At 51.0% G+C, this 70,619-nt stretch overlaps 3 protein-coding genes across 3 annotated transcripts in view; all 3 read left to right on the forward strand.

Moving 5' to 3' along the window:
* Positions 1-44,210: 44,210 nt before the first annotated feature.
* BCL6 (BCL6 transcription repressor) lies at positions 44,211-52,870 on the forward strand (the record flags this gene model as incomplete). Its single annotated transcript, XM_084267539.1, has 8 exons — positions 44,211-44,371; positions 45,435-45,656; positions 45,795-46,778; positions 47,369-47,550; positions 48,623-48,790; positions 50,207-50,337; positions 50,689-50,826; positions 51,823-52,870. The coding sequence occupies 8 exons, from the start codon at positions 44,211-44,213 to the stop codon at positions 51,964-51,966; spliced, it is 2,130 nt and encodes a 709-aa protein (XP_084123665.1). The 3' UTR covers positions 51,967-52,870.
* Positions 52,871-61,753: 8,883 nt separating this feature from the next.
* Positions 61,754-63,117, forward strand: SST (somatostatin; the record flags this gene model as incomplete). The annotated part of the gene is made up of 2 exons (XM_084267329.1): positions 61,754-61,891; positions 62,905-63,117. The coding sequence occupies 2 exons, from the start codon at positions 61,754-61,756 to the stop codon at positions 63,115-63,117; spliced, it is 351 nt and encodes a 116-aa protein (XP_084123455.1).
* A 5,938-nt stretch (positions 63,118-69,055) lies between these two features.
* Positions 69,056-70,619, forward strand: part of LOC311194165 (cytoskeleton-associated protein 5-like) — a gene marked incomplete at both ends in the record, with an annotated part of 3,612 nt that continues 2,048 nt past the window's right edge. Inside the window, one exon of the mRNA XM_084267186.1 lies at positions 69,056-70,619. This exon is cut by the window's right edge and continues 2,048 nt beyond it. Coding sequence (XP_084123312.1) covers positions 69,056-70,619 — 1,564 coding nt within the window.

The following is a 70,619-nucleotide window of genomic DNA, read 5'->3' on the forward strand; positions in this document are numbered from 1 at the left end:
TCCTCGCTTGTTCTGCTTTAAATCACATTTTGAACCACCAGCATATGTATATGCAGACACAGACACAGACACACGCAGGCGCGCCCAGAGCCCTCAGGAAGGCTGTTAGGTTGCAACACTCCTCTTGGTTTCATGAAATGAATGTGATGCTCTGTGTGCCGCTGCCCGCAGGAGCCTCGCAGGTCTGGGATACAGCCCGGCCAAGAAGTCATAACGAAAAAGGGGAAATGGCAAAAAGAGAAAGCTGACCACAGCTACTCCTCTGTGCTTCTGACAGCCTTCGGCTGCGCAGGCCCCAGTGCCCCAGCCCGCAGCACTGCAGCTGCAGCTGAACGAAACCTTGCCGCTACGGGGAGGCCGCTGGTCCCCAAAGTGAGCTACGCTTCGGCTCTGAACCTGGTGGCAATCCTTTCACTGGTTAAAAACCCAACGCACTGAAACCAGGCCCTTCTCCACCGCACGCACGCCCTGCTGCAAACCCAGACAGACAGATCTGCTCTCTTTTGTGAGAGCTGGAGAGTGGCTTTTGAAAAGCGAAACCCGCTAGGCCAAGCATCCTGACCAGACTGAGCAAAGGAAAAAGACCTTTTGTCTGCACTGCTATTCTGAGCCCAGGGAAAGGCACCTCTACAGTATGTCTGCTTTCTTCCCCATCCCTTAACTTTAGCTTTTCAAAATGCTTATATAAAAACTCCTTCGCTCTGGAAAGGGTGGCACAGATAAGCCTCGGCACAGCTCAGAGCTGAAGGGCACAGGGTAGTTACACAGAAGCTTGTTTGGTCTTCCTTTGGAGAGCAGAAAGGGGGAAATGCAGGGGCAGCACAAGGCTTTGCAGTGGTCACAGCAAAAGGGAGGGAGGGAGGGAGGGAGGGAGGGAGGGAGGGAGGGAGGGAGGGAGGGAGGGAGGGAGGGAGGGAGGGAGGGAGGGAGGAAGGAAGGCAGGAAGGAAGGCAGGAAGGCAGGAAGGCAGGAAGGAAGGAAGGAAGGAAGGAAGGAAGGAAGGAAGGAAGGAAGGAAGGAAGGAAGGAAGGAAGGAAGGAAGGAAGGAAGGAAGGAAGGAAGGAAGGAAGGAAGGAAGGGAGGGAGGGAGGGAGGGAGGGAGGGAGGGAGGGAGGGAGGGAGGGAGGGAGGGAGGGAGGGAGGGAGGGAGGGAGGGAGAGGTGGCTCTGCAGCCTGTCTGCCCATGGTACCAAACCAGCTTTTATCTGCATGAGCAGCTTTGCCATACAAAAATCCTGTGTGGGAGGTTATGTGATGGACAGATCCATCACTTCTTGGCCAGTGGATGTCTGAGAGCAACGTGGAGCCCAGAGGACGAGCGTGGCAGGAGCAGGGGAACTGTCCAGCAGAAAACAGTGGAGAAATTACCCAAGTATGGGGATAGAGGAAGACAAATTCTTCTGGCATTCAGAGGGGCACCCTGCTTCCAGCAACTTAAAATAGAAGCTTTGTAGATCCCCAAAGACCCCCAGCAGCCATTCCCATCAGTGTCACAGGTTTGGCAGGTCTCTGGAATGTGTTTCTCACCCACATTCAGGAGAGTTTGGCTTGTTTATTCCAGCAAAACTAAGGAGGAGAGAGCATCCTTTTGTTGTCTGTAAATACACCAGAGGCATGAACACCAGGGTGGGAAAAGAGCTACCCGAGCTGAAAGCTCCCATTGGCATGAGAACAAATGGGGGATCAGTTGCTGTATGAAAACATTTGGGATAAAAATTAGGAGGAGGCTTCTAACCAGCATGGAGTTTGGCAACAGCCGCCTGCAAGAAGCAGGGGCTCCAGGGGACAGCACTAGTTTGAGGATGAAACTTGAGTCATTTTTGGAGGGGATTATCAAATGTTAGATGAGCAGGGGAATGGGAAGTCCTTAGTAGCTATAATAAGGACAGGGAAAATGGATAAGCAAGAACTGGAAAGGAGCTCTGTGGAGGAAGCTCACAGAGAGCAGAGGAGACAGCTTTCCAGAAGGGAATGGATAAGCGCCATTCAAAAGGGAAAAAGAAGCCAAGAACTTCTGGAAGCATGGGTGAAACCTCTCTCACCTTGTCAACAATGTCTGGGGCGGTGGCCTATCTTTATCCATGTACTACCTGCTTGGAAGACACTGCTGGCTTGTAGGCAAGAGGGGAAAAAAAGCCACAGCATCCATATCGCTTCTGTCTCCCCATAGTACTGTTTGAAACATCTAAAAGATGTCCCAAGAGTTATTCCTCCCAGGTGAGTCCAGAGGATTTCCATCACATCTGAGACACAGCAGGAAGATTAGGGAAAGTTAAAGCCTGCAAATATTTCTGACTGTTCTCAACTGTGACTTCCTTCTCTGTACCCATCTACTTATAATTAAACCTCTGCAAAGAAGAAACACTTAGATCAGGAAGATCCTCACACCTGTGGGAGCAGGTAGCCTTTCCAGCGGGGTGACAGACAGATATGGGCATGCACCCCTCTGTACCCAACCTTATCACCACATCTGAGCAGCAGGGAAATAGCTTCTGCTTCAGGAAACACACTGCATCCAGAAGAGATGGCAGTGCCTATCCTTTAGCCCAACAGCACCATCGCATCTAAAGGAAACTTCTGGTGGAGAGACAGCATTTTGGAAAACAAAAGGAAGGAAAACAGTTCCAAGTGCTGCTCCAGACCAAGTCCCTCACCTGGTAGGTGTAAGACATTTTGATGTATTTTTCTGTGTTTACACTCTTTAAAACACACATCCATGTTCAGGATACACTGGGGACAGGAGATCGTGCAGCCAAACAGCATCACTCTTATTTCTGCGGAGAGAACAGCATGCTCAGTGGTATTAATCTGTGAGTGGGAAGGAAGGAAGGAAGGCAAGAGCTGGGAAATCCATGCCGGTATCTGTGTTGGTATCTGTGTTTCTGCATATGCATGTATAAAAATAAGTATACAGAGAGAAAAACCAAAACAAACCAGAACAGAACAGTCCATCACACACAGTCCTCCCCCGGGGAGAGGGCAGAAGAACAAAAAAATCTGCAGATGCTCACCATGTCACTGCACCTACCTCTGGAGGAAGACCAGATCCTGCAGTGATGAGGTGGTGTGGGAAACCCACCAGAGCAGGAGGCAGCAGGAGAAGGCAGAAGAAAACCACCAAGGCAGTGAGGTCCCTGAGGTGCAGGCACACCAACCACTCTCACTTCTCCCTTAGTATCACCCCGTGGTGGGGAAGTGTCTGTGGATGTCTTGTGGTACCAACATAGACTCACTTCTCACTTCTCCCTTAGTATCACCCCGTGGTGGGGAAGTGTCTGTGGATGTCTTGTGGTACCAACATAGACTCTAAAGGATGGCCCTGATCTCCTCCATGGAAGAAGGGACAGATCAGGAGGAGAGCTGTAGGGTGTTTTTTTCACAGAGAGTTGCAGCAAAGCCCAGAGCCCACCCACAGTCATGCAGCCCCAAGCACCACTCCATTCCTGATTGTGTGGGCTCCTGCACTGCCCACAAAGAGCAGAAACAAGAGAGACATTTTCTAGCCAGATTAAGCTAACATAATTAATGGACCTGTTTCTCAGTTCGATTTTTTTTCTATCTTCTAGAAGAACATAAAGGACCTTGGAATGAACAAGAACATGGGCCCTCTCTCCCCCGCTTACCCTTTAGTGGTGGTTTATGTTTCATCGTCCATCCCGGGGCAGTGGTGCTGAATGCTGATAAGGCCAAACTTGGACAAGCCTCAGTCAGACAGTTGGTGCAATTTGATGTTAAATGATACTTAATGATTTGTTTTGAGTATTGGGTTGGGGTGAGTTGGGGTATTTGTTGTTGTTGTTGATGATTTTGTTGTTGTTGCCTCTCCCCCTCCTCCTTTTCCAACCAATTAGGTTCAATTTATTTTGGCAGAGGACATGATTAGTGGGGCCGGGCTCCAGATGGTTGGGCGCTCAGCCGCTTGCTGTAAATAACGCTGGATAAGCGATGCTCCTGCATGCAAAGCTGGGCAGCAAGAGGCCCAGATCGCCAAATCAGATCATCCCATAGCTGGCTTGGGAAGAATCTGCAAGGACCTTGCCTGCGCCTCTTGGAGAAGGCACTGTCACCTCTTCCTTTGGAAATCTCCTGACACAGGTTTTTTTACTGCTCCCAGGCAATGACTTGCTGAGTACCCCGTGTCTTCCAATTAGCCCTGGCTTTGCTATAGCATAAGCCCGTGGCTTGCTGCTGAGCCTCAGCAAACGTGCAAAACAAGTTCCCCCCCTTTTCCTTTGGCAGAAGACCATCAGCTCTTGCTCCCCCCAACACTAAACATGAGCAAAGGGCAGAATTTTGCAGGGCTGATGAGTTTTCAAAGCTTTTCCAAATCTGAGAATTTTCAGTGTTTTCCTAACAAATAACGCTTTTACCAAAGCAATGCCCATCTCTCCCTTGTTGTGAAACCTTATAAATTACCTCTGTAACACACTGTAAGGTGTTCAATAGCAGAAGAAATGAAAGCACAAAGTTTATTACCCTTGTTGTCCCTGTATTCTAGAAACACTCACTCGCAAACAGAATAGTTATTCAACATTTCACATTAGCTCAGGCAGGCAAGCACTTGCTGGGAATGTCTTTCACTTTAGGACAAAGCTGATTATTGATACATTTAATAAGCACCAAGTAGAAAGTTATATTCTATACAACAAGTTTACTAAAGATGTAATGTGACAGCTGTATTAAAGCCAATGGTCAGATGGTAAAACGTGGAGAAAGTAACTATAGATTGTTAAAACTTCTTTGGGCATTTCAAGCCTTTGAACTGAGCTCTTCCCTCTCACCTCTTCAGTGCTGAGAGGGACCCTGTTCCCCTCTGGTGCATGGGGGGTAGGGAGATGAATGCCTGTGGGGTTGTCCTGTGAGTCCCAGTGACCCACAGGAGCACACAGCAGCCGACACACCTGAAAGTGGCACCCACGTAAGGGAAATAAACCCCGTTTCAGTCCATGTCCATAGTCCAGCTCTGCAAGCTCCCACCTCTGTGTCAGAGGGTTCGCAGGTGCAATCGCAGGTGCAAACCTGAAATCCCTGTCCCTCACTGAGCACTGCCCCAGAAGGCCTCCTGAGATGTGCATGCCTTGTCCATTGAGCAATCTCAGACTCTGCTCCCTGGACCGTTCATATCATAAATCCTCACACCCAAGTGGGGTGCTGGCTTCACTCTAATCTGGGAGGTCTGTGGAGTTCTTTCAGAGCTTGAACCTGTTTGGGGCTATAATGTTAGCCAAGCTCTTGTTCTTGAAAGGACAGGCATACTGGAGCATGTTACTGCTCACTCCATAGGTGGACATCCTATGGGCAGCCCTTCCTAAGCAGAGGATGTCTCTTGTGTCTCAGCTGCAATCTTGCGGTGCAGCTAAGCTTGTGCCAGACACATGGAGAGGCAGTCTGGTGCACAGACAGCTATTCCCAGGTACATCTTTGCCCAACCATGTGTTGCCTGTGGAGCTCTCTATTCAACCTCTGAGCTGCCTGGATACCTTTTCTTTTATGAACAGTAGAAGGGAGGAGCAATGTCAGAAGAGATCTATTGTATGGAAGAAGCTGCTTTGCACCATGATCTAAGTCACACTTCTACCATGTGCAAGGCACGTCTTTAGTAGTGTTGCATAGCCATGGTGTGTTTATTCAAGTGAATGGATCTGGTCTCATCACCACATGCAGGTGTCTGGAGCCAAGCAAAGTGCCGGTGCAAATACTGAGAATGCCAATACAACCACCAGAATATGTCCCATACTGCCCAGAGCCCAGGTGTAGCTGTGCCACCCTGGTGATGCCTCACAGTGCACTGACATGTTTGTCCTCCAGTTGCAGCATTCTCTCCAGTTTGAGATCTTCTGGAGGGGTGCCGTAGAAACAACTTAGGTCAAACACAAGCACTGGGAAAATGGGCATTTTTCCAGAACAGACTCAGACCCTGCACCACTGGGAAACACTTGTAAATCCTGTGGACACGGTGGGGTATCACATGCAAAGAGATGGAGCAGACACTCCAAACTGAGAAGACATGCTCTGTTCTGGCTTAAAGACATGTATGGAGCAAGCCCTCCTTGTGTAACACTGACCTGAGCCCACAGTTCATACAGCCATTCTCAAGTTTAGACACAGCTCTGTCCATCTCTGCACCCATTGCAAATCCATGTGTACAGACCCGCACGTTCCGCAAAATGCCTGAGAGAATCATGACAGCATGTAAGGAAGTTAGAGATGGAAGTGATCTATTAGGTCCATTTGCAGTCTCTCATGAGCCAGGCAGAAATTTTCCCTGGGCTATATTCGTTGCTTTGCCTGATCTTGTTTTTAATCACTCAAGCAAAGGGACCGGAACAGTCAGGCAGTGTTACGTCAAACTGCTGCAAAAGGGGCACTGGGAATCCTGTATCTCTAATCAGAACTGAGCCCCACAGTTGTACGATGTATATTTAGGCATGTTTGATGTGGTTAAACAAATCCTATGCAGAAATGCATTTAATTTATGTGAGTACTTGTCTTCCAAGAATTTTAAGACCTTGCAATAAACACAGCAAAAGCCATCATTCAACAAACAGGAATCACACTGCTATGTTCAGATTAAATTTAACCCTTGTGAGTTTATCTCGTAATCCAGCAAAACGAGCGGGGTCAACAGAAGTTGGGATCAGAGACCTGAGCGAGCACGTCTTCTCTGATAGCTCCTCCACCACTTCCTTGATTTAAAGCGCTTCCTCCAGGAACCCCTCACCGAGGCAGAGGACACTTGCTAACCTATCCCTGCAGATGCTTTGCCTACACCAAGAGTCTCTGCTGGATTTCATATGTTTAATGGATTCAGTGTTGTTTTCCAAGATCAGCTTATGGCTCTGCCTTTTTGTGGCAGTGACTACATTTGGGAGAGTGATGTTCCATCTCCTGCAAACAAAGAGCAGTCAACGACTCAGAAAAAATGTGGTTGTGGAAGCTTGGGTTTTTTTACCAGCCAGGGTCTTGGTTTTCTTCCCTTGAAAGCATAAGGCAAGAAGGTCCCCTCCCAGCAGCCCAAAAGAGATTGCAGCACAGATAAACTGCATGCCATGCTCTGGTAGCTGGGCTCACACAAGGTGTAAGGAATAAGTTTTTCCTGACAGAGACATGGGGCTCTGAGAATAAATACCCGGTGTATATCCTAGCTCATCTTGCCAACAGACATGTTTTGTTTCCTTCAAGTAACCCTGGAGGTTTCTGGGGTCAGCAGAGCTAAATAAAACAACCAGCAAAAACACTGTGGTCTAGGAAAGGGCAAGATTTTTCAAAGCCTCAGCTCCCCTTGGCGGTACGGCTCCTGTACAGAGTGATGAAAGTGTTTAAGTCATCAGAAAAAGCAAGCAGTGACCTGCAGTAAAATACACGGCCTGGTGAGATACACAGTGTCTCACTAATGACCTCCATAGCTGGGTCAGCAGATGTCACTGCAGGGGGACACCGTCATCTGCCAGGCGGCAGGCAGAGCTCCGCTGCCTTGGCATGCCTCCATCCTCACTGCAACCCTGGGCACACTGCTTCCATGGAGGCCCTGCAAGGGCAATTTAAATTTTGGGAAACAACACCCAAGAGTGAGGATTCTTCAGAAACTTTTTCAGAAAACAGCCTCACCAGAAACCCAGTCTTCCCGACGAGCCACAGATCCCAAAGCTAAAAGCCTTGCTGACACTGTTTGGCTCTTTTATTGTGGGAATTAAATAAGGTATCAATGAAAACAGAGTGAAAATATACAGACTTCTCAGACTTGCAAAAAAAAAGTTCGAGATTTTGCTTGGTCAAATATTTGAGCTAGGAATTTGAGGACAGTTATAAATTTTACCCAAACAATCTCACATTTTTATTCAGGCAAAGCTGGCAGTTCTCTGTCCTTAGCACATGGCACAGCCTAATGAGGATACTGAGCAGGCCAGCCCAGAGCCAGCCTTATGCCTGGTCCAGGAACCATCTTCTGGCATGGAGAAAAATGGCTGAGGATTGATGGATTGGGAGTGTGGTGCCAGACACATCCTGCTGCTCCAGCTCCTCTTGGATCTATCTGGATCCCCTTCCTCCCTGCTCAGCTGGCAAGTTGCATGGACTGCAACGAGGCAAGCTGGGGCACAGGGCAGAGCTAGCTCCTTTGTGCAATATGGGAGCTTATCTCACTGCTCTGGAGAGAGAAATTTGGTTCCCAGGTTGCTTTAACTTTAGGGCCATGTGTGTCCCACAGAAGAGGACACTTTGCAAGTGGTCCAGAGCCTTGTCTGTGTCTCTTAACACAGGAGTGGGTGTTGGAGGTCTGAGAGCCACATTACGGACTGCAGCCAGGTCCACAGTCCTCAGGTCCTCCCAGGTGCCAGGCTGGGACGCAGTGTTACTGCCATGTGCAGAGAAGCACTGTAAGTATTTCTCCACCATTAGCATATCCCTGTAGCACAAGTCTCAGTTTGGCAGAGCATGTATTGCTAAATCTACACACTTTGTAATCCTCACCCTCTCCAGAGAGAGAGAACTCCCGATGCAGAGCAGGGATATGCCACACACAGCACCCCCTCCAACAGTGGCCATCTCGGCTGGTGCAGCCAAGGTGCACCTCAGCACCCAAAAGCACCCCCTCCAAAAAAAAAAATAAATGAACTTTTAAACTTTGGGCCCTGGATGAGGGGATGGGGGAGGGTTGGAAATGGCCCCATTGCTTCACGCTGCACATTAGCAGCCGAGTTCACTTCACAAACACAAGGTGTGCTGTCAGAATAGCCCGGGGCAAAGTTTGTACTTTGCTTGAATTCTAACTTTTGTTTACCAAGGTAATAAACCGGTCTTCTCTTCCAGGTGTAAGTGCTATTATGAAAAGGCATATTTGTGTTTCATCTCACCTCAGATGTACAGTATGTGCTCACATCCTACACTGCGTGTACAGCCCACATTGCTCCAGAGCCAGGAGAAGAAAGGAAAAGGGGTAAAAATAAATACCCCCACTCTGTCCTCAAAAACAGCATTATGGGGGATGTGCAAGCTGAACCGGATCTCTTTCCCTCCAAACCCTGGGTGCAGCCCTTGCTCTGCCCTGTAAAGACCAGCTCAGTCCTTTCCCACGTACCCGTGGTCTTACCTGTTAGCACAGCTGGGAAGACCCTTCATGGGGAGATGATGGAGATGACCCATTTCCTCCACGCAGATGGGCTGATCTCCAAAGACTGGAGTTTAGTTTCCACCAAACTAGCTGGGTCACCAGTTTGGCTCCTTTCCCCTAAAACTACCTGCATCTCCAGCATGCCATGTGCATTGAGATGTGTTGTGCTTGGTGTGATCTCGCTGAAACCGATGGGAGAGGAGAAGGAGGTATAAAAATAATTTTTAAAAGAGTGAAAAAAGCCTGGCATTGTTTTTTCTTGCACTTCACCTCCTGTTCCTGGTGTCGTGCCCACTTGGCAAGATTTCGAGATAGCAGACGCGCTCTGGATAAAAATGACCTAAATGTTTCCTCATCCCTTCAAACCTGTTCGGTGGCCTTCTGTCTCCAACCCAGTAGTAATTTGGCCTGGCCGCTGGGGCTGCCACCGGAGTGCTCCTGAAAACCAACACCACGAGAGCTGCTGCAACTGAAGTGGTCAGAGCCTGACTCCGGAGCGTGGCTCCCCCGGCACGGCACGGCGGGAGCGGGCAAGAGCACCGCCTGCCGAACCAGTGCACCTGCTCCCGGCATCACCTCGCTCCTCTCCCATTAAGGCGCTGACCTCACCTGCTCCCACTGAGCTTGTAAAACTTCATGAGATGGCATCTTGAGAAGCTAAGTGTGAAATGCCAAGCTTGAATGGAGCCCTCACAGAAGCTGACCAGCTGCAGGTCAGCAATAATTTCCTCCCTTGCCCATTGTAGCCCTTTACGAGCAGATTTAAGAGGGCAATAACCACACAATAATATTTCTTTTACACTAACTATTTATTCTATTAAAAGCCCATTCATACAACTCCATCTGCACAACTGAAGGGCTGCAGGAGAGAGGCAAGGAAAGGGGCTGATGAAGACCACGGTCTCAGCAGTGGCTGGTGATGGCTTGGCATGCCCAGCACAGGCGCTTTCTCGGAATGACTTTGCTCCTGAAATCAGGAGCCCCATGGAGAGAGCCAGGCTGCCAGCACCACACAGGTCTGAGCCTGCCCCAGCCCAGACACCTTCCCCACCCCAGTGTTTACGCCAAAGTGCTCGCTCCAGCACAGGCTGAAACTGAACCCCTGGCTCCTGCACCCAGCACAGCCTTGGCACGCTCCACTCCATGGTGGTGTGGGCAGCGGCAGGCCCCAGCACCCCTTGGTGCTGCCCACCCCTCCATGGACCTTGCACAGCCCTTTCCATGCCAGGACTGGACCCAAGTGACTGCAAAGCAAAGACCCACAGTACAGATGGAGATGATGGAGATATTTGTCTGTATGTATTCCTGCCTTCTCTTCACTTCTGGAGCCCATAGATGTGGATTTAGGGTGGGTTTTTTTTTAATGTCCACAAAATGCATTGAAGGTTTTGCACTTCCTCGTTTATTTCTCATCTTCTGCTAGTCCTTTACGCTTCCACAGCAGGACTAGAAGGAACATTGCCCACAGGAAAGTACTTCCCCTTGTCTGTCAAACCCAACTGTTCCTAGCAGCTCTGCTATCCCTTCCCACCACATTTCCACTCCATCGCATGAGCTGAGTGAGAACATCCTCAGTAGTGGTGACTCTGAGCAGAGAGAGTCCTTGCAGCAGTGGGACAAAGAGCCCATATCTGGCCCGTCATTATCCAGGGGGTGGGAAGATCCTTTCTAACAAGAATGTGAAACTGGCACTACCCAGGGAACTTGCCTATGCTCACCTCCTCATCAGGGACTGATTGCAAACAAGCTACTGGCAAGGGTGGTGGAAGATGGGAACAGCACAGGTTTCCCCACGTGGTTAATTCCTGCCATGATGCCTTCTTGGATTCACCCACCCCCTTGATCTGGGTGGGGCTGAGGAGACCACGTCTGGGTCCACCCATATGCTCCCAAAGAAGGAGTGACATGTCACCCCAGTTTGGGAACAGGTGTGTTCAGTGGACAGATCAAGGCGCATTAGGAGACCTAGAACTTGTTTGACACGGGCTATTATTTCATGGCATCTTGAGTATATTCCACATGTCCTTTAAGTGCTCCAGCAAAGTAATGGCTCAGGCCAGCCTTTCCAATCATGTTCTTCTAACACGTCAGTTTGGTTCTTCCAGAACAGGGAGGGGGTGGCATTTTGCCAGCATTATGTAAGAAACGGAGCGATTGCATAAGTTCAGTTGGTCACAAAGGTATAAAATAGTCTTTATTGACTGCAGCTGGAATTTTTTCCAGAGGCATCTGTGTGTATTTTCCAAGGAACTTGTCCTTTTCTAGATTTAGGGTTTTCTGGGATCCTCTTTCTTCTGAGTACTGTTGCTGTCAGAAACTCTTGTGCAAAGGGGAATCTTTGCTTTTGTGCAGGAAATGGCAGGAGGAGGTTGTCACTTCACTGGAGCTGCCTAAAGTGCCTGAGTTGTTCTACTGACCTGCAATCCGTGCAGTCAGAGGCAGGCGCTTGTTTTAAATCAGTCCCAAGCCTGGGATGCTTCATGGACTTGTCCAGTCGTCCTGAGAGCAACAAGACCATAGGAGTACAACTAAGAACTGCTCTACTTGAGATCTTTCCAAAGAATTAAATAGTGAATAACATCTGCTGAAAATACTAGTTACTTGACACAGTTTCCCAAATAGGAAAGGACCATTGCCTTCCACATGACCAGGTGGGGTGGGATCTTGTGTCCTTCAAGGAACAGGAAAATGATAAAGCATCTAAAAGTGGTCAGAATGCGTCTCACTACGACTCCAGCAACACAAAGAGAAATGGCAAACTTAGCTTTGTTCCTCTGAATATCTCCTATATGTGCAGCACTAAGCATATGGAAAAGGCTTTGCAAGACCAAGGCCTGATCAGTAGCTAATGCATTCCCAGGTTCAATAACAAGTACACTTTGTACATCAGAGGAATGGCAGACTGCCCAGAGCTTTTGGGCAGATGCTGTTTCTAAAGAAATTAAATGCGTGAATAGATAATAACCAAAGAAATCCCTGCTGGAATAGAGAATGGACAACCTCCTTCTGATAAAATCAAGTTCTTGCTCAATCATTCCCCACTTGAACACGAAGACCAAATTGAGTCAGTCCTGAAGGTCCTGGAGTCTTCAAATAAGCAGTTGGGTTTCTTCCCTCTGTGTCACACCATACATTATCCTAGGAACTGGCAAAACATAGCAGGCATGACTCCTCTGTCCCTTCCTAAAAGAGGAGCGTTGTGAGATACCAGCTGGCTCTGCTAGGCCAGCAGTCACCCAGTTCCTTCTCAGCTGGTTCCCCTCCACCTGCAAAGGGCCGTAGCGAAAGAGAGGAGAGTGTGGCTAACCCGTGTCCTCGTCATGCAAAGCAGAGGAATCAAGTGGTGGCCCAGCAAGGAAGACCTGAAGAACAGCAAGTGGGAATGGTGACCTGGTGGTGAAAAGATGAGCATGAGATTGGTGAGGACTGTGTGAGCTCTGACGTGGGAAGGATTGAGGTGAGAGCCAGGGTCAGAGGGATGGAGAGAGGTAACCTCAGACCACCTGGGTATTTCAGGTAGCTTACAGTCATGACACAAGGTGAATTCCTCACCTGGCCTCCTCCCTTACTTCTCCCCATGCTGCTGCCAGACCCTGTCATTGCTGCACACCCACCTCTGGCTTTTGCTGGTGTCACAGGGAGCCTTGTGGGAGCCAGACAAACACCTCACCATGCTGGATAGGCTTCCTAGCAGGGAGAGTTTATGGCTACAGCAAGGGTCATAGAACGGTTGAGTGAAGTGCACATGGTGGAGCAAAATACAGCACCTGAGTGGTGGGATGCTGCTGTTGATGTTGATATGACCACTATCAGCTTCTGGCACAGGAAGGTCATTAAAGGCAACTGATTTGTGCCCTGGGAACCAGGATGCTGGCACCACATGAAGGATCTGGGAAGTACAGAGGTGTTTGGACAAACCTTTTCCAAAGGACGGAGTCCAGATCCTGTTCCTTTTTTCCTCATGTTTACCATGGCCAGCAGGGATGGTACAACCTCACAAAATCTCTTCCAAGGCCATGGACCCTGGCTGCAAAGGACAGGCCTGGTTCTGGAAAGCAAGGGACAGAGCTTAAGATACAGTTTAGGAGTGAGACCCTGGCACGTAGCTATAGCTGAGAGGCAGGTGGAAATGCCCTGAGCAATGGGTGGTACACTTCTGGGTGTCAGACAAATGAGGTAGTTGCCCACAAGGCACAGACTCATCATTTGCCTCCTGTCGAGGATCACCAGGGGACTAGCTGTGATTGCCAGGGCAAAACCATCGTGTAGATGACAGCATGAGGACAAGAATACTTTGTGCACAGACTTGGTGCCCCATCCTGGACTCCCTACCGTGCATGACTAGGATGTGGTTCTTGACCATTGGGACCACCGGGATGCTTCTGAAACACCTCACAGTGAGAGGGAATTTCAGTGCAAACAGTCACCCAGGGTAGCTGCAACATCTGATGTTCCTGGATCTCACTCAGTCTCTGAAATACACTTATGGTCTATGTGACAAGTGGTTTATTTTCAACACCTAGAGCACAGAAGGCAAGTGAGATGATGGGCTGTCATCTAGGGCACTTTATACTTGTTTTGTGCCAACTATGTTACAATATCATTTTGATGTCACCATTTCCTCCTGCTGAAATAAAAAAAAACCCCATTGCTAGATAACATTTCTCAGCAGGGAGATTTCTGGGTTTGTTTAGCATTACACCTGCTTTTTGTGTCTTCATTGGGTTGTTCAGAAGAGGAAGAGACAGAAACTTGTGAGAGAAAAATGAATATGTCTATATTTTTTAATCCTTTTAATTATAAAAGATTTGAACAATCCCTTTAAAAACACCTGATTTTAGAGTGTCACCATGTAGTTGATGCCATAAAGTATTCATGGGGGCTGGGATTAAAGCTGACATTTTTTAGAGGGATTGAATTTGAGAACCTGATGACTACATCTGAGTTTCCATCATTCCCCTGGCAGGAGCATGAAGCTTCAGAACTTGAGATTTTCTAAATACCCAGCACATCTCTGTGGAGCCCAAACAAACCACCCAGTGACAGCAACAACAGGTAGTACCCAACAATGGATGATGCAGTTTCTTTAGCTGTATCTCTCAAACCCAGCTACTCATAAGCAGCACTTTGGTCCTGATTTGTTCCACCAATCTGCCATGCCAGGCTTTGCAAGTGGGTGACGGCTCGGCGGTTCCTAGACGTCTCTTGAGGAGCAGCCGCAGGTGCCAAAGCATTTGCCAGCTGTGGAGAGAGCAAGCAGTGCCTGGCAGGGCCAGCCGAACCATCGCCAGCTCCCTGCTCTGTTGCTGTGAGAGAGGCAGACACATTTCCCAACACCCTCTTTAGCTATTTGTGCTGGGTTTGCTGCAGGGCTGCGCGTGGGACTGGATGCAGGCTCCTACCCTGGGAGATTCTGACACAAGAGATGTGGTAAACCAGAGCCTGCACACCTTTGAGAGATGTTGCCAGATGCAGAGAAACTGAGTCCTGTTAGAGGAATCTTTTCCAAGCAAAATATTGTGCCTGCTTGAGTATGACAATGCTGTGCCAGCACAAGGCCCCCACTAGGAGACTCTTCCTCAGGAAGGGTTTTGTTCTGAGAAGATCAAGCTCTACAGAGGATTACTCTGCAAAGTAACCTGCCATGAGGGTTTGTAAATGAGCCCTGCAAGGACCAAGCTCTCCTGGGCAACACTTCAGTGCTGCACTGAAAAAGGCCCAAACTCCCTGCAGGGAAGCCCAGGGAGACAGGTCAGAGGTTAACTGCTGAACTGCTGAGCAGCTCTAGCCCCCAAACTCCCAGGCAATAGGAATGGGTGGAGCAGTGGAGGATGCCCAGCTTGGGCTCTCTTACTCAGGACCTTCCTCACCCACTCAAGTTGCTCCAGCACAAGCTGGCAAGACAAGGCTCAAACTTCCCAGGGCAGGGGGAGTTGAGTTTGGCTGCCAGGACGTGTGACATGAGAGAAACTTCCCAAACCTTCCTGTCTCCCTCCTCCTCCTCCTTCTCCTCCTCCTCAGCACCCTGGCATTTGCCTAACAGGGCTCCTACCTTTTCTGGGCATGGGCCTCCTGAGTCCGCCCATCTTAACTGACCCACATCTTTCCACAGGCTGTTTCTGGGGCAGCGTCTGCATGTTTTGCCAGTTCTGCTCACATTGCCCCTGCCCTGCTAGAGCAGTTTTCCAGGCAGGGCAACATTTCATCATCACCTCCTTCGTGTTTCTTTTTCTTTCTCATTTCCCTTCTACCACCCCCATCTTTTTTTCCTCAATATTGCCTAATTTCCAGATGGGTGCAGGCAGCGGGGTGAGTTCACTGTGCCGGGTGCTGCATGCAAACCTGAGGGCTGTGCAGAAAGTCTCTTCCATCTCACCTGGGGCAGGGTGGCTGCAGGTTCCACATCAAGCCCCTCTACCTAGGAACACAACCTTCAGCTGCTGGCACTGCTGCACATCCCAGTGACATTTGGTGGAGGGAGCTGAGCGGCTTCCATCAACATCCCTGATGAGAGGACACAGCTCAACGGAGAGCAAAGAAAATGGTCAGTCCCACCATAGTCCTCGACCGTGTGAAACCAGACCCCTTCAGAAAGACTCATCTTCTCATGTTCCACCACTGTGGGAAAAGCAAAACCTTGAATTTCCACAGAGCTGGTCACCCAGGGGAGGCAGAGAGGGGGCAGGAACCGTGCACATCTACCAGGGCAAGCTGCTGCCTTCCTGCACCTTCTGGTATCTTGCCTCCCAAGAGACAGAGCAGGAGCATGTTGGTGACAGAGCTCGCCAGGAAACGGTGCTTTCTGCAGGAAAAGCATTTTTTGGTTTCATTATTTTCTCTTTCTGCTCTTATTACTTTTCCGAAGGGGGAGGAGATTTGAGTGGGGGGATTTCACTACAAGTATATATTATGGAGGGAAAATATATCCATTTTCTGTCTTCTAATGGCGAGAATTTTCTTGATGCAGATGAATATCACTGCCCAGAGGGATGAATTGCTTCTGCTCCCAGTTGCTGAGAACCACACTTTGCTAGATGGGAGTTTGATGAAAATTTTAAGTGGTGGCAAAAATGGGAATTTTGCAGAGATAGCTGCTGGAACCCTCAGAAAGGTCGCAGTTTGCTGCTGAAAAGGCATTTTAAACCTTTCCTTGGACTGGATCTTCCAGCAGGATGGCTTTGCCAGAGAAGAAAGAAATGGTTAAACAAAGCAAGATGATGCCACTTTCTTGGGGACAGGCATAGTGAGGAGACATGGGGTATGGAGTGAAGGTTGCCTGGTGCTAACACATAGGCAGGAGGAGCAGCCTGGGACTGCTGGGTAAGGACATGGCTGAGGTTTTGCTTGGGGACTTTCAGTGTCCTAATTCTAGATCTGGTACCAGTAACTTACATTTCCCCCCGCAAAAAAAATATTGGTGGAGTAATTCAGAGTGCTACAAAGGTGATGCTATGCAAATATCTGGTGGGAAATAGAGCTGTCTCAAAACATTGATAGGCTGTGGTTTCATTTATGTGGTGGAAGTTAATGTGTCTCATGGTTCTGAGGAGAGCTGTCTGAAAAAATGAACTTGGAGTCATTTTGTTTCATGAATAGTTCTGAAAAGTCAGGAAGAGGGAATTAGTTCAGATTGCAACTAGGACTATTTATTTAAATTACAGCAAACGTGAAAGGTGAGGAGAAAATGCTGCACTTTGATTTGGAGCAATTTACAAGTAAAATGGAGGGGAATTTCAACCTGAAATAAACATTGCAAATGTACTTTCTTGGAATTTTTTTCTCAGGACAAAGAGTTTAGTACAACCAGCACTAATGCTCAAAACTATTTGTCACCAAATTTGCATTTTTCACACAAAGGAGGTTTCAGGTGAAAGAATTTCACCCATCCCCAGCTCTGAGCCTGGGAATATTTGAGGACATCTCCCAGCCCTTTGCCATTGTGTGAATTAACTCAATGGGATGCTTGCACCCAACACCTCAATGCGGAGGATACATCTCCAGACCAGGTTCTCCGTATTGTATTTGAGCATCTCCAATGCACTGTCACATAGAGACCTCTCAGGTGGCATGTGAAGGTCCTACACCTCCTGCCTGAGTTTGTGTGGGTCACACTCCTTCCCACAGCAGCACAGGACACAAGGACAGTCCCTCATCTGAAGGCCAGAAAATCCACCCCAAGTCCTGGTCCCACTCTGAGACAACCTGTCCCAACTCAGGTGATGGATCTAGAGACAAAAGCAACACTCCCAATAACCCAACATGAGGTCCCTGCCTTGGCTGCATGGCTGCAGAAGGAAAGACAATTCAGGGTTTTGTTCCCCAGTGAAGTGCATCTGCCTGATGAGGGGACATGGCAGCTGCTTCACTGCACCAGCACCAAGGGCTGGAGGGGACAAGCATGCTCCCAGGGCACGAGGGCAAGCAGTCACACAGCCCAGCTCAGGTGGACCTCAGCCAGCTTTCTGAGGTCCCAATGGAAATGGCAGTGGTTGGTCAAATCAGGCAGCCACAGCTGGGAGCAACCTTTTTCTCAGAGGTAAGTTAAGTGAGAGGAGATGGATTTTCATCCAAAATGACCTGAAACTCCATTTTGTAACCATGTACATTAACTCTTTAGTGGCAGGAAGGTTTGGAGACAGCTCTAATGGCTTTAATGAATCTTTCGGAGCGGCATGAAATAAAGCAGCTTTGGAAATGGTTCGTGCTTTCTGAAGTGGCTCAAAAAGGCACCATTAGGGCAGCCTGAATTCCCTATGCTCCAGGAGCTAGGCAAAGAAACGTTAATAAAACCAGGCATTTTTAAACCCGACTCCCCATTTTTTCCCATCACTTTAATCATTCCCTACAACCCCAGCAATGAAGTGGTGTGTGCTGGGACCTGAGAACCACTCATTAATGTTTACGAGACACTGAGATAATAGGGGAAGAGAGCCATAGAAATAGCATGTGCAGATACACGATAGAAATAATATGTTGGGTCTCTGCAATTACTCATGCTCTCAGACCTGGGAGGGCGTGCAGCTTTTTAAAAAGGTTTGGGCCTTGGTTTGAGCCAAAGATACCTTCTGACCAGGCCATTTGCTCCAGAGCAGAGCACTCCTCAGATCTACCCTGCTACTACCCTGCTTTGGGTAGGAAGGGGAAAGCTGTCGTATACCAGCAATTTGGCACTATTGCTGTGTGGCTTCACTTACGTTAGTGACCTGGAGGAAGGCCACTCACCAAAGCACTGTGTTGATAAGTGTCATACCAGTGTGGAGCTGGGGAGGTCCGGAAGGACAAGCACAGTTTAGGTTTTACAGTGCAAATTGCGTTAGGAATGGAAAAATGTCTTTCTATTTTCCTGCTCCCAAGCATTCCTGGGAGCATAGGCCGTGCCTGCTTTATTTTTAAAATCAACAAGTTCTTCTGAAGAAAAAGCATTTCTCGATCTCGTGACTGCCACAGCAGAAAGATCCGTCCCCTTGCAGCCAGGCAATACGCTTCCTGCCAGCTGGACTCACTCCCTGCCTAAGCCCCATCCCAGCAATGCACAAGCTGTCTCTTATCTGGCAGGTCGGGCTGGAGCATCGGGATTGAGACATTTCAAGATATCATCTGGGAGAGCAGGATATAGCAAGGTGAGTTGGTTGGCCAATCTCTGCTGCGCACAGTAAAGCACACAGCTGGTGCGTTGCCCCTGCAGCTCCATCCACGTGGTGTGCTGACAGTCCCTTCGCAGCACACTGGGCATCCCACCCACCCTTCCACAGCTGGGCCTGGGGGTGCCACTCGCTGGGAACAGGGGGGCTGCTCTGCAAGGGGGATGAGGCAGCCTCATCTAGGTCTTGTCATGCACACACAGTGCCATGCACTGGAAGAGCCAAGCCCACCCTTCCTAACAGCTTTGCCTTTGCATCCCCTGAGCAATCTGGTTTTACCCCGGCTGAGGGCCAAGATCCACGCAGCTGCCTGCTCCTTAAAGGAAAAGAGCAGGGAAAGAGGGGTTTCTATCAACTGGAGTGGCCACAACAAATCTGGACTGGGAAAGAAAAGCAACTTCTTTCCCCTCAAGGTGACGCTGGACATGGTGCAGTGGAAATGCTTTCACAGTATGTTTTATATGGAAAAATGTTTTGCTCCAGAGAAATGCAAAACTGGTCCCACTTCCATTTTCTGCCAGCAGGTTTGCCATCCCTTAGTACATCGTGTCATGCTGTGCCTGAAGGCTGCCACACCATTGTGAGGCTGCACTGCTTCATAGATGCAACCTTCCCTTGTTTTCAATCCAGTTTTGTACTGGTTGCTTCATACCAGCTGAAACAGCTTATCTCCTTTGCTGGATCAAGGTCTCCCCTCTCTATTTTAGCAGTCTGGCACCGTCTGGCAAGTTTCAGCCAACTCCAGAGGCCCTGTGTCTCTGTGCAAAACACGATGTTTCCCCTTGACCCCACTGCTTTACAGACTGGGTTAAATATCCCTTAACCTGCAACAAGGTGTAAGCCCTTGCTTCTTGCTAAGGATCACAGAATCACAGAATTGTAGGGGTAGGAAGGGATCACCAGAGCAGGGTCCCTAGGACAGGTCGCACAGGTTGGCGTCCAGACAAGTCTTGAACATCTCCAGAGAAGGAGATTCCACAAGCCCCCTGGGCAGCCTGTCCCAGGGCTCTGTCACCCTCACCATGAAGAAGTTCTTCTGCATATTGGCGCGGAACTTCCTGTGCTCCAACTTGAGGCCATCGCCCCTTGTCCTGTCTCCACAGACCACTGAAAAGAGGCTGGCTGTTTCCCTTTGTCTCCCAAATGTGTTCAAGCTCTCTGATGGATAAGAATGGAGTTGAGCCTGTGTCTCCCTGAAAAAGTGCCCAACTGGGGAATTTGAACTTGACATGTGGGGCTGGCAGAAGTGATCCTCAGAAAGTCCGAGGAGGCAGGAATAGCCTGGGGTACCCTACGGTACCTTTAGAATGTGGGTGATTCCACTTGTTGTGGAAGAAATCCTGTTGCTCCAGAGCTGGAGGGGCACACAGGCAAGGTTGGGTCTCCAGCCTGAATGACACAGAGGCGTCTGAGAGGTGAAGGCAGAGCAGGATGGACAGTGAGCCCTGGCACCCTGCTCCAGGTGAACGGGACATGGCTGCAATCAACAGCAAACTGCTAATCAGGTCTGGCAGAGAGAGCCCAGCAAAGCATAGCTGTGCCTGAGCTCAGTTCCCAGCATAGCTGATGTGGGGACAAGGGATCAAAGGTGTCTTCCCCTCTGCTGCTGGATGGTACTGTGCAGGTGCTGCTCCCAACAGCAACATCTCTAATAGGATAATGGTTCTCTGTAAGGATAGTAAAGCAATATTCACTGTAATAACATCACCTTGCACTTGCAGTGCCCTTCATCTGGAGGGTTCCATGGCATTAATTAACCTGTCCTTCCAGCCAGGGTCATAAAAACCAGTTATCCACCTTCTGCTGCAGGGCCAGCAAAGAGAAGAGATAGAGACCCGTATCTCCCAAAGCTTTCCCTGACTTTCAGTCCTTTGTTTTAACCCTGGACATACAGGAGCAGCACAGGCACAGCCTGGCTCTGAGCCAGGGCATGGACAGTGCTCCAATCCATTCAGTGCCAGCCCAGCAGGACCAGCTGCTGGGAATGAGCAGGGAACACCGAACTGAGGTGGTCTTTGAACATCTGTGAGTCTGGCACTCACATCTGAGGTAGCCATCTGGATGATCCATAGAGGTCACAACCGGCCTACCCTGAACTGCTCCTTCAGGATGAGACGAAGGGCCTCTTCGGAATATCTGCACCCTTTATAAGAGCAGCACAGCCAGCCACAGTGAAGATGCTCACACTGGGATACTTGCCCAGGTTCACATTGCAGCCCAGCAACAGGTCCAGATACCATCTGCCTGCTCCCCTCTTCACAGCCACTCATCTCCTCACCAGCTCTCAGACAGCAGAAGCTGTTCAGACCTCCAGACTGAAGTTTTTGGCATTGTCATTACTGTTACAGTATCTAGAGTGACCCAACCAAGACCAAGGGACTTGTTTTGCTGGATCCTATGCATCACATGCTAGGAGGGAGTTTTTCTGCCTATGAACATACTAAGTTCCTGGCCTCACAAATTCTTGCAGGCATTACCATAAAACCTCTAACAAATTATATGGAAAGGAAGATGACCAGGCCCTCGGGAAGTCATCTGTTCCTGTCCACGAGTTTAATTATTCTGTCCACAGGCTTAAGCTGTTCTGAAACACCTTGTGGAAGACAAAGACAAGGGCAGGGATTGCTCCAGAAGAGTCAATGACCATGGAGAGCACTATTGAGTCGGCACGTGGGTTCTGCTTGTCATGATCCTTTGGGCACGTGCTGCTCTGGCGTCTGCTCTCACCTGTGGCTCTTGTTTCCTGTGTAAGTGACTGTTTGCAGTCAAGGAATGAATTTGGATGTCTTCTCTAAGACACTCTCCCATCAAGGCTGCAGTTCCCTTATTTTGCATTTCTGCTCACTGCAACAAACATGTTTACTGCTCCTGAGAGCCACCTTCTGTAGACCCCCCCACCCATGTATGAGAGCTGCAGTGCTGCTCCCTCCAAAGCAGGATTTGCAGTGGGACTCAGAAGTCTGGGCACTACCTCCCCCAAACGCAGAGGTGAGTTTATAGTGACCCACTGTCACCAACCACATCAGTGATGCCTGGGCCACATCTACACACTAGAACTTTCTCTAGCCAGTTTTCTCAATGGCAGAGCTAGACCTGAAGTGTATAATAGGCCTGATCCCTCCCAAGGGAAAGCTCTGCACCATCATCTTCTTGCCTTTCCCAGGCAGACAGGCCAATGAACCCTTGAGATACTGGGAATGCCAGCTACTAACAAGGTTGGCCAATACCTGGGATGTCTGGGGTCTGCAGGCATCTTAGCTGAGCTCTTCCTGCTCAGGAGAAGGCTAATTAATCAGCTCTGCTATTCTGGCATCACCCAAAAGTGAAAATACTTTCTGGCAGAGCAGCAGGCACAAAATTAGCTGCTGCATTAAACTGCCAAATCTCCTTTACTCCTTTATTAGTTGCATTTGGTGATGATGAGGAGTGAGGCATTAACCGGTCCCTGATGGATAAAGAAACTATTACTCTGCTTTCTCTTTGCAGCAGGGAGGAGGAAATAGGTTTTATTACTGAGATTTCCTTGAAGACATTCACTTGACTTTGTGGCATCAGAGACAGAAGAGAAATGAAGAATACAGAAATCTTGGCACAGCAGAAGAGATTGCACATGGATAATAAAAGAGAGAAGTACCGGGTCAGATGGGATCTCAAATATACTTTGGTGATTGAATCCTTGTGTTGGGTCAAAGCTCTGATGATCTGCTGGGCTCAACTAATTTCAGCATTACAGCCCCAGGATCTCTGTGCTGGCACTTAGGGCCTAAGCTGGGAAACTTGCTGGGAACACACCTTCATGATGCATCAGAATGGGGTGGATGGAATGAAATAGAATAGAAATGGTAGATTATTATTTTTTTTCTCCCGTCTTTTATTTCCAGTAGTAGATCTAGAACTTACACACCTTAGTTGCAGGCCTGGATCTTGGCTAACATGGCATGACCCTACTAAAGGAAGGTCAGACTGGAAGTGCCTGTGCGAGTCACCTTATCCATGCTCTGAAATCTCAGTGGGTTCACTCCTGAGAGATCCGGGTCCTCCGCATACATCCATGAGGCACAGCACGGAATGGCAACCACTTCAGCCACCTCAGCTATATCCAACAAGGGTCCTGAACCACGTAATAACTGCAGAAGGAGGTGATGATAAGGGCATGGGACAGGCTGCCAAGTTGGTGACTGCTACCTCTGCTCCAGGGCCAAAAAGAGAGGCAGGAATCAATCAGAAATGGGTTAGAGATCTGTTAAATCGCTTTGGGAAGAGATGCTGAAGCTGGTACAGAGTTCACCTAAACATGGTGGGGGACCAACAGTCTATAAACAAACACAGGGTGGAAATGGGAAGAAGCATCTTAACCATGTGGGGAAGAGGTCCTGCCACAGGTGGGCAGAGGCAAAAAGCCAACCTGATGAGTTTGTAGCTGCCAAAGAGGATGCGGTGGGCCAGAGCTGTGGGGACCAGGCTCCAAAACCCACCAGGTCCCTCCTGTTCTTGGTCACTGAGGGACCATCCTCATCTTATGTGATTCTTGCATGTAGATCACAGGCACCAGGAGGGCTGGTAAGGGGAACCACATGAAACCGCCTTGTCCCATCACTTCTGCAACTGAAGAGACATGACATGGGCTGGAGGCCAAGTGATACACTCCTGGTCAGGGTGCGTTTGAACCTCCGAGGAGGAAAGTTCAGGTTCCTGGCTCAGGACTGCACTGCATGGTGAGATGAGCTCGCCTCCCAGGACAGGTCCACCAAGAGGCTGGAGGTGGCTGGAGCTTTGCTTCAGGCAGGCCTTGCTGGCCACAGCTCAGGACACTGCTCCCCGGCTCTGCTGCACCGCCAATCCTCCCGCCTCCCTTCACCTCACTTTCCACATCTACAACACGGTGCTCCAGCTAATTACAGCCCCTAGAGCGGAGCGGCGTGGTTTGGCTTTGCGTTTCGAAAACGCTCGGAGATGAAAGGTGCTCAAGAGAGCAGAGTATTGTTATTACTAATAATTATAAAAATTAACCAAATATTTGTCTAGCAGCATCCATCCCTGCTGCTGTTTCTTACGTAAAACACACACATGCTCTGACTGCCAAACCAAAGCCCCGGGATCACTACATCAGCCCTCCAGTATCAAAAAAGTGGGGGCAAAAAAAAAAAGTGCCTTGGGTCTAAAAAGGGTTTTCTGTTCCAGAAATTAATTTAATTGGCCTAAAAATAATGCAGGTATACTGCAGATCCAAATTGCTCGCTGACAACAAACCCAAACAGGGCCCAGGGGCTGCAAGGCAGCAGGTTAAATGCTGCCCCTGTGGCCGCCGGGCTGATCCTGGCAACTGAGTATTTTTTCTCCTTGTATTCGCCACCGCTTTGCTGCTGCGGAGTCGGGCTCTTGTAAAATGTTTATCAATGCCTGGGCATCTTCCAAACTGAGAAAGGGTGCATGCGGAGAGGAGTGTCCCCTCGCAGTCAGCAGGGACTGGATTTCATCACTTGGTTTAATTCCCGTCTTTATAATTTTATTGCTTTTTTTCCCCCTGTTTTCTAATAAGCTCCTCTAACACCTAATAAAATCAGTCCTTTTCCCTTCTACTTACCTCCCCCTGCTGCCATCGCGATTACCTAGACAAGAAAAATACAGAGCGCGGGGTCCTGCAGGCTGAGGTTTTAGTGACTGATTTCAACCGACGTGAGCAGAATCGGCAATAAACTTCAATGTCATGGTATTTTGATTCCCCTTTCTTCCGTATTGCGTGAAATATCTGAAGGGGACAAACGCCAAGGAGTGCGAAGAATTCTTTCAGGTCGTATAGCCAAAAATGAAACTAAGAAAGGAGCCATTTCCAGAGAGGGAGATGCAGTCAGCTGTGCAATAGTTATCTGTAATAGATGGCATCTCTCACTGGCGTGATCTCTATCATCCCCCTATCTCAGCATCTCGCAGTCTTTAATGGATTCTTCCCTCCAGCTTCCTTGCGAGACTGTGCCATTGTCCCGTACACATTTTACCAAGTGGGACCAGAAGCACCAACAGGCCAAGACCCAGCTCCCCATACCTAGCAACAGGCACCCACTTCCCACCGGTCACAGTCAAAAAAGCCATCTGTAATCCAGGCACTACATTACTTAACTGTGATTTTATTTGCTAAGGTAGATAAAACGCTCTGTGACCACAGAGGCAAACAAATCTCATAAAGCCCAAGTTTGTTATTTCCTGCTCTGCTTTCAAAACAGAACACAAAAATTTTAGCAGACAATTAAACTCCCTGATTTCCAAGGGAGGCAGGAGCACAAATACTTTTGAGGATCTGAGCCCACATGATTATGTAAGGAATTAGCAGGAGGGAATTAACCCAGTCGCTGGAGCATCCTTCTGGAGTGGATCTCACCCACACTCGGGGCTGCTGTACGGGAGCACGTCGGAGTGAAATATAAAACCCAGAAATACTTAAAATTTAAATCAGGGAAGCACCAGTAAATGTCACAACATTGCTCTAGGTCAGGGGAACAGCTGACCTGACCTCTCCCTGTCTCCTGCCTCACCACCATGACACCCAGACTCCCCAAAGCCAGGAAAAAAAAGCCCAGGTTGCACGTTCCCCTTCCGAGCACGCAGGACCTCCATGTAGGGCAGACAGAGCAGCAGCAACTGCCTGGGGACTGGTGGTCCATGTGTTGCCCTCCATGCATCAACGTAGGTTCTGCACTGGGGCAGCCGGTCCCTCGTTACCCCCGGGAAATTTGGCAAGGGGGCCATAGGTGCCAATGTGCCAGCCGCATGCCGAGCAGCCACGGCGATGCAGGGACAAGGCAGCACGAGCGTAGGATTTCCACGACTCGGCAAGGATCTCACATTCCTCCCTCCACCCTGGGGCTGCTTATTAAATACGTTGTCATATTAAAACAAAACTCCTTTAAAAAATGAGTGGAAACGAGCAAGATTCAGGGAAGCAGTAGGGAAGGCTGTGGGCCTGATCCTGCTCTCCCTCAGGCAGGGGTAAATAAGGAGCACCGGGGTGAAGCCTCTGGGAAGGGAGGTCTGAGGCCAACTCCTTCATTCCAGCCCGAGTGGGACAGAAAGGAGACCTGGCCCCTTTCCCATATTTAATGTTGTCACAGTTGAATTTATCACAATGAAACCGGTGGAGTCATTTGCAGGAGCAAGGACTGCAGCAGCACCAGCAGCCCTGGCGATGCAGGACGTGGCCGTGAGGAACCATCCCTCCCTGCCTGGGATGGATGCAGCTCCCAACGTGGAGCTGACAATAAAAACATACCTTTCCCGGGCAGGCAAAGGCTGCCCAAACTGTCACTTTAATTGAAACCTTCTGCAGTCGTATACTTCACCTTATGTTTAATGATTCACTCCTTAAGCAGCCCACTTGTACGGTTGTAATCTTTCTGAAGGTTAACTTGTTGATCCTAGAAACTTGTCTGGAGAGAGCGAGGCAATTTACAGGGAGGCTCGGAAGGAAGAAAGGGAAAAAAAAAAGTGTCATGTTTTCTGATGAAGTGTTTTTCTTGAGAGAGAAGAAAGGAGAAATAAATCGCAAGATTCAGAAGAGCCGATGAGACTTTGGAAAGGGAAAAAATAAAATAGAAAAGAAGCAGCAAAAAAAAAAGGGAAGAAATGTCCATTAAACATAAAAAGGAGGGGTGGGGGAAGCAGTTGGGTTTAGTTTCCAGCTCCTGGAAGACATTTTATTTCTGCTTGACAGGAATTAAAATATATATTTGTCATTTACCAGATTAAAAAAAAATAATCCTGGAGTTAAATTATTTTTAGGACGTTAAGAATTATGTTCTTATGGGTAATAATCTATTTGTAATACTGTAATGGAGTAACTGGCAATTTCAAACAGCTTCAAGATCGATCCTTCCCTATTTGCCATGTACCTATGCAAATAAATATCCCGTTCGAGACGTGTCCATATTGTAGAATCTGCCTGCTTCTTTCTTACTCCTTTAATATTTAATTATTTAAAACATGCAGAAATCCTACGGGAATTTTTGTCTCAAAAAATAGCTGGCTTACTCTTATCATTTGAGAATAACAGAAAAAGATGAGAAAAATCTAAAGTCCCAAAACTGAAACTCAAATAAAAACAGTGAGGAGAAAAAAAAAAAAATCTTAAAACTCAGAAACCAAACATTTACCCCCTCCCCTTGCTACATGAATATTCTGGGGTTTTACTGTAGCTATTCATAGTCGTACCTAAGTGTAATCTATAAATCTACTAATATATTATTTAACACTCTAACTACTGGTATAAAAAATTATAAAATATTCTGTTGGCAATACATTTAATTGAATTCTTTTCAGAGACAGCTTGTTATTGCCAGACATGCTTTTAGAGATAGTACAGAGAAATAAAAGAATTTCAGGAGGCAGTAAAACAAATAATTACCATTTTCACCATTATTTCCAGATACCCTCCCATCCAGTCACTAAATCCTTTAAGTCTAAATCAAAGGGTTTCAGCGAACAAAATTGTAGAGATCATTTCAAAGAGTATAAAAATCACGAGGACGGTTTATTTGAAGAGAGAAATTGAAATTCCCGTAGCACTCTACTGGCTGAGACGTCCCAGGAGTTATTTTAAAAAAAAAAAAGAAAATAAAAAAAAAAGAGCAGCTGGTTTAGCCTGAACTTTAGAGGCCTGTTTCAAAATGACCGGGATCGATGCAAATCTCTCTTTTAATTTCAATGTGCTTGTGCCCATAAAACTTTGAGGCATCCTCCTTCTTCTTTGGCTCTACTCTGCTTTTTAATATCAGGGCTCCGCAAGATTCTCTGAGGCATGAGTATAAGAGTAATAAACAATACTATTAACCATCCAAAGCAAGCACTGCCTTTATTCTTCTCCTTTTCTCTTTCCCTCCCCCCCCCCCAAAAAAAAAAAAAAAGCAACCACTTTCATGTTGGGTTTGAACTACTCGGTGTAACTCCTCATCAGGAAAGTATCTGTAGGGGTTAGCGAGGCTTTTTTAATCTTGACAGCTGAAAGTTGACAGCTCTGCTGAAAAGGAAAGAGGTCAGCAGTGCCGCTCAGCCACGGGCCAGGGATTTTCAGCTTCCACGAGTCACACGCTTCATATTTTCATGGGTGCCAGGATGACAAGATTTGGGGACAAGCTGGGGAAGCTGGCCAGGCAAAGGCTTCCCCACCATATGCCCGGCCCAGATGGTCCTTGCCTGGCATGGCCTTTCCGGGACACTGCCAGGCTTTGGTCCATAATTGGTTAAAAATTGATGGGGACTGGGGAGGGGTAGGTGGTAAATATCTGTGGCTGGAAAACTCTTGGGTGAAGTTACCCTTTTAAATCAAAGATGGGGCAGAGATGGGACAGGGGTGTTAGGGCTCGGTGGGATGGGGACAATCCTTACACACCTCCCAGTAACTGATGTTTACTCATAGTCAGTGTTTGGGAGATTAGGCAGGCAGGCAGGCAGATATCTCAACCCTTGGCCTATGTGGGAGGAAAGTCATTTTTGACAGGCAAGTCTGCACTGTCTCCTGGCAGTGAGAGCCGAGCAGATATGCCAGTTATTTGGGCAATTTTGCAGGGTTATTATCCAGGGGTTTTATCTGAGTGCAGCACGGATGCACAGCCCTCCATCATCAGAGAGGTTTCTCTCACAGGGCATTGGTCCGAGCACAATCTGTTGCCCCAAACAGGACATGCATGTAGCATGGAAGCAGCAACACGCTCTCAGACAGCACAGAGAGCCACGTTGCTGCACAGAGGCACTCCAGGACGTCCAGTTGCACTTCCCTCTGCAGCCTTTGGCTGTCTGTCCCTCCCTCCATCTGTCTCTCCATCCCTCTGGTCCTGACCTCCAGGACACCCGGCACCCCTTCTCAACACCACACTGTCCAGCTCTGGATGCCAGCAGACGCTGAGTGGTACCGACATCCATTCAAACCCTCTGCATGAGGCATGATAGGAGCAACAAAAATTGGGCTGGGGGCTTATGGATGGGCATGCAGCCAGGCTGGGTGGGGGTGAGCTATGGTCAGGTGTGCCCAGGACATGCTGGAACAGCCAGGCTCGGCCACGACATTCAAGTTTTTCCACTACCAGTACTTTCTCTCGCAGTAAAGGATCAAGCCAGATCACAGGAACTCCAATTAAAACAAAACAATCCCCTCTCTGTCACACACCCCCCCCCCCCCCCAAAAAAAAAGAAGAAAAAACAAAGACAGAATAAAAAAAGAAGAAGAAAACAAGAAAAAAGAGTCGCAATGAGCATCGCAGTGCTCTGCTCCCTGCCATTTCCATATGCCCGGCTGCTGCTCCCTCTCCTCCCAGCCCCAGCCCATGCCTCTTCCGATACCCAGGAAAACATTTTGTTCTGCGCTAAAGGCTAAAGCTAACACATGACCAGCGAGAGGCAGCAGTTTGTTTAGCTCTTAGAGTTTATTTTAATTGTGGCCTTGTTTTGTAATGAGGACGGCCGCGGCAGGGGGAGCCTTCTGGGATCCGGGGGGCTGTTCCGGAGGAGTTTCCTTATCAATAAAAAGAAGTGTCGTCCATTTAAATTAACAAGGACCGGACGGGATGCATGCTTGGCTGCTTTGTTTTCCTGGAAGTTAAACCATACGCACTCACTTATTAAGGATTTTGGTGGCTGTTTGGGATCATGGGTCCCCTTCAAGTGCTACCTTCAGCGTCCCCAACCTCCGTCAGGGAGGAAGGAGGGGGAGAGAGACGGGCCCTGCATTCCTGCTGACAGGCAGAAAACAGCCTGGTAAACCTGAGTAGTTTGTTATGATGATGCATGAAAAAAAACGGGGGGGGGGGGGGGTAGAAAAGATAAAAACATGTGATTTTTATGCAAATCAGATGAATTGGACGGTTAAAAAACCCCTAAATGTCAGGTAGATAAGATCATATACACCTAGAGCAGTGTCATGATATTCTCTGTACGTTACATTCATACTGGAAACCAAAACGTGTTACAGAAATCAGACACCCACAAAAAGCTCTGAGATTGCATTGAGAACAGGTTCCTGCAGAGCACAAACCTCCGACACACACACACACACACCAAAAAAAAAAAAAAAAAAAAAAGGCAAAAGAAAAGAAAAGAAAAAAAAAAAAACTAGGTTAGATTAGAAAACAAGATAGTTCAATTCAGGCAGGGAATAGGCTGTCCCCACGCAGTGTGCAGCCCGGCCTCGGTGCACGCGCATTAATATGCACAAAACTCCTTTTAAGTAACGTTCATGCGGCGGCACTCGTCACTGGAACAGCAGCCCACTCCTGCACCCCATCCTCCACTGCCACGGGGAAGGGGAGAGATTTACGGGTTCTCTTCTGTCAGGCTAAACTTTTTCTCTCCCGGGTATTTTTTATTATTATTATTATTTATAATTTTTTTTTTCCTTTAAAAGTCCTGGCAGCAGTTTTGCACAGGGATGGGTTAAGCCTCGTGCCCGAAGGAGTTAATTTCAAAAGCAAAAATTACAGTGGGGCACTGTTTATTTAAGCAGCGTTTTGTAAAAGACGAAGCACTTCTCTCCAGAGGTGCAGTTCACCTGGGAAAAATAGGGACTGGCCTCAACTCCACTTAAAAACCCGCTTCGTCTCCCTGGTGGGGAGGAGGGGGCACACCACCCAAACCCTGGGGGCTCCCATCAGCACTGAGCGGTACCTCCAGCTCCCAGGGCCTTCACCATGACCCTGCAGCTCTCCGGGAGGGCTGAATAATATCATGACGCTTTGTGCCCCACATGCCAACACACAAGGGGTTGCTTTTCATCCTAGGAGCTGTGTCAGGGGGTAAATGGAGCAGGATCCCTGGCAGGGGGTTGTGAGGCACCTGTAGCGATGCCCAGCACTGCTTCTCTGCCTCTGCTCTCACTCCAGTGTGCCCAGAAATACCCCTGCCAGCTTCGAGGACCATTTTCTGGCAGCATCGCCCCCTGTCCCAGCATCACCATCACTTTGCAGGGCGGCATTAAAGTCCCTGCCTTGGTGAGGGGCTCTCCATGGGCAGGGGGTGTTTTTGAGAGGTGGGTGCACGAGGTTGCTCCCCCCACAGAAGGGTTACAGCATCCCCCCCACCAGCAGGGCCAAGCTGCTGCCCCTCTGTGTGCTGCACGAGTACATTGTGGGTGCGCAGGAGCCACCCCGAGGCCAGGGGAGCGTCCCACAGACAGTATGGGGGCTGCTGGGGGCTTCCAACCCTCCCCGGAAACCCTCCCCACCACTGGGCCACCTTCCCCCTCAAAGCAAATCCGCTCTGTGTCAGCAGGCAGAGGTGAGGGAGGCTGCCCCGCCACGGCATCACTGCCCTGCCTGCCTGGTAGCCAACACCACCAGCCACCCAGCTGGTCCCTGCAGCTCTGGACACAGGAGGGACAGGCAAGGGACGGGGGTGACAGGGCCTCGCTCAGCACTAACCCCTCAGGCCAACAGGGAGAGAGGGGTCACGGGTATCCCATCCCCGGCACCTTGAATCCCCCCAGCAAGGCACTGTGGGGACTGCTGCCGCTTTTGGGGTGCAGAAGGAAGTGGTGGGAGGGGGGGGTGGGTGGCAGGAGCTTCTGCAGAGCTGTGGCCAGGGCACAGCTGACGCAGAGGGGGGAAGAGAAGGTACAAAACTGGAGGAGAAAGGCCAAAAACCCTGCCGAGACGCCCAGGCCGCCCAGTTCCCAGGCTGAAGGGGATGCTGGTGGCTGCTCTCTATGTCCCCGTTCACGAAGGGGGTTAGAATGGAAACTCTGATGCACGCCCGCGCTTGGCAGCGGCCAGGCAGAGCAAGAAATCTCCCCCCCGTAAAAGTGCTGCTTGAACGGAAGCCGTGCTCGACCTCGGGTCTCCACCAGAACGAAAAGCCCAAGCAGCAGCCCTCTGGCTGCTCCCAAACGTCCCACAGGCGCTGGGCTCTGCCAGGCACACGCTCCGGCTAAAGCGAAAGTGTCACACGCTGCAGAGAAATGGCAAACAGAAGAGACCTGCGCCCCTCGGCACCCCCCTGCCTTTACACTGCGTCGCCACACCAAAGAGAAATTAAAAATAATAATAAAAAGTTTAAAAAATAATCACAATCCCAGAGCAAAGTTGACGTTATCGGGTCTGTTCCTGCTTCACCCCCCCCCGCCCCACCGAGCCGGCCGCCTGCAGACAGCCGGGGAGCCCCATCCCTGCCCGGGGCCGGGATCGGAGCCGCACAGCTCGAGCTGTGCTCACTCCCTGGGAATTACATACTGCTTTTTAACTACAGGAAAGCCATCTCTCCAGCATATCTGTACCATCTCGAGAGAGGCTCGGGAGTACCATCCCTGCCTCGCCACCGGGCTATTTTTAATGATAAGATGAGCCGGATTAGCAGAAGGGCTTTCTTCCTAAATATTCCCCCACCACCACCACCACCACCTCCCCTTGCTCTGAAGCATTTGCGATTCAAAGAGCTCGGCTGAGAAACCAAAATAAGAGCAGCACCCGGGGACTCTGCGCCCAAGGCGGCCGCTCCGCGGGGCTCGGCGGTGGCTGAAATCGGTAGCTCTGAGCAGTTGCATTAGAGGGCCGAGGGCACCGTGACCTGCGGTGGTTATTCTCGTAAACAAATTTCTATTAATTGCAACGGCCCGGGAATGCCATCGCAGCCCGGAGCGCACCCTCCTCCCGCTCCCCACCACGCAGAGTGGCCGCCGCACCTCGCAGCCCAAAAACACCGACCGGGAGAGTCAAAAAATAATGAGACTTGCGATCTGTTCATCTATCCCTGCTACCACCCCCCACACACACCCCCCCACACTCCCCCCCCCCCCCCCAAAGCCAAACCCTCGCAGCAGGCCCGCTCGAAATAAATACACAAGGCTGGGGGATAAAGAGGCAGAAATGTCGACGGATTTACATATGGGGTGATACATTTCCAGACAGGACCGGGGGAAAGGTTAGGGTGACAGGCCCCATCCTTCTGCGCACACACACACACATCTCTCCCCCCCCCCCCCCCCCCCGCAAAACCCATCAGAGATACAGATTGCAAAGGCTTTGCGTTATCCACATCACCCCCCCCACCTCCTCCATCCCCTGCCACCCCCCACCTCCTCCCAGCAAAGGCCTTCGCCCGGCAATGGGTGAGAAGTGCCGAAATCAATCCCCGGCCAGAAAAGCAGCTTCACATCAGCCCCGCGCAGCCCCGCGCGTCTCTACAAGCAGAATATGTACAAACTTACAGGTTATTTTGCAACAATAACAACAGCTACAAAGAATTAACCCACCACTCCAGAGTCCTGGAAAGGAAAAGAGAAAACAAAAATAACCAAAAAAATAATAAAAAATATTATTTTAGGTCAGGAGAATCCCAGCAAAGAAATTAATAAAAAAAAACGGGGGGAGGGGGGAAAGAAGAGGAAAAAAACGAAGAGGAAAAAGGGAAGGGGAGTGCATAAGGGGGGAAAAGGTTTTTCTTTAAGGAAAAAGCTTCTTTCCCCTCCTTACCCCCCCTCCCAGAGTAAATCCTGTTGGAGGCCGTGAGCCGAGCGTGGCTGTTTGCAAAAATTGTTAAAAAAAAAAAAAAAGAAGAAAAAAGGCAAAAAAAAAAAAAAAGCTGATGGAGGGAAAAATAATTTAAAAGAAAAAAGGAAAAAAGAAAAGAAAAAGTAAAAATCCAGTGCAATGCAGCAGGATCCTGGCTTTGCTCGCTGGGCTGTTGGTTGGTTGCTTATTTTTTTTAGGGGGGAGGGTTGCTTTTTAAACGCGCAAGTGCCCCCCCCTCCCCGAATTAAATACAAAAATAACCGATTTTAAAATAAATTTAAAATAAAATTAAAAGGCGCCGTTAGTTTCTTTTTTTTTGGGGGGGGGGGGGTGTCAGGTCTCTTCCTTTCCTCTCTCTTTCGGAGAGGAATTAGGGGGGGAAAGGGAGGGGAGAAGGGGAGAGGGAGTGGGGGAAGGGGGAGGGGGGGGGGATGTGTGTTTGCACCGCCCGGGCGTTGATACCCGGGACCCCCCGTTCTCCGCCGCCGCTCCGCGCGCCGCCACCCCGCCGCTCCGCGCCCCCACGTCACACACAGCACCCGCCGCCACGTGACCCGCCGCCCGGGCGCGACCACTACGAACGGGGAAAAGGGGGGGGGCGGTGGCGGTGGGAGAAGCCCGCGCGTAAAGAATAGGAAGGTGACACCGTACGATTCCAACACCTTACCCGGGGGTGGGGGGGTCGCCCCACCACCCCCGAGCCCGGGGGGCTCGGGGGTGGTGGGGCGACCCCCCCACCCCCGGGCAGGGCGGCGGCGTCTGCGACAGAGCGGCGGGGGGGAGGTCCTCGTCCCTCCCCATGCTTAGCGCAATGGTAGAGTCTGCAGCTCAAATTCCGAGAATTGGGCTCTGTTGATTCTTAGAACTGGGGTTCTTAGAAGTGGTGATGCAAGGAGTTTCTAGGAAAGCCCGGAGACCAGGTGATTGCTGCTTCTATTGCCGCGGCCGATTTTACCCTTTAATTCTCTCTCTCTCTCTCTCTCTCTCTCGCCTCTTTTTTTTTTTTTCTCTCCATTTTTTTTTTCCCTCCTCTTTCCCTCCCTGCCCCGTTCCGACGCCTGGCGCGGAGCCGCCTCTATATATTTCTACCCTTTCCTTTTTTTTAACACCCCCCCCCACCTCCTCCTCTCTCTTTCTTCCCCCCCTTTTCCCGCGGCAGGTGCCCCGGCAGCTCTTTAATTTTTATTTATTTATTTTTTTCTCTCTACTCCCAACCTCCCAAATCTTCTTCTTTTTTTTTTCCTCATTCCCCGCTTTATTTATTTAATTCCACACACAAACACCCCCCCCTACTCCATACGCGCACCTCTCCTCTTTCTTTACCCGCTGTCAAGCGAGAAAAATAGGGGTGCCTGCACGTCTTAACGCTGGGGAGCGCTTAGAGGGGGTGTTTGGGGCGGAGTGGGGGGGGGGGTAGGGGTTAGCGCGATGATGAGCGCGATGATCGGGGTGATGATGAGGGCTTCTCGCCGTCATCTCCCGGGGATTATCGGTTATCTGGGATTATTGGCTTGCCCGCACGCGTGGCGGCCGGGCGGGGACGGGGAGGACGGCGGCGGCGGCTCCTCGCTGCACCTGCAGCCGCCCCGCGGGCGCAGGACGGCGGCGAGCGCGGCCGCCGGGCTCGGGGCGTTTTGCGTGACTCGGGGTCGGTTCCCAATGGCTGGATCCCTCGGTCTCGGGGTGTGTTATTTCTCCTTTCCCGTGTGTTTTTTTTTCTTCTTCTTCTTTTTTTTATTTTTTTAATGATTTTTTTGGGTTACGTTTTTGTTGCGTGCGTGTTGTGGCGCTGGTGTCGTTTCACCGCCGCACAAAGCCGCCGCGGAGCGGGGCTGGCGGCAGCGCCGGGGGCTCGGCGGCACCGGGCACCGCCGCTCCGGCCTTTCCGCATCGCCTTCCCTTCTCTTCTCTGTTTTTATTATTACATCAATATAGCGTTGTTATTGTCGTCCTTCCGTCCGTCCCGTCCCCCGTCCCCCCCTCTGTGTAACTGCGTGCGTTTTGCAACCTGTGGCGGGGCTGCGCCGTGATCTGTCAAGCCCCGGGCTAAGAGCGGGCGGTGATGGAGAAGACTTGCGGCATTTCTCTGCCCGGGGAAGGGGGGGAGCCCGCGGGGAGGCTCGGCCGTCGCCGGCTTGCCGGTCCCGGAGCCCCGCGGAGCGGCGGGGAAACCGCGCTCGAGTCCACGGTGTGTGCCGGGGCGGCCGCGACGGGCTTGTGCCGGCTGAAAATAAAACGCGATGCGAAGCTCGGGAAGGGGGGTGGGGAGTAAGCCCATGGAGCCACCCTGAAGATTACGCGCAGGGCTCAAAACGATGTTAATAATAATAACAACCACCACCCCCGCGGGAGGGGAGAAGGGGTCCTCCGCCGGGTGGAAGGCGGCTGGCGGGGAAAGTGGGGTGCAGGCGTGCAAGCGGTAAGGGCTCCCGGGTATGGTGCGGGGTGAGCCCCCCAGTGCCCCCATCGCAGCCCTTCCCCTGTGTTTACTACCGCGGCGGACTTGGCGCGGCGACAGGCGCTCGTAAATCTGCCGCCGGCAGCCGCGGGGCTGGCCCCCGGCCACACGCTATTCCTGGAGCGAGCGGCGCGGCCGGCCGCGGAGAGCCGCGCAACTCCCGCGCATCGCGCCCGGCCCGCGCCGCTGCGGCCCCTCCACCCCCAGGCTCCCTCCGGTTCCCCGGAAAAACCAAAAGCGAGTAGGGGGGGTAGGAGGAACGGAGGAGGCTTTTCTTTTCTGTTAGGTGTGTGGTTTTGTGTATGTTCTTATATATATATTTATTTTTCTTTAACCACCCACCCCCCGCCCAAAAATAAAAAAGAAAAGGGGGGGGGGGAGCAAAACAAAACTGAAAAAGCTCAACTTTGTTATGAAAACTTTCCGTGGTCGGGCGGCAGCGACCTCTCCCGGCCGCCCCCCTAACCCCCCCCCGCCCCGGCCCTCCGCCTCGCCATCCTGCCCCCCCCGGCCCCCCCCCCCCCCCCCCCCCCCCCCGCCTTTAGTTTGCAAAGTCACAGTATGAAATGTTATGAAATCGCCTCTTGGGAAGGACGGAAACAGAAAGCAAGGCGTTTGTTTAGAAAAATCTGCGGCGGCCTCTCAGATGTGCCTAAAAAGCTGCCTTTGACCCCCCTGTTGCATTTCCAGGGAAAAGGCAAATCTAGGCTTGAAATCGTGAGTCAAAACCAACAAAAACAAACCCGGCCAGGGTTAGTTTTTTCCACTGACTTCAGTAGGCGCAGAATCGGTGCAAAGGGAGGCTGGGGCCAGGCGGCTGGGGCTCAGCAAGAAGCGCTGCGTCTGTCCGGCATCTCTGTCTCGGGCCAAGCTCGTACCTGCGCCAGTGGAAGTGTCAGCAGGGCTGGGTATGGGATCCGGCCCTCATTCGATCGGGGGTGTTTATTGGTTCCTCTCCTGACGTTTCAAGTGCTTTAAAAGTTGTTGTTATTTGCCCCGTTGTTTCAAAGGCTTAAAGGATGAGTGCTTTAAGAGCAAGCTTTTTCCTGCAGTCCTTGGGGGAGTTACAGTTCAAAAAAGGGTTTAAAAATATCTGGGGGGAAGCCTCTCTTTATATGTACACAGAGAAGGGAGAACCTGAGGCTCTGCTCTTGCCTCCTAGCGATAGGACTGCAGGTTCTAATATATTGCATTATAGACGGCAAATTTTGCCCTGTGAAACAAACCATCAAGCCATTAAAATATTCAAAGGGTGTCTAGCAGTTTTCCAGAAGAATGGATTATTACATTGTTCCAGTAAGAAAAGACTCTGCATCTCCGAGCATTCAATTTTGACTGGCAAAACAGATCAAAGATCTCTCGGGATGCATTTCAATCCCAATTTCCAATCCCCCCCCCCACCTCAGTTCTGGCTGTCTGAGTCAATATTGGGAGAGGAAGTGGAGGCTAACTGTTTAGTTATTATTGCGAAGGAAGAAGTCGGAATGAGAAGTGATTCTTACAAATCCTCCACACACACACACACCCCACCCCCCCCCAAAAAAAAAGAGAAAGAAATCAGCCAAAAGTCTTGATGATACTTTTTAGGCATCCCTGCTTGCAGTGTGGGGAGGACCTCAGCCTGCTGTCTGACGAGACAAAAATAAACCTTAGCAGAAACATGAAGGTTTTTCAAAACAAGGCTGGAAAAGCTCATAAAAAAATAATGTTGCTCAGACGCGTTTTAAGAGAAACAGAATTACATCGACAAAATTATATGTTTTCCAGGTTTGGTTGGGGTGTTATTTTTCCAAAGGGGGAGGAAAAAAAAAAAAAGCAGCAGCTCCCCTGCTCCCGCAGCAAAGCGAACTGGTGCCATCTAGTGTCCTGTGTCCCCTGTCCGGCCCCGGCACAACGGGGACCTGTTTGTTAACGCTCGGGGGGGAAAAAAAGAAGAGAAAAAAGAAATCGTTCTTGCCAGCTAGCAGGAAGGTGGCAGAGGAAACTTTGGATGCCACTGAACTTACTTAAGGAGCCTAATTGGAAACAAGTGAGCGCTTATTAAAGTCACTGACATTTCCATATGGAGTTCTCTCCGGGTCTGGTCATGAAATCACATGTGAAAATCTTTCCGAGTTGTGGTGTTAATCTGCCCTTGAATTTCTGCCTAATTTAGGATGTATTGTAAAGCTGTGTGCTTTTTTTAATGCTTTTTTTCCTTTTTTCTGTTATTTTTTTTTTTTCCCCTTTGGAGGGGAAGAAGAAACTTTCGGCTCCTGGTGGCAGCAGCCCAATACTAATCTGTAGGAATGGTGTTTGGGTTTGGTTGGGTTTTGTTTTGGTGGGTTGTTGATACTTTGTATGTGTGTGTGTGTTTGTTTTAGTGAGCAACATTGCTGTCCTCAAACTCACTGCGAATACAGGTGGTAAAGCTTAGTGAGGCGACCCTGTGTTGTGGGAGCAGGGCTGGGTGTCTCTTTTAATTGATTATTCACACAAAATTAAAAGAAAATCTTACCATAGGGGAGCAAAACGAAGCCCTGACCAGTGGGTGCATTTCTCAGCCTGCAGCTTGTGCACCTCCACGTATTCACGGCATTGAAGCTGAAGGACCGTTTCATGACTGCCTTGGTCTCTGTGCTGCAATGTTTGGGCTGCAGGCTCCACACAAAGATTTTTTTACTGGCTCAGTCAGAGCCTCAAATGTATTTGGGTTCCTGAGAAGTTTGTAAAAAATCTAAATTTGGTGAAAAGTTGCCTGTGTGCTCGTAATCTCTTGTTCCATTTTATAGTAGACAGGAGTCTATAAACAGGAGCCCTGTATGCCGTGTCACTGTATTCTTTTTTAGATCTATTTTTAAACCATTCTTCTGCTTGGCAAAAAGTGACACTTGGTTTCCATGTTTACAGCAGGCATTGGCAAACCTCAGGAGTTCACAGTTTGCAGTTTGGTTAGATGAGTATCCAAAAGTCAGCATCTGACCAGTAAACTCCTTCAGACTGCAAATTTAGCCTGCAGACGTAGTCCTCCTGTCCTCCCGGTGGTTGTTTGTTGGTTTTGGTTTTCGGTGGGTTTTTTGGCGTTTCTTTTTTGGTTGTTTTTTTTTTTTTAATCTACACTAAGATCTTGTGTGCTCCCATTGCTGCAGGACACTAGCAGCCCTAAAGACACACACCCCTGAAACAGAGCAAGCGAGTAGTCTTCAGGAGTGCCCTAAAAACCCCAGCAATCTTAGTGGAGCTCCGCATCTGAAGCACAGGGAGTGCTAAGGGTGTTGGGAGAGGGAAGAAATTTTTAAGGTTGTGCTGTTTTCTTTCCCCTCTGTCTCCTGGTCAGCGCGCTGCTGCCTTTGAGCTGTGTGCCAGGTATCAGCCAGGAACGTGGGATCTCTGCTTGTGCAGGGAAGAGCTTGGGACAAGTGCTGCAGGACAGTGGGTACTGAATGTGTCCTGTTGGGCTGGGCACCCTGTGAAAGGATCTCCTTACCTCTGGTTAAATAAACACACTGGTGAGGGGGTGCCTCTCCCCTGACTGTGGAATGCCAAGCTGCATACATGTCTCACCCCATCCAGGCGGGATGCCAAAGCAGTTTCTTGCTGCCAAAATGAGCTCTGCCACCTTCAACCCCAGGAGGATGGGGACAGGGAGGGGAGGGTCGGTGCCAGCTGGTGATTTACCAACCCAGCACAGGGTGGGGATGACAGGACACCTCTAAGGAGGCCAGTGGACCCAGCTCAGCTACTGGGAAACGTCTGGCTCTGGCTGCACCCTGCACTTGGGTCAGCATCTCAACGCAGGGCTTGGAGTTGGCAGGGCATGGTGTTGGTCCCTTGCTCTCTGAAGCCCCTTGACTTCACTCAGGACGCGGTTCCTGCCTTGCCTTGAAAAATTAATGCGCCAAATTGCTCGGGGTCGTTGGAAATGCTGAAGAAGGCTTGACTCTTCAGTCCCCAAGGGCACACACTGCCGCTGCCTCGCAGTCAGAGCTTGGCTCCGTAGAGGGCAGGGGAGTCCTCTGTAGTGAAAACCATCGGAGGCAGTTTTAGTGTGCTTCCCCCCTCCTCTGCATTTTCTTCTGCAAAGACCAAAACAATGTGGAGACTTGAGCCGGGCCAGCTTTCAAGGGCAATCCTTTTAAACCCTCTTTTGAAGTACAAACTATAAAGTTCCCTGCAGCGCTTGAGAAAATATGCAGTTTTCCTGGTTCCAAATGCTGATAATAAACCCGTCCAGATAATGTATTGCATTTCCTAGAAACATTTGTTTGCTGGCAGGAAATTGGATCAGATTGAAAGTTAGCAGAGACCGCTCGATAGAGCGAGTGCAGTCTGCTCACGGAAGGGTACGCTGGAAAAAACGGCAGGGCTTGCTCTAGTGATGCTGCTTTTGATCTGTGCTAACGCTGTGCGCTAGGACTCCTCTCGGTCTCTTCTCGGGTTATTATTAACCCAGCCACGTTTTGGCCTAGACGCCAACCAGAAGCTACTAAATTAATAAAACTCTGCTGTGACAGCTAAAGGACGCTTAGTGTCCCCTGATTGCATGACCTCAGGAAAGCTGAGCTGGGCACTCGCACACCCCCAGCTGAGAGCATCCTTTTCACCATGGCTTGTAGCATCCACGACTGTTCCTGGGAGGGCCCCCCCCCCACCACCCTGTTTCCTTGATTGTCCCTATGGTCCCTGTTCAGGAAAAACCAGGCGTCCTTTGGGGAAGGGTTAGGGGGGCAGCAACAGCAGTTGGCGGTGAGCCCTGGCAGACACGGGGGTGTTCCCGTGGGGCTGGGACAGGAGAGGAAGAGGGGGCAGGATGGAGCTTCCCCTGGGCGGGCAGTTTCAGAGCACTATGTGGGATGAGGCTGTGGGGAAGGGAGACTTCAACCAGACACCCCTCTAGGGTGATGAGAGGGAGTCGGTGCTGCAGGCTCTGGAGGGGTAGGAGACTGGGTCTGGGGGGGATAGGGGAGGGTGATCGGTGTCCTCCCCTAGAATATGTACTTGGGGTGGAAGAGAGGCAAAGATGGGAGGGGGTCCCCTGTGAAGAGAGGTAGGGGAGGAAGGAGTCTCCCCTGTGCACAGTGTGGGAGGAAGGTAGATGAAAAGGGATTTCCTATAAAGGGGAGATGGGCGGGAGAGAGGGATTTCCCTGTGCATGGCAGAAAGGTGCGTTTGGTGGGGTGGGAAGACCTTGGTTCTCCCCTCTGCCTTGGGATGTGGGGCCTGTGAGGGTCTCCTCTTTGCATGGGTGGAGCTGAGAGGGGTTGCCCATATGCAGGTGCACCTTACCCATGCTTGCCAAGCCTGCAGCAGGGAGGGCAGAGCCAGACCTGGGCTCCCTTCCAGGAATGGGTTTTCTTGGGGAGGTGCCGGCAGGGAAGGGCCGTTCCCTGAACTGCTGGGGCAGACCCATTGCCTTCCTGGAAGGCAGCAGCAGTGACAGTCCCACGCGGCCACCCCCGAAATGGGCCCTGTGCCTGGTCCAGACCTACCTCTCTGGGCACAACGAGCCCCGGTGTGCAGCCCTGAGCACTGCCAGAGAGCCCACACCTGCAAGGTACTGGGTAGCAGAACTGGGGAGGGGGGGCTTGAGGTGATGTTCTGGCTCCAGTTGAGCTTGGAACAGCCTCGTGGGCTTTGGAGGGGGGGAATGAAAAAGGCCATAATTGGCCATGGTCGTCTTCTCTGCTCCTCATCGCTGGTCTCTGGTTGGAGCATCCTCCCGTGTGGGGCGCAGAGCTGGTGCTGTGCGGAGGCTGGGAGGGGCAGGGTTAACTCGGCTCAGCATAGCAAGGGGAAGGAAGGTCCCTTTCCCTTTTGCGTACCCACATCCTGCTGCACCGGGAGTTGCTTGGGATGCACCTGCCTGGCTCCCAGGGCCATGGGTGATGCAGCATCACTGTGCTGGGGAGGGATAACTTGGGAAGGTGGGGAGGGATCTGTGCTGGGGTCCAGCTGTGGGAGAGAAGCTGCGTGTCTCCCTGGCCGGGCAGCGCTGCAGCCTCACTGTGGGTAAGTGAATTTGGCAACAGCAGCAGTTTCTCACGTGATGCTCACAGGCGCAGAGTTCATCTCGCAGTTTGTAACTTTGTTGGGTTTCGGATGGGTCAAACCTCCGCATCTGTGACAATGGGGTGAGTCCCTGGGAGCCCGGCAGAGCGTGTCCGGCAGTGCAGATGAGGTTGGGATGACAGCCAGCTGCCCCAAATGTGTACATCCACTTGTATGGACGCACGGATGCTTGCTGGGCTCCTTGCAAAGCGCTGCGAGTCCCTTGGCTTGCAACTCATGGTAGCGAGCGCCTGGCAGCGAGCATGTACAGAAAGGTCAGAGTCTGCAGTATTTGGGAAATGAGTCACTTTTTGTGTGTGCGTACAGTTTTAAGGTGGCCAGGCTCAGAGCAGCGTGGAAGATTTGCATTTGATGGCTGTAAGACACCCCTCTGGGTTCTGCCTGTGAGACTTTGCCTTAAATCCCACTTCTTCATCCCACCCTTGTGTCTCTAGGGATGTGAGAGGAGCTTGGGCACCAGGCATGCGCATCTCCTGCAAAGGGGAGGGGTTGTTTGTCCTCACAGGGCTAGGTGGGCTGTCTGCAAGTGCTGGCAGTCTTACTGTCTCTGTCCGGTTTTGGGGACTGGTTCTGGAAGGTAGTTAACTCATGGGTTTCCTTGCCATGCTGCCTCAGCCACGTTGGCCCAGGAAGCCAGTGGCTGGAAACAAAGCTTGCGGCTTAGGGGAAGGCTTTTCCAGCAGCCAGAGGAAGGCATTTGTTCCAGGTCCTCATCTGTCTCTGCCATTGGCTTCCTCTGTGATCCTGGCCAAGTCACTTGGGTACTCAGTGCCTGTTTTCCCCCCCAAGTCTGTTTGGCCGTCCTATCCCGGGGCATTTTCACCAGTGGCTGGAGTGTGTGGGTGTTCCAAGAAGGGCAGTAGCTGTTTTGAAGGATCAGATTCAGGCTCTTTCCAGGTTTTCTGAGCAGAGTGGCAGCAGATGTTTGCAAGTCATACCTGTGTTAACAAGGTGCTGGGAATATGGCATTGGTCTTGGATGTGGCACTGGCTGGGAATTCAGTCTTGGCAGGGGAAGAGTTATCTCTGAAAGAAATGGTGAGAAAATTCTCGCTTGACTTCCCTTCCCCACCTGCCTTTAAGTTCCTGAGTCATGGAAATGAAAATCTCCTTGGCATACGCCCATGGTTTGGGCTGGAGGGTGTGGAAGAGCTATGATTGGATTCTCAAAGCCTGTGGTTGTGATAAGAACGTACTGTACCGGAAGAAACAAATGTTAACCTTACTGGAGAGTACAAGGTTTGTTATCTCTAGCTTTTATCCAACTGATACTCCAGTGAAACAGCAGGCTTGTGTCCTGCCATGGCCAATTCACAATTAGCAGTTAATGTGGCATTTGTTTTCCTCTGCTCTATTTGTAGGTTTGAAAGAAACTTCTGGACTGTGAATTGAGGCATTGGGTATGTAAATTTAAATTTTGTGCTTCCCCTTCCAACCCTCTTCTCCCCCCTCCCCTTTCCCTTTACCATGTTGAATGAAATGTTTCATTAGACCCAGCTGGAATTTGTTTTCAGGAGAGCAGCTGCTGTGTAGAAAATACTGTACGTTCATGTGCTGCTGGGGAAGGAGGAGGAGTTCAGGTTGCGGGAGGGGGTTCCTCATGGAGGAATTTGATGCTGAAGGTACATGTCCCAGCCCAAACTTCAAGCCCAAGGAAATGCGGGCCTGAAAGTTCTCCTGGGTGCTGGCTGGGAGGACAGCTCTGAGAATGGTCAGTGGCTGTTGTGTCAGGGGAAGGCTTCATGTTCCTCGACTAACCCAAGCCTTGCTCACTAGGAGAGACTGGGCTGCGGTGTGGGTAGAGGCCCAGCAGGTTAGATGAGTTCTGCTCCTCATGCCACCACCAGTAAACTGTGGACAGGTCTTCTCCAGAGTGGCAGCTGTCTGGGAGCAGGAAAGTAGTTCAATCGTGGGTGAGGTTTGGTCCTCCACTGTAGGCTGGATTTTCCAGATGTTGAAATCCTTCAGCTTCAGTTGGGACCTTCAAGGCTTGTTTTGATTCCCATGGCTGGATTTCCAGCCAGCTAGCAGACAGGCGAAGAAGATGGCTCTGAGGAAGATTTGAAGGCTGGGAAGCTGTGTTGGGAGCTTCATGGAGATAAACCTGAGGAGCAATGGTAGTGGGAGGAGTGGGCTGGGGTGGAGCTGCCATGGGGCGAGGCAGGGAGAGGAGCCGGTTAGCTAATCCTCAGAAGGGTCTGGTTGCCTTCCCCCGCCAGCTGCTGGGTGGGACTGAGACATGCCAGGTCTCGCTGTTGGCCAAGACACTTCACCAGGCAGCTCGGCAGGCGCTTGGTGTGATGAAGGGCTGTTTGCCTTGGGACAGAGGAGCTGATGCTGCCCCTAACAGCAGCAGGTGACCATTAGAGCACATCCCAGAGCAGCTGCTGTCTCTTTGCTGGTTTTAGGATACTCAGCTGGCTGCTTCTCTATTCCCATTCCCCTCTTTCTTCTGTTTTGAGCAGACTCAAGATGGCCTCACCGGCAGACAGCTGCATCCAGTTCACCCGCCACGCAAGCGATGTCCTCCTCAACCTCAACCGCCTTAGAAGCCGCGATATCCTGACCGATGTGGTCATCATCGTGAACCGGGAGCAGTTCAGAGCTCACAAAACAGTCCTGATGGCCTGCAGGTGAGATCAGGGTCTCTTCCCTCTTCCTTTCCCTGCTCCTTCTGCTTTTGGCCACCAGCAACACCGCCACAGCCCCCGGGAAGCTTGTGGGGTTTACGGACGGGGAATTGAAGGGAGCTGCCAGGAAATTTGTACCTGCAATGGGATTAGAGCCGAGACCTTTCACCTCCAGTGCGGTGCCCACATCTCCACGTGACCTTCCACCTCCTTGCTGCCCACATCTGCCTACGTGCAGCCCATGGAGACAAATAGGAGCATGGCAGATGAGAGGCACATCCCCGACGGCAAAGCACAAATGCTCAGCAGGGACAGGGCAGGAGAGGGGAGGGAGAGCTGGATGCTCCTCTGGCATGAACAGCAGTGTCCCCTGCCACTGCTATTTTAGCACTAGTGTTCCCAGGCTGCTGGCTGCACCCACCAGTGGTGGTGGTGGGGGGGGCGGTGTTAACTTATTGTTTTCCAAATCCATTGGGGTCTGAAATTTCCAGCTTTTGGGATTGCTGGAATTTCTTCCTAGTGAATACTAATTAACATCCCATCATTGCCCAGTTGAATGACAACAGATGCCTTTCAGGGTCTCCTGCTGGCAAGGTATAAAAATTGGAAAAAGAAAACCCCAAGTTTGACTATTAAGACAGACATCTGAAAAATGTCTCTCCGACATTTCCTTTTTTTTGTTCTTCTTTCCCCCCACCCCCCCTCCCTGGTTAAAGAGTGATGTGGGAGCCCCAAGAGGCTTCCAAGAGAAATGAATCACAGTAGGAAGGGGGTGGTGATAAGAACAACAACAGGAAAAAAAAAAGGGGGGGGGAACTTCTAAATGGAGGCAGTGAGGAGTTGTTGCAGGTGACATCTAAAAGCAGGCTGTTCCAGTTGGGAAAAGCACAGTGCAGAAGACGCTTACTAAGCTGAGAAACCAAGCTTGATAATAAGGGGGAAGCTCAGGGAATTCTGTAATTGCCTCCTCCTCCCTTCCCATTCACGAACCCCCTGTGCTAAGGGATTTCAGACAAATTCTCCTTCTGAATTATCATAACGCTTGTCTTGTGCCTTCTCTCTGCAGTGGCCTCTTCTACAGCATCTTCACTGACCAGCTCAAGTGCAACTTGAATGTCATCAACCTGGACCCTGAAATTAACCCTGAGGGGTTTTGCATCCTCTTGGACTTCATGTATACATCCCGCCTGAATTTGAGGGAGAACAATATCATGGCTGTGATGGCCACAGCGTTGTACCTGCAGATGGAGCATGTGGTTGATACCTGCCGAAGGTTCGTCAAGTCTAGGTGAGCACCATGAGTGAACTTCAGAGAGCCTGGGACGGTGTGTTTGGGTGGGAGGTGGGGAGAATTGACAAAGTATCTGCAAACTTACCCTTATGGGCTGAAAATTACTCGGTCTCCCTCCTTTTTGCCTGTTTCCAGTGAAGCAGAGATGTTGCCTGCTGTGAAGACCCCAAGGGATGAGTTCTTGGCTGGACGGATGCTGAGCCACCCAGAGGTGATGGCTTATCGGAGCAGAGAAGTCTCAGAGAACAGCATTCCTCTCCAAAATGGGTCCCTGTGCAATGGGAGGGCCTTTGCACCTGGTTTGATCAACAGTTTGTCTGGATCCCCCATTTCCTACCATGGATACAGCCCTCTCCCTCTAAATAGCTATCTCGTGGATGATGAGTTGCGGGAGATGAGGATGCCTCTCTCTGAACTCTCGAGGGCAGGTGCCTTCCCCAAGGAGAGGATCCTGCCATGCGACAGCTCCAGGACAATCCCCACTGAGTACATGAGAACCATTACTGACATCTCGGCCAACATGTGCCACGCTACCATCTATGCTCCGAAAGAAGGTGCTGCTGAAGAAGCTAGGAGCGACATGCACTACAGCGTAGCCTCTGGACCCAAGCCTGTTGTCCCTTCGGTCCGGAACAATCCCTATTTCTCTTGTGACAAAGTGGCCAAAGAGGAGGAGCGGACATCTTCAGAGGATGAGATCAGCCAGCACTTTGAGCCTACCAACACCCCCCTTGACCGCAAGGGACTCATCAGCCCCCAGAGCCCCCAGAAGTCAGACTGTCAGCCGAACTCACCAACTGAGTCCAGCAGCAGCAAGAATGCCCGTATCAGCCAGAGCTCTAGCTCCCTCTTCACTAAGAGCCCCACAGACCCCAAAGCTTGCAACTGGAAGAAGTACAAGTTCATCATCCTCAACTCTCTCAATCAGAACACAAAGCAAGACAGTACTGACCAGAATGAGATGGGAACCCTGTCTCCTCGCACCTACATGCCCATGTCCACTTGCCAGCAGTCCATGGAGCCAGAGCATCTCAATGTGCAATCCCCCACCAAGATGAGTGTGAATGGAGAAGACTCTACTATCCCACAAGCAAGCAGACTCAACAATATAGTTAACAGGTGAGAAGATTTCCCCCCCCCTCCCCGACCACAAGCAACAGGACTCCCTGTCTTGCTGGTGAGGGCTTGGAAGTGTGTGCAACAGCTGTAGTGTTGGGGAGTCTGTGAGCAGGTGGATTTGCATTTGGTGGAGCACTGCCAGTGATACCAGCTGGGAGCCAGCTGTCCCCACCTTAGTGGTGCTAGTCGGGCCTGGTGGTGGAATTGAGAACATTGGGTCAGGAATTTCTGGCTCACTTTGGCAGCTCTGGAGCCTGGATTTGTCCAACTTGGTTTTCACCAGATGCCCTGTACCTCGAGCTTTTGGTTGGCTGTAAGCATTGGAATGGCCAAGTGACCAGGGAGCAGGATGCTATCCTCTGGACCTGGATGTTCCTAGAGAGTTTTGAGGTCATTTGGTGATGGGCATTTGAAGGATTAAGAGGCTCAGGGACCAGTTGTTGATCAGGGCTATGCTGTGCGTCTCACTACAAAAGTGTCCCCGTAAAACATGGCTGTCCCTTGTGTCTGGAAGGATGCAAGCAAGGGCCCACTAGTTGAAGCACAGCAAGAGCCTTCTCATGGCTATGTGCGTTGCTGTCCTTCCACAGGTCCCGGGATGGGTCCCCCCGGAGCAGCGAAGGGCAGTCCCCGCTCTACATGCATTCGTCGAAGTGCAGCTCCTGTGGCTGCCAGTCCCCACAACATGCTGAGATGTGCCTTCATACCCCTGGCTCAAACTTTGGAGAGGAGATGGGGGAAACCCAGTCCGAATACTCTGACTCCAGCTGCGGTGAGTCTTGTGTCCCTGGTTGCCTTTTCAACCAGCAGTCAAAGGGGCTGTGTGATCTGGGGACCTGTCTGGCTGGTGCCCTGTGCCCAGGCAGACAGACCTGTCCCTGATGCTGGTGGATCTCAAGGTGCTTTACAGTTCCTTCTTAACTGGCTGGCTGCATGCATGCATGTGAGAGACACACACACATGGGAATTGCTTCCTTCCTCCCCTTCCCCAGCACCATCCAGGTATCTTGTGCAGGGAGTTAGTCACCTGCTACAAACTTGGCAGCTAAGGACAGGAAACAAAGTGTGCACCCCACCCCACCAGAACCACAGGAGAACAAGCTTGGCAGATGTAATGACCCTAATAAGGATTGGGCAAGATGATGTGTCTCATGCATCCGTCACATCATCTTCATTATCAGGGAGCCCAATGTGCACATCTGGAGAAATGCAGATAATGAGGCTTGCAATCTTGTTGCAAAACTCCACAAGCCCAGAGACAAATATCTAGGCACCCATCTGCCTGTAGCTCAGGGAAGGGGAATGCAGCATTGTCACCTGTGGCATGGGCAGAGATCCCCAGAGGGAACCCAGCTGTGGTGATGCTCAAAGCTACACACAGCGTTTAGGAGTTAGGCACCCTCAGATCTGCCTGATGGCCTTCCCATGCTCAAGGAAGAGATCTGTACATGTAAAGGTTTAATACCTCTAAAAAGGGGCTGGAGTTGTTCCATAGCTGAGCATCCAGCCTTTGGAGGATGCCTGGTAACTTGGGTGCCTTTTTGAACCTCTGTGAAAGATGCCTAGCAGGGATGCTGGCTTCTTGGAAGCAGCTTATGTCACATGGAAGGAAAGATGGCTCACGATGACTTTACTTTCTCAAACCATGCATGTTGTTGCTGTGTGCACAAGGTCAGGAGGTACTGGCATTGTGCAAGCACTGCTGACTGAGCATCTGCACTTGGCTTCCTGTTCCAGCACTTGCTCTGACTGCCCCTCTCCACCATTCCAAACCCATCCTCTGGTCCATCAAGGAGCTGGCCTGCACATTGCTCATCTCATTATCCCCCTCTTTGGCCTTGCAGAGAACGGGGCCTTCTTCTGCAATGAGTGCGACTGCCGGTTCTCTGAGGAAGCCTCTCTCAAGAGACACTCTCTGCAAGTCCACAGTGACAAGCCCTACAAGTGTGACCGCTGCCAGGCCTCGTTCCGCTATAAGGGGAACCTTGCCAGCCACAAAACAGTCCACACAGGTATGATGTTGGCCATGGGGACAACTTACTGGGGAGGCTGAGGGTTGCTGGGCATCCTTTGTGTCTTCCAAACATGTCTGTGTTTGTCCCAAGTGCTGCTCTGTGTCACAAGCTGTCCCTGGTGGGAAGAACAAGGTGCTTTGCTTGGCGTTGCCATGGAGCCCTTGGACAGAGTATCAGACCTGGAATGGGGGAGATGCATGACAGCAGGGATGGAGCTCAGGGTCTTTTGCTGTAAAGCACTGAGCACTGCTCTTTCTAAAGGTGTCTTGCAGAATGCATGGCTGGGAGCAGATGTGTGGCCTCTGGGTTACCTTGTGGTAGACTTTAACAAAACCCCAATAAATTCAAAAGAATGTTTAGGAAGAAGCCTGGAATTCTTCCTTCCCCCACTCCCCCCCCCCCCCATCCTAGAAATCCAGATCATATCTAGCTTGGCAGAAATGCTGCTGATGGGAAAATCTGCAAGCGGATGGGCTCAGTGAATCAACACAATGAAGCTGAGAAAGGAAGGGAACAAGAAGAGTTTAGTCATTTGCTGACAAGCCTGGCTTGTTTCTGGGTTTTTCCTTATGCTTTTATTAATGCCTGACACTTGAACAGCCAGCTCCCTGGCTGGCAAGGTCGGGGATGACAACTCTGTGCTCTCTAACTGTTACACACAAATTCCTGCAGTCTCAGCTGAGCTCCAGGAGTGCTGTGCTGGTGAATGAGGCAACACGAGTGGCAGGGCAGGGCAGGGTCCAAGGGTTAGTGGGACAAAGCCTGGGAATAAAAGAACAAGGCAGAAGGGATAGACTGTGGCTATTTCCCACTCCCCATCAAACCCATCTTCAGCCATCCTAAGGAAACTAGTTTAAACCTTTTTGCAGCTCCCCCCACTGCTGTGGGGAGGTCAGCCGGGGCTGGCAGCAGTGATTGGAACTGAAAGATGACTTGGGAGCCATGTCACTGGGCACACTTTGGCTTTTGGCTCTATCCTCACTTCTCACTCCTCTAAAGGAGGTGATAAATGGCTGAGGCGGGGTATGCTGGGGACCACAAGGAGCCCAGGGGGAGCCAGGTGGCCCTGCATGGTTTACCATGGCTGTGGGGGGACGCAGGGTACCCAGAACAAGGAGTCATGCTGTTAATCCTTCCTGGCAGAGCTACCTGGATTCCTCTCTTGCCCTGAATGCTGCAGCCTCCCGTGGTACTTGGGTTTGTCCTGAGCTCACCCTGCTCTGGGGACATCCCCAGCTGTCCTGACCAACGCTCCTTGTCCACAGCCATCTTCAAAAGGGACAGAAGTCAGGGCTAGTGCTTCATGCCATGCAGTCTGGCACCTGGAGGGACTGTGCTTTGGGGAGTGCCATGGAACACGGGGGCTGAGCACATCTATACTTAATCCATCACCCTTTCTTTTGGGCTTGGCAGGAGAAAAGCCGTACCGCTGCAACATCTGCGGGGCACAGTTCAACCGGCCGGCCAACCTGAAAACCCACACACGCATCCACTCCGGAGAGAAACCCTACAAGTGCGAGACCTGTGGGGCCAGATTTGTCCAGGTGCGTGTGGATCCAGAACATGACTGGATCTCCTACCACAGACTGATAACCTCATGGCAGGGAAGAGGCTGATGGGCCAGGCTTGCTGCCTTGGGCAGCTCTTCCCATGGTGTTGTAGGATAAATAGGGGCCTTAAGGTCCAGACAGGCCAGTTTGGCATAGCAGAAAGCCTGATAGCTGGTCTTATAGCTCTGCTCCTCCATTTGTTGTTAAGGATATCGAACCTCAGACATGTGGCCCTGACTCACAGCTAGAACCCCATGACCAAAATAAGACAGATAGCAAGAACTCTGCTCCTGGTGGGATGCCCTCGTCTCTGGGGCTGCCCTCACCCAGAGCTGCTCTTTCTAGGTGGCCCACCTCCGTGCTCACGTGCTCATTCACACTGGGGAGAAGCCGTACCCCTGCGAGATCTGTGGCACACGCTTCCGGCACCTGCAGACCCTCAAAAGTCACCTTCGAATCCACACGGGAGAGAAACCCTATCATGTGAGTGACCCTGCGGCCTTTTGGGGGGACTCTCAGTGGGGGTTGGGGAGGATGCTGCCAAACCTGCTAAGCTTGGAAGACACTGGGGCATCCGCATGGGCTGGTTGTAGCACTCCAACACCCTCTGCCAGCCTGGTGGGGCCCCACGCCAAGGTTGTGTCTCTGTTACTCGTGTATGTCCTGCTCTAGTGCAGTAGCTGATGCTGATACACGGTATCTTGTTGAGAGCAGCTGCACTGGAAACACTGACATGCAGCCCAGGCTGGGTACATCTGAACTGCTCTGCTTTTCATCTGCCCCATCTGGAAGAAGGTCACACTTCTCCAAATAGCTGTGGTGTAAATTACAGACACTGCTGTGCGTGGGGATGGGCAAAAGGAGCAGACAACCTGGCCTGGGGTCCCCTGTGCTGGTGACCCCCACGCTGAGTGAGCAGCCTGCCCTGCCTGAGGGCTCCTCGCTCTTTGCCAAGACTTTTCTGGCTTTCTCCCCATCCACTAGAGAGGGAATCAGAGTAGGGGTTATTATCCAGACATCCTTCTGGAGTAGCCTGGTTTGGTAGATGTGAAAAACAGCTCCCAAAATAGGTCTCTGGCTGGTTTGAATGTCTGGATAAGGAGCTTGATGTTGTGTCCATCACAGCCAGTCTCCTAAGGGACTTCAGTCTTTGTGCATCCCACAAACTGAAATGTGCTGCTGAAAACCAACCTTGAGCGAGGGTCCTGACCCCAGGAGAGGTGCTCATGCTATGGGGACAGAGCAGCGGGACATGGGGGCAAGGTTTACAGGCTCAAAGAAAGGCAGCTCAGGACCCCTGGGTGCTGCTTCAGCTTCCCCGTTGCTGCTCCTTGCTTTCCCCCCATCCAGTGGTATAATGTGTATATAGCTGATGGGTAGCTGGGGGTAGCTGATGTGGGATCCCTGCCCTGAAAGGGAATGGCATGTCCCCTACCATCATGTTTCACACCTTGGGCTTTTTTGCCTCCCACCCCGCAGTGTGAGAAGTGCAACCTGCATTTCCGCCACAAAAGCCAGCTGAGGCTTCACCTGCGGCAGAAGCACGGGGCCATCACCAACACCAAGGTGCAGTACCGCATCTCAGCCAGCGAGGTGCCTCCGGAGCTCCCCAAGGCCTGCTGAAGGCAGAAGATTTCCCAAGAGGAGTCTTCGGAGGGGGAGGATGGGGAGAAGCTGTCCAAAGGATACTCACAACACTTTAAAAGAAAAAGGAAAAAAATAAAAAAGGAAAAAAACAAAAAAAAAAAAAGAAAGAAAAAAAGAATTCATCCCATGCTGGAGTGCCTCTAAACCCATAGTGCAGATAGGTGGAAAAACATTAGAGATTTAAAAAAAGAAAAAGAATAAATTTACAAATACACGGGTTTTATTTTTCCCAGTTATGTGAAACATAAAGAAAAATAAAATTATTCAGATCTTATTGTATATAAAACATTAAAAAGAAAAAAAAAGAAATAAAAATAGTCATTTTAAATGTCTGTGCAGTGGAGTGTTGATAAACTCTGGAGTCTAACCTTCACAGCCTTTGCCGTTTGAAGATGAGGAATGTAATGTTGATTTATGGGAACAGATTTTTTCTTTTGTATGCAAAATGTGTGTTCTTTTAAAAAAGAGAAAGTGTGCTATTAAAGAGAGGGCTTTAACTTTTTTAACCAAAGGTGAAGGAATCTATGGCAGAGTTGTAAATATATATAGATATAAATATATAAATATATATATAAAATAAATATATATAGACCTTTAAAAAAGCTATATTAAAAGTATATAAAATGCATTAAAGGCTCAGTTGGGTTCTGCAGGCAGAAGCCACTCTGAGAATCTTTATTATGATAGAGCACTTAACGAGATATTTTAAAGTATTGCATCTGTACAAGTAAGAAAATATTTTGTCTAAATGCATCAGTGTATTTGTATTTTTTTGCAAGTGAAGGTTTACAATTTACAAAAAAAAAGTGTGTATTAAACCAACAAAGCTGCAGAAGGAATTTAAAATAATAATAAAGTGTAATTTTTTTTTTTTGTTCTAGTTCTCAGTCTGTATATATGTACAATGTGGTTTCGCACGGTGCCTTTCTTTTCAATGGAAGTTTTCAATGTATGGACTATATTGAGCTCGGTTTCTTCAAGGTACAGCCTGATGTTGCAAAAGGAGTTTTGGTGGAACTCTCAATTGGGGAAAGTGTTTGGGTTTTTTGGGGGTTTTTTTTTGTTTGTTTTTTGGTTGTTTTTTGGTTTTTTGGGGTTTTTTTTTTTTTTGGTCTTATTTTACATGCTTGTGTTATAAACAATCTCGGGAGACAGGGTTTGGGCTGTGTCTAAACTGCATTAATGCGTTCTGTAAAATATAGCTGTACAAATAAAAAAATAAAATGAAGAAAAGTGAAGTATGATGGAGTGAGGGGTCTGTTCTTGCCTGTCCTTCTCCTTGGCCCTGGGAAGGGGCTCAGCAGCTTTTCCGAGGGTTGACTGAAGATGACCTGTGGCCGGGGCTCAGACTTTGGTTTGCTGCTTGGCATCTTGCTGGGGACAGTTATGGGCCACCACCTCCTTGCCATAGTCTGCCTTTGCACAGAGGAGCCGGCGGAAATGGGGCAGAGCCTCAGAGACCTTTTCCTGACCAGCACAGGGCTGGTTCCAGATGGCTGGCTAGTTATTTATATTTCCTGGAAACCGATGTGATTGCCAGCATTGCTCAGAGATCTAGAAGGCTGCCTGCTGTTCCTCCTGCTTTCCAGTGCCTGGGGTGGGGGGGCTGCTGGTTCGGCTGCCTTGTGCAATGGTTCAGTGGAGCGGGGTCTGTAACCCTCTCCAGGAACTCGCTGGCCGATAGCATCTCTGGGCTGGGAGCCATTGCACGCTGGCTGCACGCCAGAGCAGAGAAAGCCCAGCTTGAGGGCATCCCCCTGCTCTCATCCAGCAGGGAGAGGAGCTGGTTTGGTCCATTTATGGGGTTCTTAAGGACAGGAGTCACGGGGTGACCTAGCCTTCGGGAATGGGGGGTGTCCCAAGGTGTGTGTGCAAGTGCAATGGAGCAGGTCTTTGCTTGTGAGGGCTCTTGAGTTGCAGAAAACCAAATAGGCTCATCCAAAAAGCTGCTGTGAATTACACAGGCTGGACTGGGTGCAACCAGTGGGCTTTGAGCTAGAGGGAGCTTGTTTCATGTTTTGGTTTAGATAATTCACAGATAATTTTGGTACAGGCCTTGGGGTGTGATTCACAATGGAGAGACTTGGAAACAACAGCTGGAAGGGGAGGGCCTGGCTGGCTGTCCTCTCTCCTGAAGGGTTAGGAGGAGCTGTCTTAGGAACAGCTGAAGGTGAAGAGGAGGATGGGCTTTTCCATCCAATGTGGGACAGAGGTGAACAAGAGGCAACCAGGGCAGCCCTGCACAAGAGGCTGATGCCAAGAAGTGGGAGGGTCAGTTTGCAGGACACCCACACCCACCACACCACCTCATCTGGCTCATCTCCCAATGAACTAGGTATGCTGGCATGTGAGGGACCCCCCCCAAAAAGTGATGGCTGCCCACTGAGCTAGAGCCAGCCTCTCCCTCCTCACGTTGTTTGATTTGGCCCAGCGGAATGGCTGCCCCATAGCCTGTGCCAAGCACCTACCTGCTGTGGGGCAGGCTTTTTTTTGGTGGGGCGGGGACGGGGGGGAGGCAGTGAGGTGCAGTCAGCCACAAAACCTCTCTTCACGTGCATCCTCCCTGGGCAGGCCCCCGTTTCTCACCCCAAGTCTGGGTGCACCTCACTGACTGCTCAGCAGGGCTGAGCCCAGCATGAACCTGCACCAGCTTACTCGTGTTATGCATGGGGTGGGGGATACACAACAACAGACAGGGCTCTGCCTGCACACCGGGAATAGCAAAAACCTGCTTTCCCACCTTGCTGCCCCTCCGGCTCTCTCTCCCCACCTCTCCCTGGCAGGTTTTTAGTGTTTAGGAAAGCTGGATGTCCTCATGACAGGGTTTGGCACAGATACTGTCCTCATTTGACACACACACTTAAGTTTCTCCCCTCTCTGTCAGGAGCTGCCTGTCTTTGAGCTCCCTACCTCTCCGGTTACTGCAGTTGTCACTTTTGGAAGCGGCTGGGCTGACAGCCCCACTTGTCCCGGACAAGCAGACTGCGTAGCCATGACCTCTATCTCCCATTGACCTGCTCAGCTGCGTTTGCAAAGTAAATAGAGTATTTTCCTGGCTCATGGCTGCATTTCCTCCTCCCAACAGATTCCTTTTTTTTTTTTAAATTAAACAATGATGTCATGGCTTTTCCAGGCAGTTCAACCAAAGCGATAGCGATCGCTCCCTTACTATCTGCAGGGCAGAGGTCTGCAGGCATCTGGCACAGCCAATCCATGCCAGCAAGCTGTGCTCAGCACAGATGATGTTTGCAGAGGCAAAGGAGCAGTCACACACAGGGATGCACTGCACGTGTTTTGTGGCTGCGGCGACCACAGACATTGAACCAGTCAGGCCTGCCCATGTCAGTACCACTGGGTTATTTGCCCTTTGAAAACCCTGCTCCAGATACAGGGTCTGACTCTTGCCAAGCCCCAGAAGAAAGGCCACCACCAAACTGATAAACTGGCTGGTTCCCAGGAAGCTTCCCAGAACATGTTTGAGCAGGTTCTTTGGTACCCAGCTCCCCCTGATCCCACATAAAGTCCTGCCCAGTAGATGGGGATGTGGTCAAGTTTTCCTTCAGATTTCTTCTGCGCTGGAATAAAACCCAACTCGCAGTGCTGGCCACGTTGCAGCTCCATCCCCATTTCACTTAGCACAGGCCCAGCAGCTAAATGGGGATTCACATTCCGGCTCGGGGTGGGGGTGCTGCCCGCAGCGATGCTGTGAACCGCTGGGAGTCAGCTCTTGCTATGCTCTCTGGTCCATCCTGTAGTCCTTGGGCTTCGGTTTAGTGCCCAAAAAACCTGCGCCGAGTGAAAACAACACCCAAGTGTGGATGGTTTAAAGGCAGGCGCTGTGGCTTCCCAGTGTCCGTACGTGCCCGGTGTACGGCTGGGTCAACGACTCCGTCGATGTTTGCTTTCTCTTGCTTTGCAACTGTCTTGCGCATCCCGCGGCAAACCCCCGCTCCTATCCCCTTCCCTCCCCTTCCCCTCCCCGCCGCGGCAGCCCCGGGCCCAGGCTCGGCACGGCGAGGCCGAGCCCCGCACCGCCCAACCCCGCACCGCCCGGCTCCGCACCGCCCGGCGGTGGCCGGGGCGCTCCGCTGCATTCTGCCGGCTCTCCACGAGAGGGCAGGCGAAGAAAGGGTTTCAACACGGAGTCCCCGGAATAAAGACGCTGCGAGTTAAACCCAAAGAAATATTGCAGCCCGACCTGGGACAGCTGCTGCTGCCGGGGGAAATCCTACAGCCCGGGGGAAGGTTTGCGGGAAGAAAGCAGCTGCTTGCCGAAAACTTGCCCCCAGAGTGTCCCGGGGTCTGGGAGCAGCCTGGGAGCAGCCTGGGAGCAGCCTGGGAGCCGCCGACCTTGTGCGGCTGGAATGCGCCCTGTGTGTTTGGGGGACTGGACCACGTGCCCACAGGCACCTAGAGAGTCCTGGGAGGGACTCTGGGGGGACCAGTGTCACAGCCAGAGGGAAGGGAGCCCCAAACTCTTGCTCTGGAGCTGGTGTTTTTAGAGGAGAGTTATAGAGAGAGAAATCAGAGCGCTCTATTGTTTGCATGGTTGCGTGTGCTCACCCATCTGTACCCGTCATCTCTTGCCTTACACTAGCAGCTCCTTACAGCAGGGGACAGCATCGGTTCGGACAGTCCCTAGCACAATCCCATCCATGGTTCCCAGTAGCCACTGCAGTAGTACAGGTAAATACTCTGGTACGGCTCTTAAGCCATCCTGTTCACCTTTGCTTCCACACGTTTACGCTGGTCTTTCCCTTATCCGACTTCATGGGGGCTGCTTTCGGCCCTACTGGTACCGTGGCAGCATCTTAGGAGGCTGAGCCTGGGCATGAATCTCAGGTAGCAGCAACAAAAATCCTGAACGGAGCTCAGGCTTTTTGAGCCACCACGAAAATTAGGTAGCAGGATGCCTCCTCCATAAACCTCTTCAGCCTGGCTCCCCTCCCACTTTGCTACCTGGAGCAGAAATCCCAGATGTCTGCAATCAATGGAGAGTTTAATTCCTTTGGATTTGTAACCAAGTTTTACTACAGAAACAGCTTCATCCAGAAACCTCTAAGGGCTTTTGCAAGTCCATGTACAATCCCAACACCATCCATCCCAGGGACACATGGTACCATTCATCATGAGTTTCTCTCCCATATTGAGCTTTTGTTTTTCATTATTGCTCAGGCATGACCAACTAGTCTTCCTCCCCTCATCTGTATCTCCTGGGGCAGCATCACCTGTCCACAAACAGGAGCCTGCTCTATCAGATTTTTGGCAGGTTGCAAGAGCTGCAGAGCTGTGGAGGCTTTCTCATTGCCCAGCAGTGCCAGCTGCATTTCCAGAGACAAGATGAGGAATTTCACAGCTACAGCTCCTACCAAGCTGAGTACTAGAATATAAGAACAAGGGGTTTTCCCTGCTGGCAAGGGACACTGCCAAACTGTCCTGTTCATGAAAGCAGAGTTGAGAGATTCTGGAGAGTGTTTTGTAAGGGACAGTCAGGGAGAGAAGGTGATGAGAGCCAGTGTTACAGCGGTGGTGACAGCAGAGGGCACGCTTAGCTGGTACAGCGCTGAGCGTGCAGCCTGTGCACACAGTCCAGGGCATTGCTGGGCTGCTCTAGATATGTGGAGCAAGCTGGAAATGTGAGGGTAAGGAAGCAGTCACAGGAATTCAATGCAATTCAATCGTCTGCAAAGCCACATGCCCTGCAGCGCTGCGGCAGAGAGAAAGGAGCAGAATCGCCTTCGCCACAGCCAAGCGGATGATGGATTTATCTGGCTGGGGAACAAGTGTAACGACATTCAGAGCACGCTGATCCCATAGAGGAGCTGGGGGAGGGGGAGCTGGTAAATCGATCTGCAGCTTACTTATTTGCTGCTCCATACCTGTGCCAGAGTCATAAGGATGTCTGGAGATCTGTCCTTACCCCTTCCCCAGGAGTTCTCAGTAGAAGACAGTCCAAAGATGTATGGAGCAGATGGACTCCCTTTCTCCACTCCCCCACTGCTCGTTCTTTCAGGTCAACACAAGATGATCTTCAGAACAAAAGCACATGTTTTCATCTTTGCTTAAATGCTATTTTGCCTTTAGATTTTCCTTGCAATAAAATGTCAAAACTTTTCAGGTGGGGATCATCACAGTGATTCTCCCAAATACTATCTGAGATCACCAAGAACTTTGATTTAATGTTTTATCCATCAACAAAGCTCAGACCTGTTGGGAACTCAGTTCCTCCCCTTTAAACAGGCTGAGATATTTCTAGGGGAACATTTCCATCAAAGCTCCAACCTTTGGTCCTCCCTCCACAAGCCTCACAACCTCCACTGAATCCCAAGAGAGGAAGAACAGCCAAGGTGGATGTCAGAGGCTGCTCTGGCTCAGGAGCCAAGCAACCTCCTGATGTGGCACAGAAACAGAGAGCAGAAAACCAGTACACCCTTGCTTTCCTTGGATAAGTGTCTAAAAATCAGTGGGACAAATCCAAGACAGTTAATACCTCGCTACTGCTAGAGGACATGGCTGTAATTCCTCCAGGCAGAGAGGGGGGTGGGGGGACTGCCACTCCCCTCCAGAACTGCACAGAGAGTTAGAGTCAGAGCCAACCTGGTCTTCCAAACCTTGTCCACATGTGGCTGGAAGAGCCAGAGTGGCCATCAAAACCAGAGATCCCCAATGTGACTGAGGGTCTGTGCTCACCTGGGACATGACTGCAGGGGCATCTCCAACTGCAGCAGCATTGCTCCTAGCCCAAAGCCCTGTTGGGCATCATTGCTCTGCAGCAGGGTGCCCTGCACTGCCAGGTGGCCTGGGAGGGCTGGCAGGGCAGGGATGGGGTGGGTAGATGTTGATATGAAAAACACAAGGTGGGTGAAGACAGGGAATAGCAAGGAACAGCTCTGGGCTGAAAGTCTCTTGTAGGGCTGGACTCCTGCACAGAGAGGTGCTGCAGGTAGCTGGACAAAGGTGGAGTGCTGAGCAGGCTGCCTTTGGCTAGGACATGAAGAATAGCCTCTCCTTAAGGACTTTGGTCTGATATCTTCCCCCATTTTATGCCAGCAGGCCAAAGGCAATGTCCTAAAAGCAGTGCTGGTGATCCACCCAGAGCCTCTGAGCTCTGCACCTCTGCAAAATCCCCCTAAATCCTGCTGGCCCCACACAAAGTTGGCAGAAAAGCAGGAAGATGGGGAAGTCATCAAGGAGATTGTTCCTGCACCATGCCAAATCCCACAGATCCCACCTCCTAACAGCACTGAAATGCAGCAGTTTTCCATCCCAAGGCTGCACCACAGCCATTGCTGTACCCTGGGAAATACAGACTCTGATCCCTGTGGCACATCAGTGCACATCCATAGCTGTGGCAGCTCAAGGAGCTGGTAGCCATTCCTCATTGATCAGGAACAATGGGGGTTTCCCAGTGTCCCCTTCTCTTTGGGGTAACAAGCTGAATGTCAGAAGGGTGCCAGGCTGGACAGTTGCCTGCGGTGTGAAGTGACAGGGGACATGAGGCAACGGCTTCCAGTAGCCACAGAAGGGTCTGAAATAACCCAGTGCTGACTTCCATTTCCATTTCTGCTCCTTCCTGATAACAGCAGCCAAGCAGGTTGCTCTACCCTGGCCTGTGGGAGCTGGGACAAGCTGCTGAGGATTTGGGATCCTTTGCAAAGCTGGTCCAGGCTGGCACGGTGTTGTGGCACAGCTGAGTTGTGTTGTGCCAGGGACGAGAGCCTGAGGGCTACAAAAGCAGTCTATTCCCAGGGCAGGTAAACTATGGGGGCCCAGGTTGCTGCTACTGGCTCAGCTGGGAAAGTGGGGAAATTACTGTTGCTGGGAGAAACCATCCCTAGTAAATCTGTCCTGAAGGGAAGGCAGGCAGGAAGGCCAGGGTAGGTTTGATGCCCTGGCATCTGCTGCCTTGGCCATTTGCCATGCCCAGGACTGGCTCTGCTTTTTTGACTGCAGGAGGAGAGAGATGCTGGTCCAGCTGCTAGCAGAGGGACATGTTGAAGAGAGAAGCTCTAGGAGTCATGGCCCTTTAAGCTAATCTGCTTTTTTTGGGTCCAATTCATTCCTGTTGGCCTTGGCAGGATGCTATGTCCTATGCTCAGAACAAGGGAATGTGTCTGAACCAGAGCAGGGTCTAACTCCCTTCTACCAGTTCACCTAGAGCAACACCCATGCTCCAAGACAGACAGGGTCCCAGGAGTGCAGGGTTTGGCCTCATTCAGGTCAGACACCTTGGGAGAAGCTGGCTGTAAAAGCAGCAGAAGTCAACCCAACTCACTGGGTTAAAAATGAAGGCTTCCTGTCTCATGGGTGTCATTCATTTTGCACTGTGATTTGGGGAAGACACGGGGGATGAAAGCCATGTGTGGCTGCAGATGTCTGCACAAAGGATGTGCAGTTCAGCCCAGAGGTCTGCCTGGTCTGGAACCATCAAACACCACCAATCGCTCTTGCTGGGCTGTAAAGCAGAGCAGGAACACATTGATCCGTGCTCCCAGGTCAGCCTCAGCAAACCCAGACAGCAGCACCAGGGTTGAAGGGATAAAGGCACATTATTTTGAGATTAAACAAAATGTCCTTTTCGACATTTCTGGAAATCTTTGTACAGTCCTTGGGTCTTTGGACCCCAAAAGTCTGACTTTCCTCAGCTGGAAATTGAGATGGGGGTGACCCCCTGATCCCCACCTTTCTGGGTGGTAGCAGATTCCCTTACTTGCACATCCTGCTCTGCTCTTGCTAGCTGGGAGGTAGCTGAAGAGGCCCATCTTTTGTCCTTTGGGGTGATAGGGATTTGCAGCACCTTTGCCCAGCGTGAGCATCAGCCAGCTCACAGGGACAGGCTGCAGGTGTGGGGCAGACTGACCATCTCAGTGGGGACAGGCACATCCCCTGTGGACCCAGCAGATCCAGCGACCCTGGGATGGAGACAGGGGTCCCTGCAGACTCAGACAGGGACCTGCACATTCCGACCGAGGCACAGATTTGTTACTGCTTCCCCGAGCTGCAGAGCTATGGCAGAGCCGGGACAATCTCCTCGGAGGCTGCCGGCTGCCAGCAGAGCTGCCCCGACGGTCGGGAGAGCTGGCCGAGGACAGGGAGAGGGTCTGGACAGGGACCGGTGCGGATAAACCCCCAACAGGGGACATGGAAGATAGAAAGGACCCCCGGGGGCAGCTCAGCATCCCTCACACCCTGCGGGAGCCGGGGGCAAATCCGCACTTAAGGGCAGCCTTTCCAGCTCCTGCAGCCGTTTCTTATCCGACGGGGCGGGAAGCCGCGCTAGGGTCAGGGGCTTTGATAGCGGGACTGATACGGGGCTTAGCTCTCCGGCATGGGGGTGAGACCCGCGGGGTGAGCGGTGTAAAGCAGGAGCATCCCACCGCTGCTCCGGGGGACTTGTGGCTGGGAAGGAGGGAAGGACGAGAAGGGACGTGGGCTCCGATTTGGGCAGAAAACGCGCCGGGAGCCGGCGACGAGCCGCGGGGGGCGGCCGGAGTGGGGGGTACTCGGGGGACACGGTGGACGCTTGGCCAGCCCTCGGCAGAGCGGAGCATCCCTAGTCCCGGTCCCCCTCCCCCCTCCCCAGTCCTGGGCAGGGACCCACCCCCGGCGGCGTGGGGCGAGGGGGGCGCCCCCGCCTTGACGTCAGAAGAAGGGTTTATAAAGGCGGCGGGAGGCGAGGAGATCCCCAACGCCGGAGCCGAGCCGCAGCGGAGCCGCCAGCGCCTCCTCGCCGCTGCCTCTCCGCGCCCGACCCACCGGCGAGATGCTGTCGTGCCGCCTCCAGTGCGCCCTGGCTCTGCTCTCCATCGCCCTGGCCCTCGGCACCGTCTCGGCCGCCCCCTCGGACCCGCGGCTCCGGCAGTTCCTGCAGAAGTCCCTGGCTGCCGCCGCCGGGAAGCAGGTGAGAGCCCCGCGACGGGGCGGCCACCCCAGGCACCCCTCGGGCACCCCGCTAGGCACCGCGATGGCCCTGCTGTAGAACCCCTGCTTCTCTGCTGCAGACCCCTGCTTCTCCTCCAGAGACCCTCTGATTCCCCATTGCAGACCCTCCGTTTCCCCAGTAGAGACCCAGCACCTCCATTGCACACCCCTGGCTTCCCTGTTGCAGACCCCTCCCGTTCCCCACCAGACAGCCCAGTACCTTCAGTGCAGACCTCCAGTTCCTCACCAGACATCCTCAGTGCCCCTATTTCAGACCCCCAGTTGCTTGCTGCATATCCCAAATCCCTGACAGATCCCCTTGGTTCTCTGCCAGGGCTGAGCCAGTGACAGGCTGGGGGTGGGAAGGGGACACAACCCCCCAGCCCAGCCTTACTGGGTGCTGGTGGGGAATGAGGAGCAGTCACTGCTGGGACAAAGGGCAGAGCCCCTGGTAAAGCTCTCCAGGGCTTCTCTGAGGCACGGAACCAAGGCAGCTGCCCCAGTGCTGCTGGGGTATGTCCTTGCCCATGCCTGCTTGGAGGGACAAGACGGAAAAGAACTGGTGAGAGGGTGGGTACTCAGGGGTGATCGAACTCAGCTTCCCTGTGAGCTCTCCAAAAGACCTTTCCTGTGTCGCTTTAGCAGCAGCCTCGCAGCATCCTTGCTGAGTCTGGCACAGTGTGCTGGAGCAGTGGGAAGGGAAGGTGGGGTGGTCCTCAGATGAGTTCATTCCCTGCCACGGCCAGGACAACGGTTTTATCCCCACACCACGTAGATGCCAGTGCTCTTCTGCTCTGCTTTATTTTGTAGGTGTAGCTGCTGTGTAGCAGCTGTCAGGCTGGGCTCTTCAGAAAGCTGGGCTCCCTTTCTTCTCCAGAGTCCTGCTTGTCTCTAATCCAGGCACCAAGGTGTCTTAGAGGGATGGAGTGGCGAGCCCCCAAAAGCCAAAGAGTAATTGAGTGCTCTCTCTCTTTCTCTCTCCTCTCCCCCAAGGAATTGGCCAAGTACTTTTTGGCAGAACTGCTCTCAGAGCCAAGCCAGACAGAAAATGAAGCCCTGGAGTCTGAGGACTTGTCCCGAGGGGCTGAGCAGGACGAAGTGAGACTGGAGCTGGAGCGCTCGGCTAACTCAAACCCCGCTCTGGCACCCCGGGAACGCAAAGCAGGCTGCAAGAACTTCTTCTGGAAAACTTTCACATCCTGTTAGCTTTTGAAACCCACCTCTTCTCCCCATCCATCCCTAGCACCCCGCCCTGAGCAGAACCTTCACCACAAGAGGCGAAGACTGTAAATACACAATCCACGGTTATGGTGAAATTAAACAAACACAGAAAATTTGAGTTTGAATTCCAGTTGTTTTAATAAAATTTTCTGTTCCAATTGTACACGATTTGCTTGAGTTGTGATTTCTGACTGGTTCTTTAATGACATGCACTCTGCAATTCTTTCAGATGTACTATTTTTAATTCTTTGTTGCAATAAAGTTTATGTTTCAAACGGTGATGCTGAGACTTGGTGGTCAATGAGGGAACCTAAGTCACATCTCCTTGTCTTCAAAATGCCACCTGGGCAGCAGCATCAGACAGCATCTGCACGCATGTATATATACACAAAGACACACAATATCTCTTAAAGTGTTTGAGGTTTTTTTCTGTGGTCTTTCTAAGGGATCCAGACACCGGTATTTTAGAGATAAAGTCCGTGTAATTGTGGCTGAGACAAATCCACAGCGCTGGCACTTCAGTCAGTCTGGAGGATTTACACCCATCACTAGAGGCATCACCATAAATCACAGCTGTATGTTTCAAGCAATGGGGACCGTAAAATTGGGTCACAACACAAGTTACCCCACACATACCTCATTCCCTTCTTAGCCACAAACACTGAAAGGTTTTCTTACCTGGCATATTTCACTCCTCAAAACATCCCCAACAAACACTGCTTCTGGGATTCCTTTGCAAAGTTTTCCTTTGTTCTGCTGCAAAGCTGAGATGTTAACCCTGTGCCGTTAGCCCCTCTCTACCTAGTAAACTGGTTACAGTAGTTTTTCTACCCACTACATTGTCATTAAAGGCAGTATTAAACGGTTCGGTAGGGTAGGAGGTAGAATCAGGAAAATTACAGGCTTTTCTCAGTGGAAGATTAATTCTTTGTGCTTTTGTGGAGTCTCTTCCCTTTCTGGCTGTGCTGGCTTGTGACACACAGTCGTGGGTGAGTTAGAGTGTAGAGCGTGCATCCTGCGCAAGGAACGGGTGTCACTGTGATGAGAAACTCATCACTCAGGATTACAGCTAATGGGCATTTTGTAGCCATCGTATAAAACAGAAAGGTGAAAAATGGAGAATCTTAGAGATGTTCCTGGGTGGAAGGCTGAGCATGACCCCTGTGGAAGTGGATTCCTCAACTGAGGGCAGGTTAAGTCACCCCAGAGGCAAGCCTGGATGCTGCACTCCCTCCCTGGAGCAGGGGGCTGCCCGCTCCCTGCCTGACTGCTGTTGGGGAAGCTGGATCCCACACTCACTGGAAAAGTCTTGTGTGACATGATCCTGCATCTCCCAGCTCCTGGGAGCCTCCTCTCCTCCTCCCTTGTAAGAGCGATAGGTTTTGTAGTGTATCCTGGGGAAAGTCACGGTCCTCAGCCTCCACTACCCCCCATGCAGTATGGTGGGGTGAAGGGCTCTGCTCTCTTTACCAGAGGTCAAGCGATCCTCCTGCACTCTGGGGGGACAGGAGACACCCCCAGCATGCAGTGCACCCCTTTTCACCCCCTGGATTTCCGTGACTGCTGTGGACGGCGCAGGATTAGCCCACCCCTGGGAGAGGAGCAGGGCTGCCACTATTGCAGGGAGAAGCCTCCAGAAAGACATTGGAGAAGTGCAGGTGATGTAAATCGTTTCTCAGCCCTAAAAGCAGGCAGGGTGAGAACAGGACTCTGCTTGAAAGCATGGAGAAAGACTGTGTGAGGTGAAAGCAGCAGTCCTGGCTCACATCTGGATCCGCTGCTGGTGTGCATTGTCAAGAGCGGATTTTAGGGAATTCAGTATGAGAATTTCAAGAGGGAGCAGCTTTTAGGGGATTCGGTAAAGCAGACACCTCCCATCCCCAGCTGCTCACTGCCGCCTTGACTGAGGTTCCATTTAGCTTTCGAAAAGCAGCTAATTCTTCAGCGCTGAGACAGCCTCAAGACAGCAGCTACAGGAAGAGAAAGGGGGTGGAGGTGCCAGGGGCTTGAATATTCTTATGCACCGAGTCCATCTTTCATGGGATATAAATAGACCACTACTCGCCTGAGGTTTTTCCTCTTGGTCACTATGCTCAGCCAGTGCTTCTGAAAGGAGTTTAATCCTGCCAGTTGCTGGAGAGAAACCCATCACGAATAGGGATGTGGATGATCCTCAAGCGCAAGGAAGGAATTAAAGACAGTGATTCACGCACTACACCAGCCTGTTTCAGCGGAACAGCTGGCGTCACGGCACCGCAGCCTCTGCGAAGCTTAATGAAGATATACGGGCGGAGGCATGTGCGAATGTCCTCAGTTCAGAGGCAGAAAGACAAACCTGTGCCTTCTGCCAGCTCAGGAGCTCCTGGAGTTAGAGGAGATGGCTCCCAGGGCATTAAACACCATGTGTAATTGCACCACGGCGGCACCAGTGGTCCCAGTGTCTGGGAACCGTACAAACTCAATGCTAGGGATGGTCTTGCCTTGCTGAGCTAAAAAGACCAGAAAGACAAAGAAAGATGTATTATTTCTCTTCAATAGGTGAAAATTGTGGGATAAAGAGATTAAATTACTATATTTAATCCCTGGCCACACAGCCATGAAACAGTGTCCCAGTCTGGGAAGACTCTTGCTGGGCAAGGCTGAATCTGGATGAGCGCACAGGTGCAGTCACCTCCCACGAGCCAGAGCTGCTGCTCACAGTTGTTGTGAGAGGTTTTCAAGCACAGCTCAGGGCTGAGGCTCCACAAAGGAGCAACCTGAGCATGGGCCTGAAGGTTAGGGGCTTTAATGACCCACACACGGCTGATTCATCTCCCCTCTTGCACTCAGTGTCACGGGCAGACACAGAGCAATCCCCATTCTGGCAGGTACCTTCAACCTGGTGATTCATCCGAGGCAGTGCAGGGAAAAGTCCGTGAGGAACCAAATAAAAGGGCTTGAAACTGCTGTCTGAAGAGTTGCTTTTAATGAAAACCAGGAAAGGTTGTAAAGACCTGGCAATGCACACGATGAGCTTCTCAGCCATCCCCAGCAGCAAACTCTCCAGCTAACAATGCCGGGGGGGCTCGTTCGCTCCAGCAAGCAGGTCAGGAATTATTTTTTTTTTATGTGCAGCCCAAATTGGTAAGGAAGGCAAGTGTTCCTTAGCCCAGAAGGCTTGTTGGTGACAGATAGCTTGAAGTGAGGATAGGTAGGATACCTGTGACGCAGAGGAAATAACTTGTGAGATCCAGACTTCACAGCCCAGGGCCACTCTGGCACTACCTAATTCCTTTTGGATCCACAGAAAATACGAGTCTGGACCCATGGGCACCACTATCCTTCACCCAGAACAGCCTGTAAGATGTCCTGTGCTGCCTTTGCATTTACTCTGCCTCTGTGGCTCCCAGCAAGCATTACACCATCCCTGTGATCTGCAGCCACCGGGAGCATCTCAGATTCCCAGACCTCTACTCTCACCACAGGAATATCCTTCCCTTTCATCCCGCCCAATCCCAGCAGCTCTGGAGAACACCAGAGCAACCACAGCCCCCACATGGGTCAACACCAGGCGTTTGGAAAAGAAGCTCTTGCTGCTGCAACTGAGCCCTAATTCTCTGAAAGCAAAGCAGCGGGATGTTTATTGACCAGGGTGAGAAAAGCTATACCTAGGCAATAAAAGTTATTATGATAAAGGAACAAACTGTACTCTCTGCTCTCTGAACACCTTCTGACTCTTTGACAGCTTCTACCCAGAATAATGCAATAAAACTCACTTACACTGAGCATTTTCTTCTCCTCTGTCTTTGTTTTATTAGGGAATTATTTGTTACTTTTTGTTAACTCCTAATTGCACTTCCGAGAATAGCTGTTTGGCCAGGTGCTGTGAGTACCTCAGAAGACGTTTTGGATCCCAGTCTCAGGAGATTTACCCCATAACCAATTTGTAGAACACAAAGTATGATCACAAAAAAATCTCCAAGTTTTTCTCATACATACAGTACAAATGCCAGTTTGTGCTGTAAACTAGTATTTCCAACCCATCTGGCAAAGAAACCCACCTGGTCACTCAATTAACAAAACTAATTTAATGAAGGTCCCCTATATTTTCTACAGAGAGATTCCCTGAGAAAGCATAAACTGATGCCTTGAAATTCACGCTTCACTTGGCTGCTGGACCAGAGAGGAGGACTCGATTCCACACACAATGCCAAAGCATCCCTCCCAATGCTGTCTGCCCAACCACCAGCAACCTGCTGTGCTCCTTGGTGGGGAAGGAGAAAACACTCCTGGCCTCCAGCCCTGGCAAAGCATTCCCAGGAGGGGAGCCAAGAGATGCTCCCAGGACCTCCCTTGCTCATCCCTCAACGCTTGTTAGGAGATTCCCCCTAGGCACACAGCACAAGTCCACGAATCCCTCCTGGCCCAGCAACATTTCTGCTGTGCCCCACGGCAGAGCATTCGCTCCCTTACGCAGCTCTGTGTTGTGCCTCCAAGGGAAATCTCTCCCTTTTTGCTCAGGACTGAGGTTTAAGGAAGGAAAAGGATCCTCCCGGAACTCAGCTGTCACATCTCCAAGGCTTTTCTGTAAATCTTCACTGCCACTCCTTTTCTACCCCATTTTACTCGTTGTGGTTGGCAGGGTTTGTGATTCTTCCCAGGGACTCAATATAATCCTTCTTTCCACACATCTCTGTTCCCCACTCCAGCCCCTTCCCCAAAGGGTACAATGTGGGGGGATAATGTTAAGCACAAGCCCGGGAATGGGGTGCACTGCAGCCAGCAGAGAGAGCCAAAGAGCACGGATTGTCCTATTAATGGTCTGTACCTGTAAGAGCAGATGTTTAGGATGGATGTCCTCTGTGCCAGGGGCTGCCGGCTGCCCCAGCTCTGCCTACAGCCTCACCGCAGGAAGAGGGGCTGGATGCAGGGGTCCTGCAATGAGGGGTCTTCCATGGAGCAGCACTTTGGGTGGTGCTGCTCGTGTGAGGATGCAGGCAGTGCTGCTGCACTGGCAAAGATTCTCCCACCAAACCAAGCACCTGCTTTTCATTTCTAAAGGACATTGCTTGTGTCAGACTTGCCAGTTTTTAATGGTTTAGAAGAAAGTTAAATAACATGAAAGTCGGTGAACCATTCTACCTAGGCTTAAATGCGGTGGGCTTTGTTCCAATGGCAGTGTGTAAGAAATTGCTTCCCTGCAAATCCCCTTCACACAGCAATTTTTTATTTATCATCCAAAACAACCCTTCATTCAGTCAGGTCTTGTGAAACTTCCCAGTCTAAGCAGCAACAGTGGTGGTGGTGGGGGGAGGCGGGGGAGGAAAGCCAGTTAAAGGCTCAGAGGATGGGGTGGCCCATGGTGGTGAAACATGTGGCAGTCACTGTTTCCCAGGCTCCAGAGCTCCAGGGTTGAGTTAAACAAGCCCTGGTAGGCAATGGGGCTGGAAGTGATGCAACCTGTGCTGATGTCTTCTCCTCCCAGAAGTGGTCCTGGACCTCAGAGTCACAGACCCCGCTGTGGGAAGAGCAGTAGCTGCTTGTTGCAATGAGACACTGCAGCACAGTATGGCTCCCCACAGGCTGTCCACCCAGGAGAGCTGGGGCGTCGCCAACCTCACAATGGCTGGTGGTTTCTAGGGCTGTTCCATAGTCTCCACACACCCTGCCAGGAGCAACCTGAAGCTGCTGCACTAGCATCTCTATCCCCTCAGCATGGCCTAGCAGCAGGGATGCCCAGTAATACTCTTTTGCTCCTGGTTTTGGGTCCTTGGAAAGAAACCCCACTATTGCTGGAAGGACAGAGGCCAACAACAAACAGCCAAGCAACATGTTTGAACCAGAGCTCTCAGCAGAAGAGTGTGGGGAAAAGGCAGCAACTGTTCTCCCTGAAACCTGCATACAACATTTGGAAAGCAACAATTGGAAAGAGAGGATTTCCAGCATGGATACCCTTCAGAAAACTGTTGAGGAGATGAAGAAAAGTGAGATACCATGCCAAGCCCTGGTGAGACTGCTGTCACAAGGACGCAAGGAAACAAAACTCCAGGTGATGCAGAAGAAACTTCACACCATCACCTTGCTAGCCCAGAAAGGGGACTTCTCTAGAACATCTGCTCAAATTGTTCTGGAAAGCGTGGTAGAAATGGTGGGAGATGTGTTATGCAGCAGCTATGCCCAAGGAGCCCTGACAGCTATAGCAGAGTCATGTTCATTGTCTTGGACTGCAAAGACAGCTATGTTGTTTGCCTTCTCACAGAATAACTCCAGGATCCAATCCAAGTTCTTGGACTGGCTGTCAAATGCAATTCTAGAGTTTGGCTTTGCAGGGATGGAAGCCAAGGCACTGGTCAAAACCCTGAAGATCGCTCTTGCTGCTGTTCACCCAAGTGTGCAGAGGTCGGCCATCACCTTGCTGGGGATTATTTACCTGTACATGGGAGACTCGCTGAAAGCACTGGTTGAGAGTGAAGAGCTGCCCCTTCTTCCCCAGATATATGCTGAGCTGGAGAAGCTGCATGGACAGGTCCCACCAATTCCCAGTCGTGCCAAACCCAAACCACAGCTAGATGTCAGGACCCAGGAGGACCCAAGGGATCACAGAAGTACTGAAGCCATGGATATTGGTGACAGGATCACACCAGAGCTGGTGTCAAAACTGCAAGAGAAGAACTGGACCATCCAGAGGGAGGGCCTGGAAGAGGTTGCAAGCATCCTTCAGGATGCCAGATTCATCCAGCCTAACATAGGAGAGCTCCCAGGAGCCTTGAGGGCTTGTCTTTGTGACCCAAACCCCACCCTGGTACAGATGGCTCTAAGGGTCCTCCAGCAACTGCCTGCAGCCATGGGTTCAAACATCAAACAGCACATGAAGGACTTGGGCTTTCCCCTCATTGCTCTGTTCAGGAAAAGCAAAGGCAGTGTGAGAGCTGCCGCCCTGGCTGCCATGAATTCCTGGGCTGCACAGATCGACATATTAGAGTGGATGGATGGACAGGACATTTCAGGAGATCTAGATATGCAAGAGCTGGTGCAGTGGCTGGCTGAACAGCTGCCAACACTGAAGTCAGCTCCCTCAGACCTGCTTCGCTGTGTGCCTCACCTCTACTCTTCCTTGCTGGACAGCAACAGGGATGTGCAGATAGCCTCACAGGCAGCCCTGCCTTTCTTCATAATGCACCTTGGCTTTGAGAAGATGACTGAAGCCACAAATGAGCTGAAAGCAGCTGGGAAGGACCATGTACTTGTGATACTAGAGAATGCCAATGACAGTCTGTTAGCCCAGTCCACTGCTTCTGCTAAGTCACTTTCCAGACACCCTGGAGTCACCACCACAACTGCTTTGGCCTCTATTCAAACCACACCACCTGCAGCAAGAGCCTTGTCTTCACAAGCATCAGCTAAAAACCCAGCACCCAAAACCAGCAGGGAGGAGAAGCAGGGTCCCAAGGGGTCCAAGTCAGGAACAGTCTTGAAAGACATAGGTGCAGCCAAGGGAAAAGCACAAA

The sequence above is a fragment of the Gallinula chloropus genome, assembly GCF_964237585.1.
Source record: "Gallinula chloropus genome assembly, chromosome: 8".
Lineage (NCBI taxonomy): Eukaryota > Metazoa > Chordata > Aves > Gruiformes > Rallidae > Gallinula > Gallinula chloropus.